Source organism: Heptranchias perlo, chromosome 14 (genome assembly GCF_035084215.1).
Source record: "Heptranchias perlo isolate sHepPer1 chromosome 14, sHepPer1.hap1, whole genome shotgun sequence".
Classification (NCBI taxonomy): domain Eukaryota; kingdom Metazoa; phylum Chordata; class Chondrichthyes; order Hexanchiformes; family Hexanchidae; genus Heptranchias; species Heptranchias perlo.
In genome coordinates, this window is record NC_090338.1 from 45741141 (window position 1) to 45813229 (window position 72089).

General features: G+C 41.2%; 1 protein-coding gene across 1 annotated transcript; it reads right to left on the reverse strand.

The window, feature by feature from the left end:
- Positions 1 to 20447: 20447 nt before the first annotated feature.
- Positions 20448 to 50764, reverse strand: LOC137332133 (histamine H2 receptor-like). The gene is made up of 2 exons (XM_067995840.1): positions 49568 to 50764; positions 20448 to 20775 (listed from the first exon to the last, which is right to left on the reverse strand). Exons 1-2 carry the CDS (start codon positions 50698 to 50700, stop codon positions 20619 to 20621), a joined length of 1290 nt encoding a protein of 429 aa, XP_067851941.1. The 5' UTR covers positions 50701 to 50764; the 3' UTR covers positions 20448 to 20618.
- Between the last annotated feature and the right edge of the window lie 21325 nt (positions 50765 to 72089).

The following is a 72089-nucleotide window of genomic DNA, read 5'->3' on the forward strand; positions in this document are numbered from 1 at the left end:
CTTGAAATTGCAATTGGGGTCCTACAAGTGGCATAGAACCCCAATTGCATATTTAAGCAGCCTTATGTCTGTTTCAGGTAGGCGGGCCTTCCTGAATATTGCATCAGGCAGACCTCGGGTGTCAATGGGGCAGTGAATGTGCCCCCCTACACCCCATTTGATTTTCAGCTGCAAAGCGGGCAGACATAAGTTGAATTTTCCTATCTAATTGCTCTACCTCCTCCACTTGCACTTTCATTTCCTCTACCACAATCTTTTGTTAAAACTGAGACAAAGTACTCATTTAGTATCTCCACAGTCGCTTTATCTTCCATAAGATTTCCTTTTTCATCTTTAATCTGCCCTACCCTTTCTTTAACTATTCATTACTTGTTATGTGCTTATAAGATCCTTTACTGTTTTCCGTTATGTTACCTGCCAGTCTTTCTTCAGAATTCCTCATAGCCTTTTCCGCCATTCAATTAGATCATGGTTTATCTGTATCCCAACTCCGTTTACCTGCCTTTGTTCCATATCCCTTAAGACCCTTAACTCTAACCAAACAGATTTGGCTTTTACATCATTCCCTATATGATCCCTATGTTTTAGTAGAGAGAGGGAGAAAGATCAAAGCTAAAATTGATTAGATGCTTGCCAGTAAATGTGAAATGTGGAATTTATCCCACATGTGAAGCAAATCTAGATAACTTATTTACACTTCAAGGTCCTATGGGTCATTTGGGATTCAGGAGCTCCCAATCACCCAAGTCTTTCTATGTGTTCCTGCACAACTTTAAACATCTTCCTGTATACCTTTTTGAAGGCTGATCATGACCAAAAAAACATTGCAATGATAGTGCTATTTTGCTAAACAATAAATAAATACTAGCCTGATGTCATTAAGTTGGTTTTCTGTGACACTGTTACAATATGCTGTTTTGCCAAATAATAAATAATTATTGCCTGATGTTCTTCAGTTTGTTTTCTGCAACACTCAAAATGTGTTATTTTGCTAAATAATAAATAAACATTGCCTGATGTTCCTTAGCCACTTCTCTGCAACACTATCACAATGTACTTGTTCTCATTAGCATGCAGTAGCACTACATATATTTGCTGCACTTTTTTTTAACTTCATGCATCTGTTTCTGCGACTTGGGGACAGCAGTGCTGTTACAGGCATTTCATTCCTTCCCTTGTGGCTGTGAATGCGTAATAATGTTAAAATTCAGGAACAATGAGCTGTGCGGGGTCTGGAAATGTATTCTAACCTAGGGAGTAAAACATAATTGAAATTTCATCTCAGGCCAACACAGGATGAGCACTTGATCTAATTCAAAGTTAGCATTCTTGAGATGTCTGGGATTAAATCTGCTGACGGTGAATATTTTCTATTTTATTAATTTAATTTAGATTTATTATACATCTTTTAGTATCTTTTTCTCATTATTAGAGGAAAGCATAAGAGAACATTGTACAAGCTAAACATGCAGCTAGTTAGAAAATATATATTCATTCCTCACTCAGGCTGAGTGGGCCCAGGCTCCAGTCCCTGAGTGTCTATTAATTTAGTGTTAAAAAGAATTCTGTACTGGGGGAGGAAGAAGGCACTGGAGGAACATCAAGAGACACAAGAGCTGGTCAGACAGCTCCTAACTTACCAAGAGGATAAGAGATTGTTGACTCCTCGAGAAAGGAGGAATTAGCATCAGGCACTGAAGATCTGCCATTCAGAGTCCAGAGTCCACAATGTGCTGCTAATTATCTGGAAGATCATTCACCTGTTGCTAGATCCTCCAAGAAGCCCTTCTCTGGAATACACTATATTAGTTAGAAGGTCTGCAACAACAGACCAGGGACATGACAGCAACAAGAGGCAGATGCTGGCCTTTTCACTGCCCATAATAATCTCAGAGCCTGGTGGAAGAGCGAATACACCTGCTTCGTCAGGCCACTAACAACATCCATACCAGTTAACAGGCTGGAAAAATCCAAACGTACACTGACGTGGTCAACATTGCGTAATATTATGTCAGGCACAGTTGACTTGTTTTATTCACTGTTCTGAAATACTGTTCTGAAATCCTCTACAGCTCCAGGGTATTGGAATTCAGTGCTTCCTTAAGTATTCAAAGTCTTCCCATAGGGATCCTGGGAGACAATCAAGAGTACTTTCTTGTGGAAATCCTTGTATTCGATGTTTTCAAAGCTTAGCACCCAGTGCATCTGAGAGTAAAACCAAGTGAATTAAACACTGTACACAGATCATACTTGGATAATCATACACTCTTGCCTCTGAGTTCAAACCACACTCCAGTGTCATAAGCACATAACTTAGACTGACTCTCCAGTGCAGTACTGAGCGAGTGCTGCACTGTCAGACCCACAGCCTTTTGACTCAGAGGTGAGAGTGCTACCACTTAGCCACGGCTGACAATGTGACACAAAGATATTTTGTTGCTTGTATAACAGGGCACCACAACGTGGATGAAACGCATCAGTATCAATGAATGATGATGCATCCATATAAATCAGCTTGCTCTGCTCACTCATTTTAACTGCCATGTCCTCACAGATACCTTTTTTTAAAATTCCAATCGTATTAATTTTAGTCTGCAGGTGTAGATCAAGGCCCAGTCAGAATGATTCACAGGTTTGGGAGAGTATAGAGTACACAACATAACAATTAAGAACTCCTTGACTCAACTGAATTGACTCAGTTGATGCTTTTAGTCTACCCACTTAAAAGATTTAAGGGGTAATTTTACAAATTTGACTCCACATCCGTTATAATGGAAAGAAGGTCTTGAAGGCTTGAAATCTGATTTGTGCTCCTGATGGACAAAACACCATGCTGGGAGCGTGATTTTTGTTTTTACTGCCGTGTTGGAATTTGTGCTAATGCTCTCAATGTAGCTTCAATACCGAGTTTGTCATTTTGTGCATGATATTAACTTGGCATAATAATTACCAACAGTTGAGCTGTTGCTCAATTATAAATACCAAAGTGCAATTCTCTTCAGTTTAACAAATGTCAATAAAGCATTGCCAGAACAAAGTGTAAGACTTCTGTAAGATAAAAAGAAGAGATTTTTGGAAGCTAGTATTTTTTGGAAGGTGGTAATCAAGCAAATAAACACAAAGGCAAGCAATAAATTGGTAAAAGAACAAAATTTTGGTCCCAAATACCAACTGATTTGTAGCTCTACCTTGCAAAACCTTGAGAAACAAGTGACATTATATTTGGAGGGGGAGATGGGTGAGGAGGCTTTATGAATGACTTTCAGTCTGAGTTGGTTTTTCATGCAGAGCTCAAATATATTCCTAACTATTGAAGGCTGCAATGAAGGAGAATAATAGAGGGAGCATTTTCTGATATGGACCCTGAAGTCATGGACACTGAAGTCACTGAGCAGCAAGCTTAGCACTCACTGATTATCATTCTGGAATGGCCTTGTGGGATTTCAGTATTCCTACCTAAAACTTACCAATATTCGTCGCTAGCTCCCAGCCTGGATTGGACCTGTCTGTTGGAGCTCACTGTCAGTGGAAGCAAGAAATTACTCCTACAGGTTGCAGCTGCAATGTAAAGGGCTTCCTTCATTGTTACTGTGCAAATGTAAGGCTGCATTAGTTAATCCCCACTTGATTAATATTACTTAATTTATCAACCTATATTGAGAATGTTCTTGTTTATAGTTTTTAGCAGTACATTTGTACTAATGTTAAAGTACAGAGCTGTCAAGGTTGGAAAATGTATTCCCTCTTGTTTTAAAATAGTGGGGTAGGTTTTTGCCTGCTTGGTTCAGTGGCAGCACTGAGTCAGAATGCAGGAGATTCAGGCTCCTATGGCAGGACTTAAGCACATAATCTAGGTTGACGCTTCAGTGCAGTAATGAGGAAGCGCTGCTTTGTCAGAAGTGCTGTCTTTCGGATGAGAGGCAGTGGTACAGCTACAGAGAACACTGGGGACACAGATGTGGTTCAGAACAATGCAAGCAGAGTAGGTCCAGTGCGGTCAACCTGTTAGCAGACATCGGAAAGGGTAGAACTGCCAATTCAGAATCAGAGGCGGGACTGCAGAGGTCCACATGATCATGCAGGACTGCAAATGTTAGAAATGTGAATTAGGAACAGAAAATGATTAGAACTACGCAGTAGGTCTATCAGCATCTGTAAAGGGAAAAGACAGGTTACAATTTCAGGTGAAGTGTAAAATTCCACCCGCCACCACCCCATCTATGGACAGGACTCAGTGCAAATAATTGTGTTGGATTGTTCTGAAACAATGGGATAAATTTTACAAATTAATGCTTCTGCTGTAGAGCTTTGCAGGATGTGAGTGCATATTGGCACTTTATGGGATACTTATCAGTGTGCCTGATTTGTAGCTGGCATGATATTCCATCCAAGATGAAGATGAGACAAAAGAGATTCCTGCTGAAACAGCTTTGCAGGCAGCAAGAGCTATATAGCCCAACTGTCATTGGCAAGGATTTAAGTTAAGTGTTCCATCTGTAGGTCTGAGACCACACCAGGCAGTGGATTTCCCACAATGAACAGCTTTTATAGGTTTCAGTTTTAAGTTTCAGTTTAATTTTCAGTATTAAAAGAGCCAAAGAATGCTTTGGCAATAGAACAAGGAATTCTCTTGTGTTTATTATACTCTTTGTTATAAGCTTTCAAAACATAAACGTGTAAAAGTTAATATAGAAGTGTTGTGGTTGGATGACAGGGCAAATAGATGGACCATGAGAGTGAATACCTTATAACTTTCCTGGCAGTTCTTTTGGAAGTAGCTGCAATAGCAGTCAACACAGCTCGAAAACTTAATATTATTTAAATTTCCCGAGTGCTACAATATATTATACACATGAGGAGAATTAAAGAACGAAAACTGATAAGTATCCCATAAAGTTGTTTACAGGTAGTACAGGAGATCTTGTGATCACAGCTCATGAGATGGAGCAGTCAGATGGGGATTGGAGAAGGGGAAAGAGAGCAGAGTAATTCGACAGGAAATACAACGGAACCTGAAGGCAGAGCAATTGGATAAAATGGGAGCCGGAGCAGGACACGAGGCCCAAGCTGAATTAGGGTTGGTTTCACCTTATCTGCCGACTGGATTGAAGTGAGTGCAGGTTTGGGGCTGAGGCCAAGAGCAGAGGTGTTTCTGGGCCTAAGACTAGGGGCACAGTGATTCCTGGGGCTGAGGACGGGGTCGCAGAAATATTCCTGGAGCTGAGGCCAAGAGGGTGGACATGTTTCTCAGTGAGGCTAGGAAAGCAGACAGTTTTGCTGCTGAGCCCAGAAGCAGCTGCATACGGCTGAAGCTGAGGTTGGTGAGAGCAGCAGGTCCATTCTGTATGACATGTAGCATGCTTGTCATATATTACAAGTCTGTGTATATTACCAACAAGCCAAGGGATCAACCCTGGTTCAATGAGGAGTGTAGAAGAGCATGCCAGGAGCAGCACCAGGCATTCCTCAAAATGAGGTGCCAACCTGGTGAAGCTACAACTCAGGAGTACATGCACGCTAAATAGCGGGAGCAACATGCTATAGACAGAGCTAAGCGATTCCACAACCAACGGATCAGATCAAAGCTCTGCAGTCTTGCCACATCCAGTCGTGAATGGTGGTGGACAATTAAACAACTAACGGGAGGAGGAGGCGACTCTGTAAACATCCCCATCCTCATTGATAGCGGAGTCCAGCATGTGAGTGCAAAAGACAAGGCTGAAGCGTTTGCAACCTCTTCAGCCAGAAGTGCCGAGTGGATGATCCATCTCAGCCTCCTCCCAACATCCCCACCATCACAGAAGCCAGTCTTCAGCCAATTCGATTCATTCCACGTGATATCAAGAAAAGGCTGAGTACACTGGATACAGCAAAGGCTATGGGCCCGACAACATTCCGGCTGTAATGCTGAAGACTTGTGCTCCTGAACTAGCTGCGCCTCTAGCCAAGCTGTTCCAGTACAGCTACAACACTGGCATCTACCCGACAATGTGGAAAATTGCCCAGGTATGTCCTGTCCACAAAAAGCAGGACAAATCCAATCCGGCCAATTACCGCCCCATCAGTCTACTCTCAGTCATCAGCAAGGTGATGGAACATGTCGTCGACAGTGCTATCAAGCGGCACTTACTCACCAATAACCTGCTCACCGATGCTCAGTTTAGGTTCTGCCAGGACCACTCGGCTCCAGACCTCATTACAGCCTTGGTCCAAACATGGACATAAGAGCTGAATTCCAGAGGTGAGGTGAGAGTGACTGCCCTTGACATCAAGGCAGCATTTGACCGAGTGTGGCACCAAGGAGCCCTAGTAATATTGAAGTCAATGGGAATGAGGGGAAAACTCTCCAGTGGCTGGAGTCATACCTAGCACAAAGGAAGATGGTAATGGTTGTTGGAGGCCAATCATCTCAGCCCCAGGACATTGCTGCAGGAGTTCCTCGGGACGGTGTCCTAGGCCCAACCATCTTCAGCTGCTTCATCAATGACCTTCCCTCCATCATAAGGTCAGAAATGGGGATGTTCGCTGATGATTGCACAGTGTTCAGTTCCATTCGCAACCCCTCAGATAATGAAGTAGTCTGTGCCCGCATGCATCAAGGCCTGGTCAACAACCAGGCTTGGGCTGATAAGTGGCAAGTAACATTTGCGCCAGACAAGTGCCAGGCAATGACCATCTCCAACGAGAGAGTCTAACCACCTCCCCTTGACATTCAACGGCATTACCATCATCGAATCCCCCACCATCAACATCCTGGGGGTCACCATTGACCAGAAACTTAACTGGACCAGCCATATAAATACTGTGGCTACAAGAGCAGGTCACAGGCTGGGTATTCTGCGGCGAGTAACTCACCTCCTGATTCCCCAAAGCCTTTCCACCATCTACAATGCACGAGTCAGGAGTGTGATGGAATACTCTCCACTTGCCTGGATGAGTGCAGCTCCAACAACACTCAAGAAGCTTAACACCATCTAGGACAAAGCAGCCCGCTTGATTGGCACCCCATCCACCACCCTAAACATTCACTCCCTTCACCACCGGCGCACAGTGGCTGCAGTGTGCGTACCATCCACAGGATGCACTGCAGCAACTCTCCAAGGTTTCTTCGACAGCTCCTTCCAAACCCGCGACCTCTACCACCTAGAAGGACAAGAGCAGCAGGCACATGGAAACAACACCACCTGCACGTTCCCCTCCAAGTCACACACCATCCTGACTTGGAAATATATCGCCGTTCCTTCATTGTCATGGGTCGAAATCCTGGAACTCCCTTCCTAACAGCACTGTGGGAAAAACTTCACCACACGGACTGCAGCAGTTCAAGAAGGCGGCTCACCACCACCTTCTCGAGGGCAATTAGGGATGGGCAATAAATGCTGGCCTTGCCAGCGACGCCCACATCCCATGAACGAATAAAAAAAATATATAGTTAGTTACATTGTTTTTCCCGACGTTATCTCAGATAAAGTTGTATGAAAAAGATGTTCAGCGTTCCTATTAATAGCTTCCTTGTATTTCAGTGCCATCAGTCCTTTTCAATTGCCAGATGGGGAGAGGTGGGCATTGCAAGCAGCAAGTCCGGTTATGCTCTGTGAATGGCCAGTCTGACCATTTAATCACACAAAAAAAATCCCAGTGCTTTTACTTATTAGACATGGTAGTGTCCATTAACCTCAGAAAGTGGGCACCTGTACGGCATCCTGGAATATGTATCCACAGAGTAATACTGGTGTGTACTGGGAGCTGTGGCCCAATTCCTGTTTGAGTGTCTTCAGTTCAGTTAACTGATAGCTGAAACATTGGGTTAAATTTTAACTCCCAAGAATGATTGGGTTGGGGGCAGATGGGCAGTCAAAATTCTCTGATTTCAGAGCAGGACCGCATCCTGGCTCCAACACGCTAACTTCCAGGTTTGACCCAGATGCGAATTGGTGCATGCATGCTTCTGAAACCCGGAAGTGCCGGCGAGATGATATTTAAAGGGCCAATTGAGCTATTTAAAGTCCTTTACAGCTGTAAAGTGTATTGAACTACACAAGCCATTTTAACTACTTATGAACGTGTCTCTCGCGGCCTCTGAAACACACTATGGCAATGGAGGCGAGTTGCAGCAGGCCCTCATTTGGACATTTAAACCATTGATTGACATGTGAAGAAAAAGTGAATTTTTACAGAAGGGCAATCAGTTCTCAGACAAACCTTTGGCTGGGAGTTCTTTGTGTTTAGACTGAAATTTTTTTTGTTCTCACATAGAATTGTTGTGTTCAAATAGATTTACCTACATTTTGGACCCCCTCAAACTGACATCAGGATGGGGGGTGCAGTGGATTCATTCAGCAGTGCATTAGAGGAGGAGGCACATCACCATCCACGGCAGGCACGGTCTGCAGTTCTGGGAGTTGCAGCTCCACAAGACAGAGGTGCGCCACAAGGACCTGCAGAAGAGCAGAGAGGGGACCAACGGAGGGGCCGAGGTCAGAGGAGGCACTACCCACGTGAGAGGGTCTACAGACAGAGGCTGAGCTTCTTGATCCTCTCTGTGGAGCAGTGCCTACGAAGGCTCAGATTGAGTTGAGAGGTGGTCGCAGACATCTGCACGCTCCTTCAGGCAGAGCTGTTCCCGGCTGGGCCTGGTGGCCATGCATTGCCCGTCGCAGTTAAAGTCATCACTGCCCTCAATTTCTTCGCCTCTGGATCCTTTCAGGGCATCACCAGTAACATCTCCAGGGTCTCTCAGTCATCTGCACATAAGTGTATACAACAGGTCACGGATGGTTTGTTTGCCAAGGCATTCAACTACATCAACTTCCCCTGCGACGACATCAGCCAGACTGAGAGGGCAGTGGGTTTCCACTCTCTGGCTGGCTTCCCACGGGTACAATTGATTGCACACACGTAGCAATCCGAGGACCTGCACATGAGCCAAGACTCATCAACTGAGAGGGATATCACTCCATCAATGCGCAGCTGGTTTGTGACCACCGGAAGAGGTTTCGGCAGGTGTGTGCCTAATTCCCTGGCAGCTGCCATGATTCCTTCATTTTGTGCGAGTCCAACATCTCGTCCCTCTTCCACGCACAACACAGACTTAAGGGCTGGCTCCTTGGAGATAAGGGATACCCCCTGCAGACGTGGCTCATGACACCTCTGAGAAACCCCACCACCGAGGCAGTGGTACAACGACAGTCACATCACCATCAAGTCTGTCATTGAACAAGCCATAGAATGCTCAAGGTGCGCTTCAGGTGCCTGGATCGATCTGGGGGATCCCATCAATACTCACCGGCAAGGGTGTGCAGAAAAATAGTCGTGTGTTGCATCCTGCACAACAATGTACAACAGAAAGGATTACAGATGGAGGAGCTCCCATGCACTCATGAAGCATTTGCATTTGGCGGCAACATTGAAGAAGACAACCCCGAGGGGGTGGTGAAGGCAGATTCAATCATGGCCTTCATTTGGTTCAATTTCTCCTTTCTCCCTCAAAATCCATGATGACAATGGCCCTTTAAATAATCCAGCTCCCAGCCCGTCATTCGGGTGCGCAGTACGCCTGCTACACAGCTTGGAGATGCGAAATCCGAAAGTCAAAATTAAGAGCCTTCAGTTGAGCCATGTTCGCTTGAGAGAATGACGGGCGAGGCCATGGAGGGATTTGAAAACAAGGATGAGAATTTTTAAATCGAGGAGTAGCCGGACCGGCAGCCAATGTAGGTCGACAAGCACAGGGGTGATAGGTGAACGGGACTTGGTGCAGAGTTTTGGAGGAGCTCAAGTTTATGGAAGGTGGAAGATGGGAGGCCGGCCAAGAGAGCTTTGGAATAGTCAAGTCTCGAGGTAACAAAGGCATGAATGAGGGTTTTCCGCAGCAGATGAGCTGAGGCAGGGGTAGAGATGGGCAATGTTATGGAGGTGGAAGTCAGCGGATTTGGTGATTGTGCAGACGTGTGGTCGGAAGCTCATCTCAGGATGAAATAGGACGCCAAGGTTGCGATTGGTCTGGTTCAGTCTCAGACAGTGGGCACAGAGAAGGTGAAGTCAGTGGGTAGGGAACGGAGTTTGTGGTGGGGACTGAAGACAATGGCTTCAGTCTTCCCAATATTTAATTGGATAAAATTTTTCCAGTATTGGATGTCGGACAAGCAGTATGACAGATCAGTGGAGGGGTTGAGAGAGGTGGTGGTGAGGTAGAGCTGGGTTGTCGTCAGCGTACATGTAGAACCTAACATTGTTGTTTCGGATGATGTCGCCGAGGGGCAGCATGTAGATGAGAAGTAGGAGGGAGCCAAGGATAGATCCTTGGGGGACTCCAGAGATAAGGGTGCAGGAGCGGGAAGAGAAGCCATTGTAGGTGATTCTCTGGCTACGACTGGATAAGAATGGAACCAGGCAAACACAATCCCACCCAGCTGGAAGACGGAGGAGAGGCGTTGGAGGAGGATGGTGTGGTCAACCATGTCAAAGTGTGCAGACAGGTCGAGAAGGATGAGGAAGGATAGTTTACCATGGTCACGGTCACAGTCACATAGGATATCATTTGTGACTTTGATAAGGGCCGTTTCACTACTGTGGCAGGGGTGGAAACCGGATTGGAGGGATTCAAACATGGATTTGCAGGAAAGATGGGCACGGATTTGGAAGGCAACTACATGCTCAAGGACTTGAAAGGAAAGGGAGGTTGGAGATGGGATGGTAGTTTGGAAGGACAGAGGGGTCAAGGGTGGTATTTTTGAGGAGGAGTGTTTGTAGGGGAGGGGTACAGTACCTGAGGAGAGGGAACCGTTAACAATATCAGCCAGGAAGGGAAGTTAGGTGGTCAGCAGTTTGGTGCGAATAGGGTTGAGGAAGCAGGATGTGGGTCTCATGGTCAAGATGAGCTCGGAGAGGGCATGAGGGGAGCTGGGAGAGAAACTAGAGAAAGAAGCGAGTTCAGGGCTAGGGCAGAGGGCAACTTTAGGGGAAGTTGGCTTAGTGGGCTAGGGAAGTGGGGGAAGCGGCAGAGACAGCTGAATGGATGGTCTCAATCTTAGTGACTAAGAAGCCCCTGAGCTTCTCGCACTTGTTGGAGGTGATGGTGGAGGGGGCAGGGGAGAGGGGTTGAAGAAGACTATTTGTGGTGGAGAAGAGAAGCCGGGATCTTTGCATTCCAGGACGATCCTGGAATAGTGAGCAATTTTGGCAGAGGAGAGCAGGGCCCGTTGGTGCTTTGTGGTCCAGCCAGATCTGGTGTTGAATGACTAAACCAGTTGTCCGCCATAAACATTCAAGTCTGTGTCCCTTGGACCTAAGAGAACGGAGATGAGGGCCGTACCAGGGTGAACAACCAGGGCGAGAGAGAGTAATGGTTTTAATGAGGATAAGGGCATCAAAGGTGGAGGTGAGGGTGTGATTGAGCAGATCAGTAGCTGCAGAAATGTTGTAGTGAATGGAGGGCCAAAGGCTAGACAGTTGGGAATTTGAAAGTGCCATTGTAAGTGACTTGGGGGAGAGTTTTTTTCCAGAAGTGGACACAGAAGGAAGTGGAGTTGGGAGGGGGAAGACAGATGTGGGTGGAAAGGGATACAAGGAAGTGATCAGAAATGGCCTTATCCGTGATTGACACAATGGGTGTTGAGAGGCCACGTGAGATGACAAGGTCGAGGGGGTGACCATGAATATGGGTATATTTCATAACAGCTTTCCAAGAATACCATATGTGACTGAGAAACAGCATCAAGGTACTTAATAGTTAACAATTCTTAGCAAAGCTATTTGGAAATTTGTATTTTCTCCCATTTTAAATTCAGCTTTGCGTAATTCAATGACTAATTCACTGCAAATATTTAGACTAAAAAAATGGAATGACAAGATCAAGAATTAAATCTGAAGAGTTTGCAGGGACTGGAGTGCATAGTAGACATTGATAATTATTATGATTTCAGTTGCTTAGTTAGATTTTTTAATTGATCCATAAAAATGACATGGGTTGCTCCAGCATCATCAACAGTGAAACAAATTTACACCTGACACCCCTCCCCTTTTTTAAAGGACATAACTAAAAAATTTCCATTATTGGACTAAGCCTAAAATGTTTGAGCCATTTACTGTTTCAACAGTTCAATTCTACAGAGGTTAGACTGTCCATCTGTACACTGTGCTCTGGACCCAAATCTTTTCTCTTTCTATCTTAATAACACACAGAAAATGTGCTATAATAATTGTCATACGATCTATTCCATTGTAAACAGGTGGAATTGGCTCACCGCACACAACAACCTGAAACAAATCAAAGATGACACTTCAAGACATTATTGGGGATTAGATTGCAGTACACATGCATGGTAGTAATGTGTAATCTCAGTATACAATCTGAAATGTATTTTAAAAAAAGCTGATCCAAACAACCTTAGTATTATTTTCTGTGGAAATGCCATGTTTGTTACAAAGTAACAATTTCAAATATACCTTGCATTGAACACTTAAGTTCACCAGCTCCCAGCAGTATATGAAAATATACTATTTTATAATCTTATCTAACTCATCCATTCAGAGCAATTTAATTGCACAATTCCACTATTAATTAAATATACATTAAAACAATAGCCATCAATTAATATCTCTGTAACCTTGCTCCCAGGCTCGCACATGCTGCAGGATATATTTGTAGCAAGCTAACCAATGCTGTTGGATATTGTGATGAATCTAGTTTAGCAATAGCTATGTGGAGTTTTAGCTGGCATAGATTAGTGCCTTACAAAGAGATGTAGCAAAATGGCAGAAACTGCATTATCAGAGCTGAGAAAAAGCAATGAAAAAGGTAACATTTTCTTTCTCATCAGCTTTGTAAGGTGCCTCTATATTTTGGCTTGTTCCATTTTTTCTTTGTTGCTTTTGCCCATGTTTCTATATGTTGAATCCTATTTTCTATGCTTTGAAGGGCTGATGAAACTTGAAATGAAAGCTGTACTTGCAGTTATGGAGATTAATTATGCGTGAATTATAATGATATCACACAATATTATGATGTCTTATGCATGTTAATTTACATTAAAAATGTAGTATTACATAGCAGACAATTCTGAGATGAATATTTCTGTTTCTGTTACTTTTTGTTTCAGATTAAGAATATAGATTGTTTTTGGAAGCTCAGTGTTGGAGTCAAAATCTTGAACTGCAATTTATCAGTTCTCAGTTCTACATTGGCAAACATTGATATTGTAGTGACTTTTTATATGAATCAAATATATTATTTTTGTGCTTGTAGACATACAAAGCTAAGCATTGAAACATAGAGAGAACAAGAGTCGATTTTTCCAAAGGGTGGAGACTGGCTACGCTGGATCTCCACCCGTTTAAGGCTCCACCTAATTTTCCGATCAGGTTTTCATGTGGTGGTATTTGAGTGTTTCTGCAAACTGTTCCCTCAGATTTTTGTATGTACCCCTTCCAGGTCACAATAATTCCAAGCTACCAAAAAAAATGCACACAGTTACTTACATGATGACTGGTCTGTGCCTCACTCACTCTCACTTATTTAGCCTCCATGAGCTCAACAGATTACATGCTATCTCTGTAACCTCCTCCAGCTCTACACCCTCCTGGAACTCTGTGTTCCTCCAACCATGGCCTCTTGTGCATCTCCAACTTCCTTCACCCCATCATTGGTGGTCATGCCTTCAGCTGTCTAGGCCCTAAGCTCTGGAATTCTGACATGCATCATAACCAGATTCCGCCCCCGCATGCATAGATTACCTCTCTACCTCTCTCTCTTCCTTTTAAGACGCTCCTTAAAATCTACCTCTTTGACCAAGCTTTTGGTCACCTGTCCTAATGTCGTCGTCTTTGGTTCGGAAAATGTTTTTGACTGATTACACTCCTGTGAAGCGCCTTGGGACATTTTACTATGTTAAAGGCGCTATAAAAATTCAAGTTGTTATGTGTGAGAGAGAAAGAGATTAAATTATTTCCAAGCAACATGTACCACTGTGCACAGCTCAAGCCAGTTGTCACTGTTGACAGGGCTAATTGTTTTACGTTTACATCATTCTTGCCTTTTATTTTTTAACTTTTACTATTCTGCCGTTTTTTATTCTGTTTATCTTTCTTTGACCTTTTGGATGGCTATACTTTTAAAAAATGTTTGACCTTTATTCTTTTCCCCTCATTCTGTAATGACTCAGTTTACTTTTTAAAAATGCTAATCTTTATTTTATTTATTGTCTTCATTTTCCTTTCACTTTTATGTTGAGTTAATTTCTTGTTTTTCCTGTCTTTTTCCTAGCCTTCATTTTCTTTTGTGAATCAACAGTTGTGCTCTAACCTCTGAGTCCAAAGGTTGTTGGTTCAAGCCCCAATGTAGGACTTCAGCAAACAATCTAATCAGTCACTTTAATAAAGTAATGAGGGACCGCTGCATTGTCGGAGGTGCCGTCTTTTGGATGAGACACTAAATTAAGGCCTAATTAGCCTGTTAAGGTGGACATAAAAGAAATCCCATGGCATGTTATAACGGCATGTATAGGAAAGAATTATTCATATGATGTATTTCCTGCCATTTTTGCCTTAGCATCACTGAGTACAAGGGATACCTGTGAGTCGCTGACATTCAGTATTACTAAGAATAATAGAGGGGGGGGCATTTAAAAATTATGGATAAGGCTAATATGTGCCTATCCCAAATGAGACATAAATTCTGACATGCATCATAACCAGATTCCGCCCCCACATGCATAGATTACGAAATTCAGACTTCTGTATCCAAAATGTCTGCACAGAATATGAATAAGCCTTCACAAACCACTTCTCCTGCCCCATGTATATGGAACTTCAAATGCTGAGTTAACCATTACTTGCTTAAACAGGATTGCATGATGACATCCCGGTGTATTTTATTCAAATCTTTGAGTTTTCAGCAACCACCAAAATTAAATTAAGAGTCAAAGGTCCTTGTTACAATTGTCCTGTGGCGAAATGTTATACCACTTAATATAGATGAGAAAGCAACCCATTTTAATCTCTGCTGTGAAAGGTCAATGTTTCTGTGCACTGTACCACTTAGTCCCCTTATTAGGGTAATTTTTTCACAGCTTATTAAAACTGAAGGGTTGAATTTCCATGGGGGTTCTCCCAAATCTCTCCTGTAACTTTGACGGAAGGTCCACAGAGACCAGGGAGAAATGGTTTACATAGAATTACACTGAAATTACAGCACAGAAACAGGCCATTCAGCCCAACAGGTCCATGCTGGTGTTTATGCTCGACACAAGCCTCCTCCCATCCTTCTTCATCTCACCCTATCAGCATATCCTTCGATTCATTTCTCTTGCATGTACTTATCTAGCTTTCCCTTAAAAGCATCTATGCTATTCGCCTCAACTACTCCATGCTCCTGAATTTCTTATTGGATTTATTAGTGACTATCTTATATTGATGACCAATATGTCATTTAACATTTCTTCGGGGTATCTGCAGATTTTTCACCAAAGATACAGCAGATGACTGGGAGAACAATCATGCAAATTCAACCCCTGAAAATTTAAATTCATTAAAGTTATTAAAAAGGCACCTTTTTATTTTTTGGCCAACTTTTACAACTTTAATTTTCAGTTCCCTTTTATTATGACCTTTTGCAGACTAGGAACTTTTTTCTCTTCACAGTAATCATAATTATTATTATTTGAATGGTGAATATGATAAAAAAAAAGTATATTGGGCCGGAATTTGCTCTGAGCGGCGAACATATGTCACCCGCTGCTGGTAAGTAACTAACTCACCCACAAACTTTTTGCGGGCTTCTGCGTGCCAACTTGCTTTAATTGAGACCTGCAAGAAATGCAGTGGTTGTTCCCAGGCATCTCTGAAATGTGAGAGGAGGAAAGGATCTCTCTCCCCTCAATCAATCAGCTTGAAGCAAACCACACTGTGAGAACCAGGAAGTGAAGCTCATTCAGCAACCACGCAAACTAACAACCAGGAAGTGCCAGACAAGATTAGTGAGATAAAGAAAAATAACGAGAGGGCAAGATTAAAAGAATCAGATAAAAGAGACAGAAAGAAAAAGTTTTAAAAAGTAATTAATTTTTAATTTAACTTTTTAAAAAATGTCCAAAAACTATTAAAATCGGGAGTAATGTGACACCACATTTTAAAAGTTAATTTTTTAGTGCCAGAGAGGTTGTTTGGCAGTCATTTATACCACGCTGTTAAAAATTAGTTTAGACCTAAAACTTTGAGCGTACCTGTTTTGTGGCAAGATTAGTTCCTTTTCAGCTGGGCAGGAGAGCAAGTTGGCGCTGGTCCCTTAATTGTAGCCTGCGAGGTGCCTTTAACGCGAAGCTGACAGATCATCAGGAAGAGCAAGTTCTGGATTTTCGCATTTGACTGCGCACATGTGATCGCCGGAACTCGCTCTTCGATTTCACCCTTAATAATGGTGAGCGCTCTTAGGCTCACCGTTATTTTAAAAGCAATTTGCAGCCCAATAATTCCACACTGGTAGTCTTCTGAGTGTGCTCAGTTAATTATTACATGGAGGTAAAGTTATTGGGATCGATTTTCACTTTCACCAGTGGCAGAAAATGAGCTGAATAACAACTTCAAAACTATCCCATGACATTTTTTTAAAGTGCTCGAGAGATAGAGAGAGCAAGCGAGAGTCACAACAACCCCAAGTCCCTGAAGTCTTATGTCACAATGAGGCAATTTCCACTTTCGACGGTGGTGGAAATTGATTGGTTGCCGATTGGTGGCCCATTATACACATTGACAAGGAAAATCGGGCGGGATGAGTAATGAGCGTCCAATCGGCAACCCCTCATAATCTGCCCATGCCCAAAGTGAAAATTGCCTACATTGTGTCACAAAACTTCAGGGAATTGGAGTTGTTGTGACTCTCTCTCTCTCTCGCACTTTTAAAATGTTCAATTATATTTTTTTGAAATTGTTATTGTGCTAAACTGACAGAAGGTATAAACAGAATAACCACATGAGCGAGGAATTGGAGAGCTGCCAACATACAGGAAACTGTACTCGAGCATGAGGAATAATCTCATCAGAGGTGGGATAAGGGAAGAAATTCAGTGAAAAACTTCAAAAAAGGAGAAAAAAATAACACCATTTGCTGGTGTGGAATAAATTAGCATAATTCAATATATGAAACAGAGTGGGGCCGATTTTTAACCGGCCGCAATCAGTGATAATGGGACAGTAACAGCTTCAAAAAGGGGTCGGTAAACTTACCATCCCATTAACGCCGAAGCTCTGGCCGCTGCCATTTTTTTTAGAGGCTTACCGCCAGGTGGCTGAACCACCCACCTGTTTCAGTCAGTACGCCTCATTTAATGTGAAAATCGGGGTCCTATGATGTGCATAGGACCCTGATTGACATTTTAGGACAGGAATGGTAGGATCGTGAACCATGCATTCTCCGAACTGTTTTACTAGTAATGCAGCCGAAAAAGCCCTAGTAAGGTAAGTTTTAAATTATCTCTGTGCGGTCAGGGGAAGCAGGATGCTCCTCTGAGCCCCACAAAAACAATCTGGGCTGTTGCCACCACGGGCTCCCCCCTCTCCGATCGTGAACCCGAACTTGCACTGTTGCCAGCTAGGTGGCTTCTGGGCCGCCCGAAATTGCATTGGCCTAAATCTGGCAAGCTGCCCGATTGTAACGAGTAGCACACCAGCTATATTTAAATGAGGCCCGGGTCTCAAAATGGCCCAGGCCTCTTCACTTCTAGAACGGGCGGGCAGCTGGTGTACTCTGACACTCTGCTGTCCAAAAGATAAAATGTACCCCAGTAATATTTAACACCTATGGGTATGAGCCTGTCAATTCATTTTCCAGCTTTTTCTCTCAATTAATGAAGAATTCATTTAAAAGGGGGTTCTTTGCATTAGCCTATGGAAAATTTATAATTGGCATGATAATACCCTAGTTTATTTTATTCAAATCTTTCTGTGCTTCCAATGAGCACCAAGGTTAAATTAATGAGACAACGTCCTAGTTACAATTTCAGTTACAGCCTAATGTTGTACCGATTAAATAGATAAGAAAGAAACCCTATCTTCAAGTAAACTTCAGATAAATATTGAAAAACTTAATATTTTCACACCATTTAAAAAAAATACTTATCACTATTATCTATGTTTGGGTATTAAGGTTGAAACTTTACATCATTTATTCCACATTCTCAGATGAATTTGGCCTGCTTTTTGATCAGGCCTTAAGATGGTACAAGAATGAATATAAATAAGGAAATATGATTGTCCTATAATTGACACTATTTTTTTTGTCTTTGTAAACACTGTTCAATTAGAGCAAAGTTTACAAAATTCAATATTTGTTTTTATGAAAGGAATTTAGCTTAATAAACAGTCTGATAATGTTGTGTTCTGCATTGAAGAGTGACAGAAATTAAACTTTAATTATGATCATAGATAAGCAGAAAAGCCACTTACACATCTGGCAGATTTTGGTTCCGTTTGGTCAGCCAGTGGATTTAATGCCAAAATCTATGCGAGACCACCCAATGTGAACAAACATGCAACACTGTTCATGCATTCGGATAGAAAACTGGAGGAAATGGTTGCTACAGGAAATCTTTACAATGCAAGATTCCTACACACAACCATTACTTTTCACAAAGTTGCTTTGCCACATCTAAGACCTAAAAAGGTTTCCATTAAGAGTATTAGCATATCTTAGCTTCTGTGAGACATTCGCTTTAAATGCCCTCTACTGTGTAGCAGACAACATAAAGGAAACTATATGCTGTTTTCCCTTTTCAATATCTTGCCTTTTAATTAACAATATGAGTTCTACCATATGCTGTACAGGATTAGTGCATAGTTATACTAGGTACAGATGTTCAATAATTTTCCATTGTAAGCAAAAACCACAATTGTACAACTGGCTAACTCAGCAGAATCTCATCAGTCTACAAGACCATCCAGGACAGAGCAGTTTACATGATTTGCACCTTCGCCAGTGGACTCTATATCCATCTCTACCACCACTAACGCACTTTGACTGAACTGCGTACAGTATATCCTGTGGAATGTAACAACTCACCAAGGTTACTTCAACAGCACCTCCCTCCCCTGCAATCTCTACCACAGCAATGTCTTGAGAACACCATCACCGACAGGCTACATAATTTACTGATGTGGACATCGATCACCATTCCATCATTGTTGCTGGGCCAATATCCTGAAATTCCTTACTTAAGACCATTGTGGGAGCACTATTACCACAGTTCAAGAAGGTGCATCATCACCTTCTCAAGGCAATGATGGATAGGGAATAAATGCACCCTTGCCAGCATCACCCAGATCCTGAAAGCAAATAAAAAAACATTTTTGTTCACTGTTTTTGCAAACAATCTCAAGTGACATATTGGTTAAGGGGAAGTAAATGTATCGGCCAATGACTTGCTAGCTCTGGTTTCTATTTACCAAATGCAATAAATGCAGTAAGAATAGGCTTGTGTGATCATTTTTATCCTCCTCTCCCATTTTCAAAATATATTTTACATTTTCTGCTCTCTTTTTGGGAAATCATAATTAGGTGAGTTCTGTAATCGGTGGGCAATCCTCTCCACCAGATTACACCCATGTGGTGCAGATGAAAATGTACTACTTTATCTCTCCAGGCCACATACCATTATGTAGTTCATAGAGCAGACCATCAACCTGCTCAACACTGTAGCTCCTAGACTGGCCATTAGATAGGTTTGGAGAGCCTGCAATAACTCACCCTATGATTTCCTTGCCCTATGGTAAAGTGCCAAACCTCCACATCATTCCTCCCCCTGATGACAGGAACGGTCCATGTGGTGAACCTGCACCCTACCACATCTTGGCACTAAAGTTTCACCGACACTTTTACCTTTTCTTGTTTTTGGTACATTGTATCAGATGTTGATCTCCATTTCATTGCAAGTCTTGCATTGTATCCTGATATTGTGCAGTTACCCAAATTACAAACCAAATGGTATCTGTGGACATTGGGACACAGTGACAGTTATAGTTGGTTCAACTTGGTCATGTGTTCATAGCTGTATTACTGCTGTTGTTGTATGATTAGCACATAATCTGGCTCATAGGTTCGTGAATCATCAGGTAGCCCACATTTATGACCTGTTGATTCCAGTATTGCTTAACTGGGTCCACACACATATAAACAGAACAAAAGAAGTGTGCAAATCTTAGTAGCTTTTACACAATTGTGAGTTCATGTCTAGAGTGAACAGAAAATAACCTTTCATTTATCGCACTGTTGGATCAAAGCAAAAAGCAGTTTAAAGACATTAAGGCTGGTAAAGTCATATTCTGATGAATGATTTATTTAATCTGATCTGATGGTTTATATATGCTATCCATATCATTTACCTGTAAATATAAATATAAGCAGAAATTCAATTGAAGTAACATAATACATAAGCATGTTTGAGAATTAACTTATACATTCACATGTAAACTTTGAACTTCCATCCACTGTATTTACAAACAACTTTAAAACACACATGGGAGTCTTAACATGATAATCACATGAAGGTAGTTTTCAGTAGACTGATCAATATTGCACATTAATCGCCAATAAAACAACAGTGTGAATTACAGACTTGGTAGTTCAGTGCTCAAGCTCCAACAATCCTTTGGGATGCCATAGATTCCACCTCAGTCTCCTCAAATTCAGGATTCCACAGGTTTTTCATTAAGGTGACCTTTGTCAGCCATAAGTCTCTGCAATAGGAGATTATCTCTGCTGACTTTCCACAGGAAGTGACAAGATTTCTGAAGAAACAAATGGGATGAGATGTTAAAGAATGTGCTGCTCCTTTCTGTGGCATGCATAAACAACAATCGAACAAAATTATCAGATCTAACAAGTACACGGAATGATACCGACATAACATTAGCTAGTACAAAAATAATACAGGCCTGGAATTTCTTGAAACCATGGCACTGCTAAGGCATATACTATTATTATGTGGTGACTGACTGTAAAAGCTTCTATAAATATGTCACGAGAAAAAGATTAGTGAAGACAAATATAGGTGCCTTACAGTCAGAAATGGGGGAAATTATAATGCGGAACAAAGAAATGGCAGAACAATTGAACACATACTTTGGTTCTGTCTTCACAAAGGAGGACACAAATAACCTGCCAGAAGTGTTAGGGAACCAAGGGTCTAGTGGGAGGGAGGAACTGAAGGAAACCAGTATTAGTAAAAAATAGTGCTAGGGAAATTAATGGGGCTAAAGGCTGACAAATCCCCAGAGCCTGATAATCTACATCCCAGAGTACTAAAGGAAGTGGACCTGGAAATAGTGGATGCATTGGTGATCATCTTCCAAAAGTCTATAGACTCTGGAACAGTTCCTACAGATTGGAGGGTGGCAAATGTAACCCCACTATTTAAAAAAGGAGGGAGAGAAAAAACAGGGAATTACAGACAAGTTAGCCTAACATCAGTAGTGGGGAAAATGCTAGAGTCTATTATAAAAGATGTAATAACAGAACACTTGGAAGGCATTAACGGGATTGGACAAAGTCAGCATGGGTTTATGAAAGGGAAATCATGCTTAACAAATCTACTGGAGTTTTTTGAGGATGTAACTCGTAGACTAGAACCAGTGGATGTGGTGTATTTGGATTTTCAGAAGGCTTTTGATAAGGTCCCACACAAGAGGTTAGTGTGCAAAATTAAAGCACATGGGATTGGGGGGAATATACTGGCATGGATTGAGAATTGATTGACAGACAGGAAACAGAGAGTAGGAATAAATGGGTCTTTTTCTGGGTGGCAGGCAGTGACTAGTGGGGTACTGCAGGGATCAGTGCTTGGGCCCCAGCTATTCACAATATATATCAATGATTTGGATGAGGGAACTAAATGTAACATTTCCAAGTTTGCAGTTTACACAAAGCTGGGGTGGAATGTGAGCTATGAGGAGGTTGCAAAGAGGGTCCAATGTGATTTAGACAAGTTGGGTGAGTGGGCAAGAACATGGCAGATGCAGGATAAATGTGAGGTTATCCACTTTGGTTGTAAAAACAGAAAGGCAGATTATTATCTGAATGGTGATAGATTGGGAAAAGGGGAGGTGCAATGAGACCTGGATGTTCTTGCATACCAGTCGCTGAAAACGAGCATTCAGGTGCAGCAAGCAGTTAGGAAGGCGAATGGTATGTTGGCCTTCATTGCAAGAGGTTTTGAGTATAGGAGCAGGGATGTCTTACTGCAGTTATACAGGGCCTTGGTGAGACCACATCTGTAGTATTGTGTGCAGTTTTGGTCTTCTTATCTGAGGAAGGATGTCTTTGCCATGGAGGGAGTGCAACAAAGGTTAACCAGACTGATTCCTGGGATGGCAAGACTGACGAATGAGGAGAGATTGTGTCGACTAGGCCTATATTCACTAGAGTTTAGAAGAATGAGAGGTGATTTCATCGAAACATATAAAATTCTAACAGGACTAGACAGACTAGATGCAGGGAGCATGTTCCCAATGGCTGGGGAGTCCAGAACCAGGGGTCACAGTCTCAGGATACGGGGTATGCCATTTAGAATCGAGATGAGGAGAAATTTCTTCACTCAGAGGGTGGTGAGCCTGTGGAATTCTCTACCACAGAAGGCAGTGGAGGCCAAGTCATTAGATGTATTCAAGAAGGAGGTAGATATATTTCTTAATGCTAAAGGGATCAAGGGATATGGGGAAAAAGCAGGAACAGGGTACTGAGTTAGATGATCAGCCATGACCATTTTGAATGGTGCAGCAGGCCCGAAGGGCTGATTGGCCTACTCTTGCGCCTATTTTCTATGTTTCTATGATGTTGAAATTCCAGGAAATTATAGCATAAGTGACTTATGGCATTACTGAAGCCACGCCAAATTTTCCTGGCCATCTGCACTGCTCCGCCGATGCTCTTCACCCAAACAGTTAAAAATTAATTAAAGTAACTTCGCCCCCTCATTCAACACATCAGCGATGGCCTACTGCTTGCAGGTATGCTGATAAAGAAAGTCTCACACACACTTTCAGTCATAACTTACTATAGGAAAAGACATGCAAACAAATGAATATTGAAAATGGTTTACCCTGATTGAAATTAATCACAACCTGATAAATTTAATGAGGACCCAAACTATATTATTCAAAAAATCGAAGCATGAAGACCTAGGGTTGCCAACTCTGGACATATTCCTGGAGGCCTCCAAATGCCCCGCTCCCACCATTGGTCACCCAACATGTCCATCCTCACAGCAACCCGCCTACCCATGACAATTGGAAAGTGAATATATTCTTCATTACCCTGATTGGATGATTCTTGACTCAGTCAAACGGACTCTTTTCCCATCTCCAATATTTTTATAACTAATAAACAGATGAGTTCAAAGAAAATGAAAAAAAGTCACAATATTTTTTTAATGCTCCTGTGATTTTTCTCCAAGTTTGTTCGCAGCAGAATCCTGGAGATTAATCTTTAATTCCTGGAGACTCCAGGCCAATCCTGGAGGGTTGGCAGCCCTAAGAGGACCAGGGAGGGAAATAAAAGTATAGCTTGTGTCCATTCATTATGCATAGAATGAAATTGTTTGTACTGATCTGCTTAAAACCAGCCCTAATATTTTTATATCCTTTGATCTTCCTATTATTAATGTTTGTGTTAATGTAGTGGTTTCCAAACAGAAGGGCAAACCCCTCGGGGTGGGGATGGGGACACTACAAGGATATCAGTGGTGGGGGGGGGGGGGGGGTGCCAGGAGGACAGACTGGCCGAGAAGGAAAGCCACCAAGGCAACCTTGCATAGCATCTAAAGTCGGAATTTCCTCACATTTTAAATAAATTGAGCAAATTTAAGTTTAAATTCAAATGATAGACCGATGGAGCCTTACATAGTGAGATCTCAGCGCAGTGTGAGGTGTTTAAATTCTCACTGGTCCAACTTTCTCTTCTAGAAACCAATCAGAGCTGCTTCTGGTGCACAGTAATCGGTTACTATGCACCAGAAACTCTGATAGATAAAGCAATGATAGAAAATTAAATGCTTCTGTACCTAATTATTGTTCATGGCTTTGTCTCAAATTATTTTCATGCATTCTTATGAAACAATCGCAGGGCTGGTTTATAACCGCCTGACAGCGATTACTGCTGAGAGTATACCTAATACGATAGCTGTTTAATGTACTGTGTTAACCACCTCTTCCTCCAACTGGAATTCACCTGTGGAATAAGTTTAACGCCATCGGTGGGTAATGTGTTGCAATATAGGGAAAGCTGGCAAATAATTTATTGTTGTGCAGGAAATTTTTCAAAGATATCAAATTGTTGTTGCCTTTTTATATTTGAGAAAGGATTTACAATTGGACTGACAGCTGCTTTGATTCCAGGGAAAGTTTAGTATTCCAGTTGTAGTCTGTCTAAATATAATAATTTCTATCTAGAGCTTTTCAAGAACTTTTGTGTATGTTGTACAAAAGATGACTTAAAACAAGTGTTAATGTTCATTTCTAGTCAGCTCTCGGGTATTGCATGAATTAATTCCCCCTGGTTTTTTTTAAGATCAATGTAAAGACTTGTTCAGCATATTATTTTCAAGAAACCAGAATTATTGACAATTTGAGCCATGCATGCAGGTAGAATACCCTTTGGGGCAGACATAGCCATTGGCTGTTTCGCTTCTAATTTGTTGCTATGTTTGCTACAGCGAATTAGAAGCAAAGCAGCTAATGGATATGTCTGCAGTGTATTCAAATCAGTTCTCCAGCAAATATTGGCTTAAATTTGCTACTGGAGGATTGGGGACCACAACGGTCTAACTTGTGGTGTTTGGGGCCAAATGCGGCATTCCAGAAAATTCTGGGCCATTATATTCAGTTTTAGCTGGTTGAGCAACTGGACTGTCCTGAGTTATTATCCAGTGACTCCTACTGGAAAGTGTGCAGGTGTGGCGAGCGAGTGAGGACAGCATGAGTTTCATCTGGGATGCCCCTCTTATGTTTTGGGTTTTTTCTATCCTTCTTACTGTAGATTAGTTTGGCTCTCATAATCTTAAGATCACTGTCATGGGCAAGTCCCAATTCCCTATACATTCAAAATTGTTTATCCCAGCCTTGAGATCTAGGTAAGCTTTTGATGAAGCGCCGAGGATAATGAAACCGAAAACTCTGTCTTTTTATTGCTTATAGCAACTGGGGGAGTCCTATGCTTTCACAGGTTTTCCGTCATCTTCAAGCAATATATAGCATCACCCCTTCAGATCTCACTTAAAGTTTAAAGCCATGAAACAAATTTATTTAACAAAAGAGAACAAACAAGTAAGTAACTGCCATATACTAGTTATATACTTATATTAGACATCCTTCCACCCAACTCCTTGAGGGAAAAAAACACCATAGGCCCAATGCCCCACAATAAAAATCAGCCCCATAGTGTGTTAGAATACTATCTCTCTGTGCTATGAGGTTAACTGATCATTGCCCATTTAAACTGAATGGAGAATATATAGTTAAATGGTTGGAATGGTCCAGATGGGATGCTGAGGGAAGTACGGGCGTTACATCGAGTTACATCGAAACTATAAGCACAGAAACAGGCCATTCGGCTCAACTGGCCTATTCCGGCATTTATGCTCCACATGAGACTCCTCCCTCCCAACTTCATCTAACCCTATCAAGATACTCTTCTATTCCTTTCTCCCTCATCTGCTTATCTAGCTTCCCCTTGAATGCGTCTATGTTATTTGCCTCAAATATTCCTTGTGGACATAGCAGAAGCGCTGACAACAATCTTTCAATCTTCCCTGGATATGGGAGTAGTGCCAGAGGACTGGAGGATTCCAAACGTTACACCCCTATTCAAAAAAGGGGAGAGGGATAAACCTCGTAACTACAGAGCAGTCAGTCTAATGTCAGTGGTGGGAAAACTACGAGAGACCATTGTCAAGGACAAAATGAAATCTCACTTGAAGAAGCATGGTTTAATAAGGGATAGCCAGCATGGATTTGTTAATGGCACATTGTGTCTGCCTAACTTGATTGAGTTCTTTGATGAAGTAACAGAGAGGTTTGATGAAGGTAGTGCAGTAGATGTTGTCTACATGGACTTTCAAAAGGCATTTGATAAAGTACCATATAATAGACTTACCGGAAAAAAGAAGCACATGGGATTAAAGGCACAGTGGGTAACTTGGGAACGTAATTGGCTAAGGGATAGGAGGCAGAGAGTAGCGGTGAATGGATGTTTTTCTGACTGGAGAAAAGTATGCAGTGGGGTCCCCCAGGGATCGATATTAGGACCATTGCTTTTCTTGTTATATATAAATGACCTGGATTTGGATTTAGTGAGTACAATTTCAAAGTTTGAGGATAATACAAAACTTGGCAACGTAGTAAATAGTGAGGGGGATAGTAGCAGATTTCAGGAGGATATGGACAGACTGGTGAAATGGGCAGACACATGGCAGATGCAATTTAATGGGGATAAGTGTGAAGTGATGCACTTTGGGAGGAACAACATGGAGAGGCAGTATAATCTAAATGCTACTATTTTGAGGGGGGGGTGCAAGAGCGGAGGACCTGGGGGTACATATTCACAAATCTTTGAAGGTGGCAGGTGATAAGGCGATTAAGAAAGCGCATGGGATACTTGGCTTTGAAAATAGTCATTGAATACAAAACAAAGAAATCATGCTAACCCTTTACAAATCACTGTTTAGGCCTCAGCTGGAGTATTGTGTACAATTCTGGACACCACACTTTAGGAAGAATGTCAAGGCCTTGGAGAGGATATAGAGGAGGTTTACCAGGATGGTACCAGGGATGAGGGACTTCAGTTATGTGGAGAGATTGGAGAAGCTGGGATTGTTCTCCTAATAGCAGGGAAGGTTGAGGGGAGACCTAATAGAGGTATTCAAAATTATGAGGGGTTTTGATAGAGCAAATAGGGAGAAAAAGGCCGGTGGGTCGGTAACCAAAGGTCATAGATTTAAAATAATTGGCAAAAGAACTGGAGGAAAAATTAGGAGAATTTTTTTCACACAGAGGGTTGTTAAGATCTGGAATGCACTACATGAAAGGGTGGCAGAAGTAGATTCCATAGGCACTTTCAAAAGGCCATTGTACATGTACTTGAAGAGGAATAATTTACAAGGTTATGGGGAAAAAGCTGGGGTGTGTGATTAAATTGGACAGCTCTTTCAAAGAGCTGGCACAGGCACGACTGGCCGAATGGCCTCCTTCTGTGCTGTAAGATTCTATGATCCTATAATTCTATGAAAAGCAGTTATATATTTTGTAATTTATTCACTGTAAGCTTGTTCAATTCTAGCTGATAATTTATTGATTTTAGGCTGAATTTGCAGTACTTCAAGCTCCTATACATATGTAGCAATGCAGATACAATTAATGGAGTGAGAGCCCTGTGAGCATATCTATTATACCATCATCACTATAGTCTATTTTTAGCTTTAGAAGTCTTTTTTTTCAATTACATTAGGAAAATTTCCATCAACATCTGTTAACAAAAGACTAAAGATCAACCAAAGGATTAAGAACTGCTCTGTGTAGTGGTATTGTAAATGTGCTTGTGAAAATTTCTTCCACGTGCTATTTTTAGTAACATTGTAGAGCACATCAATAATGGCAGCAAAATACATTTCCCACAGCATTTGAAAGAAAAATAACATATCTTTGTTTAGCTCTCTAACATAATTTGAGTTAAAATATTAGTATTGTACTTCCCCCATCAATTACAAATGTATGTGTACTGTACGTACAATCTGAGTTGCCTGGCTTTACCTTGCATTATGGCAACTGCACATGGTTCAGTGATGACTGTTCATTGTGGCTGCTGCAATTACTGTGGAACAAACTGAATTCTCAGCCTATAGCGTAAATAACTGCACTCTGCAGCCTTCAGCTCCATCCATGGTGAGGTCATTACTCAAGCTACAATGAATAGATGCTCCTCTGGTTCCTTTTATCTTTTCCCTCTGCAGAACTTGAAACCATTGGAAAAACCTGAAGCAGCTGCTATCAGCTGTTAAAGTGTGCTGCAATGGTGTTCCCATTCCTGTCTCATCAGTGTCAGTTCTTGCTTTTCTCACTTGCCAGTTGGTCTTTTTTCATTGGTCATTGGATCTTATGTGATTATGAAGACTTTTACATGCCTGTTGGTTCTTCTGCTTTCCTAACATGCACTATGACTCCAGCGATTTCCCATTAAAAATGCAGGTTAAGTTCATTTTTGTTACCCTTTTCAGGTTTTATCTTCTCCCTGTTGACTTACTACCGAACCTGTCAATTGGCCCTACTGCCTCTCCTGTTGCCCTTGCTGTCTCTCCTACAGCCCTGTTGCCTCTCTTTCCAGTTTTGCTCCCACCCCTGTTGGCCTTGTAAGAAACGTTTGACTTGAAAAATATTAGAATCCAGTTGCCATGATTTTTCTTTGTCACCATCCCGAGTCTCTGCTGCCTTGTGTTACTGAAAGATTAGTTCAGCCTGGGTTTCACAGGAGTTTGAGAAAATTTGCCAATTTCTGTATAAGCAATAAACTGACTGTTGAAGTCCATCCTGATACAAGGCAACAGTGACTACACTTCAAAAGTATTGTGGGATATCCTGAGGTTGTGAAAAGTGCTTATACAAATGGAAGTTTGTTCTTTCTTTCTTTTATTACAATTATCAAAGGCATAATTTAATGTATTTGTAGGGACAAAAAGTGCAATGTCTTGTTATCCATTTATATAATTTTTGTTAATCATATGTATTTTTACTACATATTGCACCCCTACAGATATATATATAAAGAGTTTACAATCAGCACTAACAATCAGAAGCAGAATCTGTCATAGTGAAGATTTTAAATTTTTAAACTCTTTGGTACTGTATGTGACAATCTATATCTGTATTATGTTTCAATTAATAATCGATCATGTCTTCACTGCGTTAGATACATGATGAGTACACAGTTCATTGCGAACTTTTTAAATTTGGTCAAATATTAATATTCTATATCAGTAAATGGTGATCCAAAGCAGGAATGATTAATGCACTGTATTGCACGTAGAAATCTAGATTTACAACAAACCTAAAAATAAAGACTCATTTATCTTTCTTGCATTTCATTCCCTCCAATTAAAAATAAATTCTCGTCCAAACTTCGCTATGTTAACAACATGGTATCTGCACAGCTCATGTGAACTGTGTGGTTACAAGCGATCACATCTTCTTTCTTTTAGCAATTTGGTGGCTCTTAAAAGATTGCTGCTACCAAAACCTCCCATCTTGTTGCTTCTTTTGCCAGTTTTGCTGCCATCCCGACTGGTCTTACTCCCGGCCTTGTTGCCATCAGTATCACTAAATAAATCTAGCTTTGGGGAAAATGTCCTTTGTTGAGGCCAGGCTGTGGGCTATGGCTGGGCTTTGGGTTAATCTTAATGCTCAGGTTAGGATGAATTTATTTTGAGGAAGGAGCAACTTGATTTTGTTGAAGGGAATTGATTAGTTCTGGAGCGACTGTACTAGGTGGTTTCGGCAAAGTGTGTGTGTGTGGAGGGGGGGGTTGCGGGAGGAGGGGGGGAATTTGTTAAGGGGACAAAAATGTCCCTCAAGCTGACTCTTATGTCATTCTTGCTTTGCCATGGGCCATGTTGCTCCAGCCCCCCAAGATCAAAGGTCAAAGGTATTGCTTCTTAACACATTCCATTTTACCACTGTTTGCTGTGTGTTTCCAACATTTTTTGTTTTTATTTTGGATTTCCAGCAACGTCAATTTTAATTGCTTCTTATACCTCATACTGCAGCTTATTTGTTATTCACTCAATAATACCAATGCTGTGGGAACAGATTAAACTTTTGAACTTAAATTTGTTCACAATTTTATTTCATGTTGCCAAACTTAGTCATTCCTGAAGTTAGGTAGAAATGTTTTTTTCTGTCCTGTAAATCTAATATCTCATAACTGTAGGTCAGTTATTTTACCTGTTCAAAGTCTCTCTCTCTGATATGCACACACACTTACACATAAACGATCACAAACTATGCCAGTGAGTCACTTTGTAAAATTGGGTCAATCATCATTTTAACAAATGTTTGAAATTACAGAATGTCAACAGCAAACTTCCCTATTTCAGATTTCATTCTTATAAAAGAAAAGAACGAACTTGCATTTATATAATGCCTTTCACTACCCATGGACGTCCCAGAATGCTTGAGAGCTAATTCAAAATTGGGTCACTGTTGTAATGTAGGAAAATGCAACAGCCAATTTGTGCTTATCAAGGTCCCACAACAGCAATGAGATAAAACCTACCTCTTTGACCAAGCTTTTCTTGCAACCCTCCCCCACAATATCTCCTCTTTTGGCTTGTCATCCTTTTTTCCTTATGCCTCTGTGAAGCACTTTGGTATGCTTTTCTACATCAAAGATGTTATATAAATGCATGAAGTGTATTACTGTGTTCTGTTAATATATTAAGTGTAGTGTAGGAAGAAATTTATGCAAAACTCTAGTTCACCAAAATAACAATTATAAAGTGAAAAATTGGAGGTCCCTGGTTAGCAGGATTACTTGTGATATTTTGTCTCTTTTTAAGTTTTATTTATTTTAGGATTAAATTTCTAAGGCAGAAAGGGAGCACCCATGAATTTTATGATTTAATATGCACAGCTCATTTCTGCACATGCACAGTTTGACTGGAGCAGAACCCTTGAGGAGCTGTCTGCAAAAGCAGCCAGTATTCTACTCATCCTTACTCATATTAAAGCAGCATTTATCCATGTATGTCTGAAATTTACATTAAATCTTCAATTTTATAAGGTCAACATTTAAGAAAAAGTGTTGATTTTTCTTGTTTGTTTGCAATTGCAAAATTAAATGATATCAACTGAGTCACAGGGCATGATCATGTCATTCAGTGATATCCGAACAGAAATAATCCATTTCTTTTCCTACGGACTAATTTCTGGATAGATTTGTTTCAGTAGGAATTGTTTGGCCCTTCATTCAGCTTGTGGTAGTTACACATGATTTTATCAGCACCGTATTCATCAGCTAGAGGTGGCATTATGGTACAGGTTCAAGTCTAATCCACTACATCATTTACTGCTGCTGTACAAATAATATGCAGTATATTTAATTTAATTAATTTATAACAAAATATTTTTAGAACTATCGCCATGTAGACATATTATGATCAAATGTCTTTAAAAAAATATAGTTCTTTATTTTTAGTCTAGACGCATTGCAAAATCATATCTAAATATTTAATTCTGAGGCTTAAAAATAGAAACATTTTCAACTAAAAAATCCTAAATGGCTAAGATGCATTATAAGCAAACAAATTTTCTTGGTTAAATTTTTAAAATGAAACTGTCCCTAACTAATTCCAGCTAACTAAATTGGATGCACAATTTAACAATCACGAGGAGAAACCTAGCCCAAACCGAGGGCACTGGTATAATTTCTACCACCCCTACTTCAGTTCTGATGTGGAGATGCCGGTGATGGACTGGGGTTGACAATTGTAAACAATTTTACAACACCAAGTTATAGCTGGACTATAACTTGGTGTTGTAAAATTGTTTACAATTACTTCAGTTCTGACTGTGATCAGCAAACTCAATGCAGACTGGGTGTTGAATCTCACAATGTATTTTTAATTCACATTTTGAAAAACTCCACATCGACCAAAACAAAAATACAACAAGAACTGTATTTTTGCAGTCTGCCTTTCTTTTTAAAATTGTATCAGTAAATCAACAAAGGTCGTGCATCTTATCTGATGAGTATTTGTAATAAGTTACTGTGTTCCTACTGAATAATTGCTGTTTGTATACTGTATATTAAGCAAAAAACACAAGGGGGTAATTTTGACTTTAGGTGATAGGTTAAAATGGGCAATATCTATTCAGCCACCCTTTATACACCTCTCCCAATTTTAAAAATTGGGAGAGATGTGTAATGGGCGGCTTAATTAATATTGCCCGTTTTACACTATCATCCAAAGTCAAAATAATCCCTGAGAAGTCTTGACAATCTGAGTTAAGAACAAAAATATATTCAAAGGGAACAGCACTTGATAAGCAGAGAAATATATATACAATCTGTGTAGTTACTGACTTCAATAGAGCATAGGCCTATGCTATTTTATAATACAAAAAATAATAACCGATAGAAAATATGTTTGTTAGTTTATAATTTAAAACATATTTTTAAATCTGACAGAGTGGTGGCAAAACTGGGTATCAGTCTTTTTGCCACAGGTAGTGCCAAATCAAAAATTCACCTTCTCCAAAGAAATGTCTTCGATCACTTTCAAAAATCTCTTGAACAAATGGTGAGTCCTCCTGCCCGATATTTGATTTCCCAAAACTGTCTTTGTGCACAAACGTAAGTTTATGTAATAAAATTTTGCTAAGAAGTATACATAAAATTAGGATAAAGACTGCCAGCGATTTATGGTATTTATACCACAATTCACCTAACTGTATAACCAAGTGCCAAAAGCATTAGTCAGTTATGACACTTGGATTCAAGATTAGTATAATTATAGTAAACCACTGGAAGAAGTTATGTGTTCTTTTCATGATACGATTTTTTTTCCTGGGTAAAATGTAAAACAGAGTGCAATTCATGAGCACTTCCTTGCATGAAAAATGGAACGAGATTCCTCTTATTTTAATAGTTATGTATGTTAATTGTATGATTTATATCAATGAGTGTTAATTGTATTCAGGTGGTGGGTATCAATTGGGGACTCTCTTGTATCCTTTTTATAGGAGAGCTTATATAGGGTGTGGTGTGTGTGTAAGGGGAATCTCTATGAATAAAGGCTTGGAAGTGACTAAAGACCAGGCTCTGATGTTCTATCCTTCACCTCATGGCTATCCAATTTTGACAATATACGGAGCTCCTGGGGGTTCCTGAAGGCTTAACAACAACAACAACAACTACTACTACTACTACTACTACTACTACTACTTGCATTTATATAGCACTTTAACATAGTAAAATGCTCAGGAAGTAAATGTGCCCTATCTTCTGATACATACAGCCGAGAAAGGCCCCAGATCTACTGAGTTAGCCGATATCAGCCAAAGTAGTGGTGCTTGACTTCAGAACGTCCATACTAGCATGTCTACTTGTAGGGGTATAGGTAAATTTCTCAAACTGGTAAGTTGTGATGAGTGGTGTTCCACAGAGGTCTGCGTTGGGGTTGCTCTTATTTTTTACATACTTACATCGATATTGAGGGAACAGTATAAAAAATTCTGATGACAGCAAATTGGGAGGGGGTATGCCAAATTGTGATCAAGACAGTGAAAGACTGCAAGAGAATCTAGATTGGCTAGCAGATGCAATTCTATTTAGAGAAGGGGAAATAATATATTTTAGAAGTGAGAATAGGGGAAGGAAACACATCTTAAATGGTAAGATTTTACATGGGAGCGAAAGAGCACAAGGACCTTGCTGTGCAGATACACAGGTCTTTAAAGGTGGCAGAGAAAGAGGGTAAGGCAAACTAAATATTTGATCTTCTTTCTAAATTAATAGAATACAAAAGCGAGGAGGTAATGTTGAACAAGATCTTAGTTTGACTACAGTTGGAGTATTGTGGACAGATTTAGGCACACCATTATAGATAGGAGAACACCAAGAGGCTGCAAAGGGATATAGACAGGTTAAGTGAGTGGGTGAGAAGGTGGCAGATGGAGTATAATGTGGGCAAATGTGAAATTATCCACTTTGGTAGGAAGCATAGAAAAGGTGAGAGTTTAAGAAATGATCGTATTCAGAGGGATTTGGGTGTCCTTGTACACAAATCACGGAAAGTTAACACGCAGGTACAGCAAGCAGTTAGGAAGGCAAATGGTATGTTAGCCTTTATTGCAAGGGGGTTGGAGAATAAGAGTAAGGAGGTCTTGCTGCAATTATATAAGACTCTGGTGAGACCACACCTGGAGTACTGTGTATAGTATGGTCTCCTTACCTAAGGAAGGATATATTTGTCTTAGAGGGGATGCAACGAAGGTTCACTAGATTGATTCCTGGGACGAGAGGGTTGTCCTATGATGAGAGATTGAGTAAAATGGGCCTATATTCTCTGGAGTTTAGAAGAATGAGAGATGATCTCATTGAAACGTATAAAATTCTTAGAGGGCTCGACAGGATAGATGCTGAGAGGCTGTTTCCCCTGGCTGGAGAGTCTAGAACTAGGAGTTATAGTCTCAAGGTAAGAGGTCAGCCATTTAGGACCGAGATAAGGAAAAACTTCTTCACGCAGAGGGTTGTGAATCTTTGGAATTCTCTACCCCAGAGGGCTGTGGATGCTCAGTCATTGAGTATATGTATGTTCAAGATTGAGATTGATAGATTTTTGGACACTAAAGGAATCAAAGGATATGGGGATTGGGCAGGAAAGTGGAGTTGAGGTAGAAGATCAGCTCTGATCTTATTGAATGACAGAGCAGGCTCGAGTGGCCTTATGGCCTACTCCTGCTCTTATTTCATATTTTCTTATGTTCGATATCTAAAAACAAAAGGAAAGGTACTGCGCAAATTCACTAGGATACTATCGGGAGAATTACAGTTATGATGATACTTAAGAAGTTAAGACTTTTCGTTTTAACTGGAACAGATAAGACTGAGCTGTGACCTGATAAAAATCTTCGAGATAAGAAAGAAATAATTTGCATTTATATAGCACCTTTTAACTCAAGATGTCCCAAAGAACTTCACAGCCAATGAATTACTTTTAAGGTGTTTTCACTGCTGTTAGGTAAACATGGCAGCCAATTTGTGCTCAGCAAGGACCCACAAACAGCAATGAGATGAATGATCAGTTAACTTTTCTTTATGGTGTTAGTTGCGGAACAGAATATGGGCAGGACACATGAAGAACTCGCTTGCTCACTGTCAAATATTGCTGCGGGATCTTTTGCGTCCATCTGAACAAGCAGACGGTTTAACTTCTCATCTGAATGTTGGCACTGTTGACAATGCAGCACTCCCTCAGTAAGCCATTGAAGTGTCAGCCTAAGTTATGGGGTAAATTTTCATCTTCACTGTAGACTGTAATTTGGCAGTGCGCGTTGCCACTAATTATAAAACCTGTCCATTTAGGTGAGATCTACAATGAGCGGCTGATTCGCTCCACCAGATTACTGCCCAGGTGAAATAGTGATAGATTGTTTGAACTGGTCAGTAAGATACTAACAAGAGGGTACACATTTATCACAATCACAAAAAAATGAAAGGAAAGGTTAGAAATAATTTCTTTACATTCGCACCAGACAAGTGCCAGGCAATGAACATCTCCAACAAGAGAGAATCCAGCCACCTCCGCTTGACATTCAACGGCATTACCATCGCCGAATCCCCTACCATCAACATCCTGGGGGGTCACCATTGACCAGAAACTTAACTGGATCAATCACATAAATACTGTGGCTACAAGAACAGGTCAGAGGCTGGGTATTCTGCGGTGAGTGACTCACCTCCTGACTCCCCAAAGCCTTTCCACCATCTACAAGGCACAAGTCAGGAGTGTGATGGAATACTCTCCACTTGCCTGGATGAGTACAGCTCCAACAACACTCAAGAAGCTCGACACCATCCACAAAGCAGCCTGCTTGATTGGCACCCATCCACCACCCTAAACATTCACTCCCTTCACCACCAGTGCACCCTGGTTGCAGTGTGTACCGTCCACAGCATGCACTGCAGCAACTCGCCAAGGCTCCTTCAACAGCACCTCCCAAACCCGCGACCTCTACCACCTAGAAGGACAATAGCAGCAGGCACATGGGAACAACACCACCTGCACGTTCCCCTCCAATCACACACCATCCCGACTTGGAAATATATCGCCGTTCCTTCATCGTCGCTGGGTCAAAATCCTGGAACTCCCTTTTTAACAGCACTGTGGGAGAACCTTCACCACACGGACTGCAGCCGTTCAAGAAGGCAGCTCACCACCACCTTCTCAAGGGCAATTAGGGATGGGCAATAAATGCTGGCCTCGCCAGCGATGCCCACATCCCATGAACGAATAAAAAAAAATGCAAGGTGGTTAGAAGGTGGAATTCTCTGCCACAGAGAAGCAAAGTCCATAGGTATTTTTAAAGGGAATTAGATTGTTTTTTGGAAAAGAGGAGTATTAGAAGGTTATGGGCAGCAAGTAGGGGAGTGGGATTAAACTAGATGGCTCATGGAGAAAAACAGTGGTGCAGCCTTGATGGTTCAAAAAGCCTTTTTCTTTGCTGCAACAATCTATGATTGTAAAATTATCTAGTTGCCATTGGAAAGTGTCTCATTATCATCCCAATTTTTGGTCGGAGCAAGGTGGTAGCATGACCAATATCTGTGTACAGTATTTGCTGTCCCATTCCCATCAATGTCCGGTCCACCATGATATTACAGCAGGCCAGGAAATAGTCGTTGATGCTCCCACCCGAAACAGGCTTAATAACATATGCAAAAGGGGTGATGCTCATAGCAACCTGATGTAATTTTAATGTTCCAACAGGTGGCACATGCATTGTGCAAGCCCCAACCAGTGGAGGCCACTCTAGAAATGCTTCAGGTAAATTCTTTAACGATTTTTTGTGAAACCTCTGCAGCCCCTTCACCATGATTGCCTGCCCTCCCCCCCACTTTAATAATATACTATGGCTCAGCTCCAAATTTCCCACCCTACTTCCCCCCAATTGGAGATCTTCCTGTCAGCTCCCCAAACGGATGGAAAGCTGACTGAAAATATTTTACAGAAGAATGACCATGAAAATGGCTCAGGCCGCCAACAAAGTTCTTCGTTGAGTTTTCTCCGCCCACTACCTGCCTGATGAATGGGGTCATATGAAAATCGACTGTGGATATCAAGTGAGTGCAACTTGGACTCGTTGCACTCAGTCCACATAGTCAAACAACCTACCAACATTTGCTTTTTATGCTCACACATGAAGAATGGCCCCTTGGACAAGTTGGAACAGGCTACTACAGAAGCATACCCCAAGCAAGAGATAGGGGGTAAGGAGAAAAAATTGGTTAAAAAAAATTGGCCCATTATTTTATTCCATCACACCAGACACTAGCACTTCACTACACGAAGAAGATCACAAATAGTTGCTTTAAATAATCCATTCTTTCTGACCTCTTGTTAGCACTCACCACCATGTATCTTCCTCCAGCCTGGATGGTCTGGGGTGAAAACTTGTCCATGATTTCCAGGAATGCTGCAGTTCTGCAATTAGTTGGCTGGAGGCATGGTTCTATTGGGGTGTATCAGTTTTTCCCTCCCGGAACACCTCTCTACTGTGTACAACTCCATCTAGTGGCCTGGGTGAAAACAAACAAAATTCACCCAGCTGAAGCACACAAGCTTGAGTGACAGGCACCTCTCAGACTCGAACACAGTATAGTTGGTCGTCAAGGATTCAATCAACTGAGCTACTTGGCCACTACCTATCAATTTCTATCTTGTTGTACAGTGCTAACTTCCTCTCTATTCGATATCATATCCACCATACATACAAATGCACTTAGCATGTTGACATTTTGCATTAATACATATATTTTTAACGACATAACTATTTGTACAGGAGAGCTTTGTTGTCTATTTAAGCTCCTGATGCTATGTACCATTCTCTCCCTCACTCCTTGCACTCTATGGGGAAGTCTCTCAGTATCATGAGTGAGTGAAATTAAGAACTTTCCATGTGTACACTGCAGGCAAAATGAATGCTTATTTAATGAGTTCTGAACCTACCTAAAATATTAAGCAGATGAACAACAGTGTGTCTATCACCAAAACAGATTGATGTGTTGACTTGCCCCCATCTAGCAAGCTTACCCAGTTTATTTTAAATGGGTTAATGCCTCAGTTAAAATAGGAGACAGAGGATGCATTAATATGCAGATAGAGGATGCAGTAATACGAATGTATTAAGCATTAATAATAATTCAGTTAATATTGCCAACAGTAATTTCGAATCTTAAATGTCATGATTTTAACCATGCTTCAAGTCTCTACGCTCAGAAGATAATTGTTTATGGATCTCTTTCTTCCTCATACTATTTGAATCCCATATTTGAGCACTGAAATCTGAAATGAACTTAAATAAAATGTTAAGAGCTGGCAATCCTACAATAAATTCCTGCTCGTTACCGTGGCAGTGGTACTCCAATGTGCTCAGAATATTGGGAATTCATGTATTTAGACAAATAAAATGTTCTGCAATCTGCCATTCAGCGAGGCTAACATAGTACAATTCTTGATTGTGAGTTCAAACCACAATCTGGGACGTGGTAGCATAATCTAGGCTGACACTCCAGCGCAGGTGCTGAGATATGTCACATTGCTGGTGACGCAGTCCTTCAGATAATATATTCAAGTGGACACTAAAGAATGCACAATGCCAATAATGCTTTTGGTAGTTTTCAAAGAAAGGAGTTCTGGTGTCCTTAACCAACACCAACAAAACTCTACATTAACTGTTCAATCATCATATTACTTTTTGTAAGATCTATGCAAAAGGACTGCCACGTTTACCTACATAACAATGACTGTACTGCACTGTATGCGAAATACTTTGGTATGTTTCTGAGCAATGTGATCAGGTGCTATATAAATACAATTTTGTTGGGGGTGTAGGTATTTTCTTTAAAATAAACCTAACCACCACAAAAATTATTAAAAATGACTCAAAGCCTATAAACCAAATTATATAAAAAATGTAAGAAGGCCAATTGAATGTAATTATTTATCCAGGTAATGATCCCCACCAAATTGTAAAGATGCAATTTTGCCACATATAACCTACTCAGTTCAAAGCATTCACTGGGTAACTTTTGTATTCAGTGGGACCTTGGCATTGTATTTCTATTTATTTGAGAATAAAGTGGGTTATTAGTACCTTTCACCTCCAGATCCAGGTTCAAATCCAGCTCTGATTGTTGTGATGAAAACCTTCTTTAGATCAATTCCTAACTGAAGTGAGCTTGGGGAGTCTCTAACTAATTCCTAATCAGCCATCAGTCCAAAGCACAAAACTGGCCATTATTTAGTAGAAATTTGTCCGTGATTTGCCACAAACTGACTGTTTTGTCCAGGAAAGTGCAAAAGGATAGCTAGTGTTGAAAGTGGAAACAGCACGCTGGTGCAGCAACAGGTTCTATTCTGAGGTAAGAGCTAAGGCATATTTATGGTATAGAATGCAGATTCTGCATCTAACCCATACCATATCTGATCTGACCTGGGGGTACTTGATCGTGGTACTAAAATGTTTCATTTCCCAGTACTAAAGTTTATATCCCAAAAAAAATACTCATAATGTAATTTACTGGCAATTGTGAACTCACTACTGTGCGTTTCTCTAGGTTTCAGCTGCTAAGGTCATAAGAACGTAAGAAATAAGAGCAGGAGTGGGCCATACGGCCCCTCGAGCCTGCTCCACCATTCAATCAGATCATAGCTGATCTTCAACCTTAACTCCACTTTCCTGCCCGATCCCCATATCCCTTGATTCCCCTAGACTCCAAAAATCTATCTATCTCAGCCTTGAAAATACTCAACATCTCAGCATCCACAGCCCTCTGGGGTAGAGAATTCTAAAGATTCGCAACCCTCTGAGAAATTCCTGCTCCTCTCAGTCTAAAATGGCTTACCCCTTATCCTGTGACTATGCCCTCTATTTCTAGACTCTCCAGCCAGGGGAAACAACATTTCAATATCTACCCTGTCAAGCCCCCTCAGAATCATATATGTTTCAATGAAATCACCTCTCATTCTTTTAAACTCAAGAGAGTATAGGCCCATTCTACTCAACCTCGCCTCATAGGATAATCCTCTCATCCCAGGAATTAATCTAGTGTAGAGGAACAGAAGGACCTTGGAGTGCATATTCACAGATCCCAGAAGGTAGCAGGACAGGTAGCTAAGGTGGTTAAGAAGGCATACGGGATACTTTCCTTTATTACCCAAGGCATAGAATATAAGAGCAGAGAGGTTATGCTAGAACTGTATAAAACACTAGTTAGGCCCCAGCTTGAGTACTGCATACAGTTCTGGTCACCACATTACAGGAAAGATGTGATTGCACTAGAGAGAGTACAGAGGAGATTTACGAGGATGTTGCCAGGGCTAGAGAATTTTAGCTATGAGAAAAGATTGGAAAGGCTGGGGTTGTTTTCTTTGAAACAAAGGAGGCTGAGGGGAGATTTAATTGAGGTGTATAAAATTATGAGAGGCCTAGATAGAATGGATAAGGAGGAGCTATTTCCCTTGGTAGAGGGGTCAGTGACCAGGGGGCATAGATTTAAAGTAATTGATAGAAGGATTAGAGGGGAGCTGAGGAGAATTTTTTTCACCCAGAGGGTGGTAGGGGTCTGAAACTCACTGCCTGAAAGGATAGTAGAGGCAGAAAGCCTCAATTCATTTAAGAAGTACTTGGATGTGCACTTGAAGTGCCATAATCCACAGGGCTATGGACCAAGTGCTGAAAAGCTGGATAGCTCTTTTTCGGCCAGCACGGACACGATGGACCAAATGGCCTCCTTCTGAGCTGTTACTTTCTATGATTCTATGATCCAATGAACCATCGTTGCACCGCTTCTAAGGCAGGTGCATCTTTCCTTAGATACGTTAGACCAGCTTTAGAACTTAACTCAAACAGAAGTGGTTTTGTGGCCTGCAGTGCCTGACAAACACACACATACTTGTGGTCACTGTTGCCTAAGTAAACCAATGGTCACATGTTCTAGCACTCATTGCAGCTGTGGTCCATGAGAGAAATGAACCACTGCTGAAAATTTATTTTTTACACAAAAAGTTAGGCATCCAAACTTCAACTTTTCACAGACATTCCCAGGACCCTCGTCCTCATTCAAACAAACTAAACAAATTGAGGATCTTAACTCTGCTGCCAAGATTTTAAAAATTCTAAATCTAGAAGACTCACAGTGGTCTTGGGATTGAAACAAAAATGTTAACTGCTAAATGGATTTGATGAACTCAGTTTGCATAACTTGTGCATATTCCAGTAGTTAAATCAATAGTTCCCAAGATATTCGGATCCAGTTAAATGTAGAATTGACCTCCATATTTTTGTCACATACTTCACAAGATAATTACCAATGAGGCAGGCCTAAAAGCCTAACTTAGTGAATCCATGCTGAAAGAACCCGAAGTCCACCAATTGCAGCATCCTGTTGTTCCTTAAAGATTTCAGGGCCTATGCCTCCACTATTTTATCTGCAAGTCCATTCTATGTCTTTTATCATTCTTTGTGTAGAAGTGTTTCCTGATATCAGTCCTAACCTTGCAATTTACTAATTTGAACTGATATACCCTAGTCCTACTTATCTGAGATAAATACTTAGTGCATATGTTCTCCTTAGAGCGGAGAAGGTTAAGAGGAGATTTGATAGAGGCATTCAAAATCGTGAACGGTTTTGACAGAGTAAATAAGGAGAAATGGTTTCCAGTGGCAGAAGGGTCAGTAACCAGAGGACACAGATTTAACGTGATTGGCAAAAGAATCAGAGGTGACATTTTTTTTACATAGCGAGTTGTTATGATCTGGAATGCACTGCCTGAAAGGGCGGTGGAAGCAGATTCAATAATAACTTTCAAAAGGGAACTGGATAACTACTTGAAGAGAAAAAAATTACAGGGCTATGGGGAAACAGCAGGTGAATGGGACTAATTGAATAGCTCTCCCAAAGAGGTGGCACAGGCACAATGGGCCGAATGGCCTCCTATGCTGTTTCCTACTATGATACAATGATATAAAAGTAGAACTATTAATATAACTTCAATTTGAAGAATTTAGAGAAATTTCCCCTGTTTGCCATTTGTTAACAACACCATAAATTTAGCAGGAAGATTTCATCTGATAGCTATTTCTAATGAAATCATAAATCCAATCTTTTAGAATGCTTTAGCAATTTTGTTAAAAATAATGAACATAAGAAATCTTCCCACTATGCTTACAATTCCCCTAACAAATAGCAAGCAAAGGAAACCTTCAGCCAATTCTCAATGGTCTTTAATGCACTCGCGCTGCACTAGTTTTCTATGAGGTGCCTTATCAAATGCCTTTGTAAAATTGCAGCATATTACTCTTATTTACATCTTCTGATACCTTGTTATAATATTTAATTAAATCACTGTTGCACGACTTTCGCTTTGTAAATCCATGCTCACTCTTAGCAATTAAAATTCATCTTGATAATTGATTGCAGAATTTTACTGGTACTTACTAAGCTAAAAAAAAGTCTTTATTGTTACCATTGTTTTCTTTTAAGATACAATGGAATCCTGTCTTATTCAGAGTTGCCTATCAGCGCTGACTATCATCAGTGACTGAAATAAACATTTGGATTTCGTACATGTCCATTTGAGGGTATGATGAAAAATATATTTCACATGAGTGTCGTACTATCAACAATCTGTAGCGATACTTCCTGCCATATTTGGGAGCCAAAATTTAGTTCAAGGGTGAAGCATTATTCTTTAGAGTTAGTAATCAAAGCTTCAATGCTACTTTCTAACCTCAAATCCACTGAACTGTATATTGGCAAAACAAAAACAGAGAAAGCTGAAATACAGTTGGACTGGATTACATAAAATTGATCTATTTAGTATTATCTTTATTCCATAGCATTTATCATAATCATAAAGCAAATCCTGTAAACAAGATGGCACAAAGAAGCCCAGTGAGTACTGGCGACAGGCTTTTGACATATGGTTCCTCTCAATCAATTACTGAGTGTATCCTTTAAACGTGACTTTGGTGTTGCAAGACTGATGTCGCTGTCACCTATAAAGATTATTTTTATTGTACAGCTGCCTTTTGTTTGCTTTCTTTATTCACCCAAAATACTTTTGCACACTTTGACCCTAACTTTATATTCCACCGCCTCCAACACAATCTCACCACCAAATATATCTTCCCCTCCCCTCCCCTTTCAGCATTCCGAAGGGACCGCTCCCTCCGCAACACCCTAGTCAACTCTTTCATCACCCCCAACACCCGCTGTCCTCCCAATGGCACTTTCCCGTGCGAGCGCAGGAGATGCAACACTTGTCCCTTCACCTCCTCCTTTCCCACTGTTCAGGGCCCCACACACTCTTTCTAGGTGAAACAGCGGTTTACTTCTTTCAATTTAGTATACTGTATTCGCCGATTACAATGCGTTCTCCTCTACATTGGGGAGACCAAACGCACACTGAACACATCCGCTCTGTCCGCAAGCATGACCCTGACCTGCCGGTCGCATGTCATTTTAATTCCCCTTCCCGCTCCTACTCTGACCTCTCTGTCCTCGGCCTCTTACACTATTCCAATGAAGCTCAATGTAAGCTCGAGGAACAGTACCTCATGTTTCGTTTAGGCACTTTACAACCTTCCAGACTCAACATTGATTTCAATAACTTCAAATCATAACCACTGCTCCCATTTTTTCAATCAGCTAGTGCTGGTAATGGTTCTGCTGCTGCCACTTACAGCTACTCCTGATCAATCTTTTGTTTCTTAACCTGTCCCATTACCACCTTCCTTGCCTTGCACCGTCATCCCTTTTGTCATTTAATCACTCGTGCCCTCTACCCTATCAGAGACCTACCCTTTTGTTCTTTCCTCCCCTCCCTCCCCCCTTTCCCTGGCTCTGTACTTGCTCAAAAACTTTAACTCTTTTAATATCTTCCAGTTCTGACGAAAGGTCTTCGACCTGAAACGTTAACTCTGTTTCCTTCTCCACAGATGCTGCCTGACTTGCTGAGCTTCTCCAGCATTTTCTGTTTTTATTTCAGATTTCCAGCATCTACAGTATTTTGCTTTTGATTTTATATTGCTGCAGGTTAACAATTTTTTAAAAATTCATTCTTCGAATGGAGGCGTCACTAGCAAGGCCAGCTTCGGTCAGTTTTCCGCAAAAAGGGTAGTCTACAAGTGCTAATGTAGATTAATTCTTCAACAATTAAAGGGGTTCACTATTATGTACCCTTTTCATTACAGCACTGATCACTTACGTGTGCATGTACCCTTGTCCACCAACCAGATATATATCTTATTTGTGTGCGCGTTTTTCAAACAATTTTCTCTACTGACACTGTGCAGAACCAGCTTGTGCAATGTCTTGAAAAGTCATGATTCATTATGGCAATGAGCGCTGATAACCCCCTCCCCAATTGTTTAATTAAAACTTCACTTCACTGAGGTACAAACTTGCACCTTAAACTGATTAGTGCCATGGGTACTGACAGCACTGGCCCTGATATTCCTCTCCCCTCTAAGCCTACCCAAGTGCCAGTCAGGTGACCAGAACCCGCTCACATTTGTCGCTGGAGAAGGAACAAATCCAGCTGCTGATATAGGACCTGCAGCAGTGCTAATCCAAAGACAATAGCCAGAGGGCCTCCAGCCCTGAAATCCCTTTTGCTGCTTCTCAAAAAAAAAAAGGGCAATTACCTTCCGGGGTTTCTGTGCTTTGCTACCTGCCCCGCTCACATCCTCTGACCTAAGGGGAGGAGAGCTGCAAGGACTACAACCAACTTCTTTGGCCGCCCCTCCAAATGGGCACCCAACCAGAGTCTCCAGAGAAAATGTGGCAGAATGCGCTGTTAGGACCCTTTCCCCTTATTTTCATACTATTGCAATGCTTGTGCCTGTTGTAGGCCCATGGACTTCCCCACCCCACCCCCCAACCCCCATTCACCCAACCTCAACCACCACACCTTTTCTGGTCTCATCACCTTGTATTTATCCACATTAAATGTCATATTGCTACTCACCAGCCCATCTTCCCAAACTATCCAAATCCCTTTCTATTTGGTTTGCCTCTTTCCTATTGTTTGAAATTCCTTCCAATGGACTTATGACCCCAGCACTGAAATTCCCAGAGTAAACACTTTTAGGCTCTTCAACCTCTTCTCATAGCTTAAATGCCTTAAGCTATCAGTTTGCCTCCAAAGCCAAGATATCCTTGCTGTAGTACGGTGATCAGAATAGCACATAATATTCCAGGTGTACTTGTGCTTGAAGCAAGCTTGTTATCACCTGGGATTTGTGCACAATCTCTCTGTCAATACATCCCAACGTCTGGTTACTTTTCCTTACTGCTGCCTTACGGTACATTGCTGGTTTCACCAGTACCTCCTGTGTTGTGTCCTGTATCCTAGAGCCATTTAATTTATATTCCCAATGTTTATAATGCTCATCAGCCAACTTTCTCAAATTCCTTTTGTGGTTGGTTTGCCTCTTCCCTATTATTTAAAATTCCTCCCACTCATGACCCTGTGACTCTCGACTTGTGCATCTTTACCATGTTGATGCAGTTTATTCACAACAACCATTCTTCTGGTTTAGCCAATTTTCAAATCACCTCAGAAACAGGCTGCCTGTTCTGCACGCCTACCTTGTGGGCTAATCGCTTGTGTAGCGCAGCATTAAAAGCATTGCTAAAATCTAAATATATCAAGGTCAGTCATTTCCTCAAAAATTTGTTCGGTGAGACCCTCTCCCATAAATCCATGCTGACTCCCTCCCATACCATGCCCATCTAGGTGTTTTCTTCTTCCACTTTCAGCGTGCCTTCTAATATCTTGCCCAGTACAGATGTTACACTTACTGGCTTATAGTCCCCTGGGTCATTCCCTTTTGTTAAAGATTGGTCAAGTTAGCTACTTTCCAATCCTCGGGCACTACCCCCATTTCTGATGATTCCCTAAAGATAGCGGCAAGGAAGTTGATGAATGTAGAATGGAAGCATCAGTAAAAGTTTAAATCATCAATGATAAGCGGAGCTAAATTAATTAAAAATATTCATTTTGGGATGAGAGAGTGAGGATTTAGTTTTCAAAAACTGGTATTCATCACATTTTCCCTCTATGGATTGTGAGCAGACTCGAGGCTGAGTAAAGTACACTTAAAAGAGATGCATTTAAGTGGAGCAGGGTATACTTTAGATGTCTGTGAGCATTAAACATCTGAAGTTTGTGGTATCAAATTATGGCAAATGTTAAACAGTATTTTTTTTTAATTATCTGTGTTAATTTAATTATGTTGCATTACTAAAAATTTACATAAGCACCCATTAAAACATAGAAGCAAAATTTGAATATTTCAATATTATCCTTTTTTCCATGTTTACAGCTGCTGAAGATTTAAGAAAGTGTCCATATTTTCTGACACCTTGTGCTTTATGTTAATTCTCTGATCAGAACGTATTTGTAAATATACTGTGTATTTGTCAGAAACCTTCACTGAGTTGCTGGTTTTTGGATCAGAAAACATAAGTAAAACATGTACTTATTAGCAGTAATATAGCAGTAAATAAGGAGAAACTGTTTCCAGTGGCAGAAGGGTCGGTAACCAGAGGACACAGATTTAAAGTGATCAGCAAAAGAGCCAGAGGTGACATGAGGAAACATTTTTTTATGCAGCTTATTGTAATGATCTGAAATGCACTGCCTGACAGGGTGCTGGAAGCAGATTCACCAATAACTTTCAAAAGGGAATTAGATAAATACTTGAAGGGAAAAAAATTGCAGGGAAATGGGACTAATTGGATAGCTCTTTCAAAGAGCTGGCACAGGCACAATGGGCCGAATGGCATCCTCCTGTGCTGTACCTACTATGATACTATGATATCTTTGATGCACATCATCAGACAAGTAAATCAGATGTCATTTTAAAAAAAAATTGTCAAAGTATTAGCAGAATATGCTGAAAATAATGCAAAAAGCTAAACATTAAATAACAATTTCCCCAGGAATTAAAAATAGCACTAATAATATAACAACATTAACTAATTATTTTAATAAATTGGGTACAGTACAGAAAGCGCTCTGAGCAAATTACTACTTTTTATTATATCTCGCATATATCTATATAAAACATATCTCTGTCTATAATACTGTAGCGTAGTGAGCTTGTGATATTGCTGATTGGGTAATATTATCAAATGGTATAGCATGGCCCAATGAGATCCTCACAAGAAGACACAGGCAGCCATTTTTTATTATTTTTCTATTTTTAGTTTTAGCTTTTTAAAAAATACTTTTCACATTTATCCCTTTTTCACTTTTTTTTCTTCCACACAGCCAGAACTCAATCTCTTTCCTTTCTTGGCCCAAATCTCCTCTCTCTCCCCTCTGAGAATAGCCACACATAAAGTTCCTGTCCCACTCAACCTCTATGTCTGACACAGCCTCTATGCCTTGCCCAACCTCAACCTAACCTATCTTCCTGACCCGACACTGCTTGCCCTGCTATATTCTGGCCATCCAATGCTAAGCAGTATGCCCTTTTGTGGCCAGCCTCCCCAATATCACTCCCTGGCAAGCATCCTGTGGCTCAGAAATTACCCGGCTCACATACTGCTCCCTGGGAATTGAAACACAAGCAATGCTGTGGGAGATCCCTTAGTAATTATATTTTTATATGTCTTGTTAGGGAAAATCCTGAATGGATGCTGCTATAGTAAAGAGTTCCACATGTTCCCAAGGATGGGTGAAACTAGAACTAGGGGGCATAATCTTAGAATAAGGGGCTGCTCTTTCAAAACTGAGATGAGGAGGAACTTCTTCACTCAGAGGGTAGTAGGTCTGTGGAATTTGCTGCCCCAGGAAGCTGTGAAAGCTACATTATTAAATAAATTTAAAACAGAAATAGACAGTTTCCGAGAAGTAAAGGGAATTAGGGGAGCGGGCAAGAAATTGGACATGAATTTAGATTTGAGGTTAGGATCAGATCAGCCATGATCTTATTGAATGGCGGAGCAGGCTCGAGGGGCCGATTGGCCTACTCCTGCTCCTACTTCTTATGTTCTTATGTTCTTATGTTTAATTTTGTAGGGACTTTAAGGTGGGTGTCAGCTAATGCCAATTATGGACTCAACTCGTGAATATTTGTACTGACTGAGAAAATTGGAACCAATGCTTTAAGATGCTAGTTCTGCTATTTAAACACACCCTCAGTACAGGCTGAGCACTGTTGTGCATATGTAGTGACTCTGTCAGGAAATAGTAATCATTTGATAATCCAACATCAGTTATATTACAATCATTAATTGATTCTTGTGGATGTCATTATGCTTCAATGACATGTTGAATACTTGTCATCAACGCCCATCATTATGCCATTTCCGGAAAAAAGGACTCAAAACTGTATAAAGCATCCCAGAATGCCATGCCATATAGAATTTTTTTTTAAAGATGCATCCCATAATATTGATTTAATTATGTAATCTCATTTCAGTGATGCAGGATTCCCAGATGTTCAGACTTCACTGTCATGACTTATGCCATCATCCAAATCCAATTTTTATGAAGACCTTGGTATTTATGGGATTTTTGTACAAATATGGATATAACAATGATTTTTCATAATATATCATTATTATAGTGTCTTGAACCAACCGACCAGGATCCCCCAATATGCTAGTATTGCAGTTGTGGAAATTCAAAAAAAAACAATGTGGGTTACCAAAATCTAAAATGTCAGCAACAATTTCTGTAAAGCCTTCTGGAGCATTCAGGACTTTTGGTGAAGGTAATACCTAAGGATGCAGATATGTATGAAGATGGTGATAGCAATATCATCGTAGATCGAATTTCAGTATTGCAAGAACGCAGGAGGGATTGCAGAAAACAAAGGGCCAAAGGCAGAGATAAAAGGCAAAAATGAGAGCGACAGAACAAATAAAGAGATAAAAGAAGAATTGACATAGAAAAAAAGCAAAGTAAGTAAGAAACAATAAATTGATTATATCCATGATAACCTTGGATCACTATTTTTTCTTTATACTCACAACTGAGACCACAGCAAGAAAAGCAAGAAAACGATTAAAACTAAATTATTACCACATTATTTCTTAGTGTGTTTGCCTTAATCTGTATGCATGAATGTATATTGGGGGCAAAAGTAAATATAAAATACAGAGAAAACACAAGAATAATGTGGTTATACAGAAAAAGTCTGATTCTAGGAGCACTGTAAACTCTCTTTTTCTTTCCCCATTGGACTATTATTGTAATTGCAGCTTTGCACACATTATATTTTTATATACTGATTGGATTGTTTTCCAGAATGCATGGACCATCACTCAATGAAATTGCAGTAATTATGTCACATTTTAACTGTGGATATCAACATCATGGAGTATCCTTTCCATGACACCCAGCACTGACAAAAAAAGGATTGAGAATGGAAGCAGTAATTTCATCTTTGGGTTCAGAATGAATGCTGGTAATAAATCAGTGGTGATGTTATCTGAACTCTTTGATAATTGTCATCATAATCATTCCTTTTGGTCCATTCGTATGTAGGTAGATGTGTACGTGAGAAATTAAATCCCTCCACCAAATTCTCTTCCTACTCACCAAGGTCACACAATTGAGCTGAATGAAGAATAGTGCACCTCTACACTTACCTCATGTTGTTCTGTTTTACACTTGGCATCAATAAATTCACACAAAATTAATGTAACGGTTTCATATTAGCAAAACTTGTGGACATTTAAAACTGCAAAGAAAGCCAATACTTTATGCATCGAAAGTATAAGTGGGGATGTTACCTTTCTGAGACTTCTTTACAGAGAGGAGTGTCTTTGCCATTCCTAATCTCTGAAGTGAGCTCTTTGTCTTCCGGGTCGAGTCCCACCCGGTGGCACCGTTCAGTCCTGGTTTCCCAGCTGTGCAGTGATCGGCAGGTCAGGGGGGTGCCAGGTGAATCCTTGTTGTACGAATTCACCTTCTTGCACCGCAATAGCTTTTGGTACGCCATGCGGAAATCCCGGTTGAGGACAGCGTAAAGTATGGGGTTCAGGGCTGAGTTGACGTAACCCAGCCACAACACCACGGAATAGACAGTCTTGTCAGTCTGAAGTCCTGAAATCCCTTCATGGGTAAACGCTGTAAAATAAGGGAACCAGCAAACAATGAAGACCCCCATCACTGTCGCTAGTGTTACTGTCGCTTTATGTTCCTTCACAGTTGGCAGCGACTGGTTCACTGTTGTGCAGCCGGTGACAGTGTTGATTCTTTTGGCCTGTTCCCTCGCGATTTTGAATATTCTATAATAAGTCAGGCACATGATGACTAAAGGGATATAAAAGGTGATGAAAGCATCCACGATGGCGTAGACTTTGTTGATCTCGAAGTGGCATTGATTGGGCTTGTCGTTGTCGCCCATGTTTTGCACTGACAGATCGTGGGTATTCCAGCCCAAGTTGATGGGCAAGAAGGAGACCATGATGGATATGCACCAGATCAGACCGAGGGACATGGCGACCCTGTTGGGAGTAATGAGCATGGTGTACCTCAGGGGGGATGTCACCGCGTAGTAACGGTCCAGGCTGATCATGAACAGATTGAGGATGGAAGCTGTGCAGAGCATGACATCCAAGCTGATGTAGATGTTGCAGAAGGTGGTCCCAAAGGGCCATTCTGAGTCGAGCAGTTCTGAGATGGCCGAGAAAGGCATAACCAGCAAACCCAGCAGTAGGTCGGTGACGGCCAGGGACACAATGAAACAGTTAGTGTGGTTCCGAAGTTTACGGTTCAACCCCACCGCTAAGCATACCACCACATTCCCGAAGATGGTTATTATTATAATCACCCCTAACACCAACCCAACCAGGACAGTGGAGAATACTATCCTGTTTGAGCATTTCTCGGGACCGCTGGTGCAGTTCTGGCTTCCTTCCATTGTCACGATCTTACAATTAGAAAGTGATAGTCAAAACAATGAAAAATTGTACTGTGCAATAAAGTCAAGTCACACCAAGCGTTTAAGATTCAATATTTGTTGAGTCACAAGTCTATCCGCAAGGCAAATTCATCTCTAGTTGAAAGCATTTAAATTGGCCAGTTAAAATCATCTCGCCCATGGTTTTTAAGTTTACCACTGCCGGGCAGGTCCATGCGGAGGGTGGAGAGCACGATTTCCTAACTCCCATCCATCCTGTGTGTTAGGACAAATTCAGCGTCGTCAGGTTGTGTGTGTAGCCAAGTTAACGAGCAGAGCTGCAATAAAAGTGACACGGTGAATGTCAAACTAGTATTGGACTGCATCCAGTCTACTTTGAGTACTGCCAATCTTTAAAGTACCTCCTCTTTATCTATTTTTATCCTATCCAATATCACTACTTCCTCCTCCTTTACTGCTAGAATGGCAACACCCTCTTCTCCAGTGAAGACTGATGCAAAGTATTCATTTAGTACCTCAGCAATCCCCTCTGCCTCCAATGTTCAGTAGACTCTCAAACTTGTTTTATTTCTCCAGGGATGGAGCTCGATGATTAATATCAACAGGTTAAATTCCTTTGGTAGTTACATGAGATCCAATATTTAGTGTTAAATTTATTGGTTAGAAATTTCAATTCCCTCACACTTAGTTATTCCATCTTTCTATCAGCCATCATCATAGTATTATAGTATCATTTTAGGTACAGCACAGGAGGAGACCATTCGGCCCATTGTGCCAGTGCCGACTCTTTGAAAGAGCTATCCAATTAGTCCCATTTCCCTGCTCTTTCCCCATAGCCCTGTAATTTTTTTCCCTTCAAGTATTCATCTAATTCTCTTTTGAAAGTTATTATTGAATCTGCTTCCATTACCCTTTCAGGCAGTACATTCATTACAACTGGCTGTTTAAAAAAATGTTTCCTCATGTTGCTTCTAGCTCTTTTGCCAATCGTCATAAATCTGTGTCCTCTGGTTACCGACCCTTCTGCCACTGGAAACAGTTTCTCCTTATTTACTCCATCAAAACCATTCATGATTTTAAATACCTCTAGCAAATCTCCCCTTAACCTTTTCTGTTCTAAGGAGAACAACCCCAGCTTCTCCAGTCTCCACTTAACTGAAGTCTCTCATCCCTGATACCATTCTAGTTGATCTCTTCTGCATCCTCTCTAAGGCCTTGACATCAAAGATTTGTGTACATACACTCCCCAGGTCTCTCTCTTCCTGCACTGCCTTTAAAATTGTACCATTTAGTTTATATTGCCTCTCCTCATTCTTCCTACCAAAATGTATAATTTCATACTTCTCTGTGTTAAATTTCATCTGCCATGTGTCTGCCCATTTCACCAGTCGCTCGATGTCCCCCTGAAGTCTGTTGCTATCCTCCACATTGTTTACTACATTTCCAAGTTTCGAGTCATCTGCAAACTTTGAAATTATACCCACTATAACCAAGTCCAGGTCATTAATATATAACAAAAAGAGCAGTGGTCCTAATACCAACCCCTGGGGAACACCACTGTATACTTCCCTCCAGTCTAAAGAACAACTGTTCACCACTCCTCTCTGCTTTCTGTCCCTTAGCCAATATTGTATCCACACTGCCACTGTCACTTTAATTTTGCTAACAAGTCAGTTATGTGGTACTTTATCAAATGCCTTTTGAAAATCAATACACATAACATCAACCGCACTACCCTCATCAACCCTTTCCATTACTTCATCAAAGAATTCAATCAAGTTAGTCAAACACCATTTTCCTTTAACAAATCCATGCTGACTTTCATTTATTAGCCCATACTTTTCCAAGTGCCAATTAATTTTATCCCGGATTATTGCCTCTAAAAGTTTCCCCACTACCGACATTAGGCTGACTGGCCTGTAATTGCCGGGTTTATCACTCTCCCCTTTTTTGAACAGGTGTTTATCATTTGCAATCCTCCAGTCCTTCGGCATAATCCCCATATCTAAGGAGGATTGGAAGATTGTGGCCAGAGCGTCCGTAATTTCCACCCTTACCCTCAGAAACCCATGATGCATCCCATTTGGACCATGTGACTTTTCTACTTTGAGTGCTGCCAATCTTTTAAGTACCTCCTCTTTATTTTTATCCTATTCAATATCGCTACTACCTCCTCCTTCACTGGTACAATGGCAGAATCCTCTTCTCTAGTGAAGACCAATGCAAGTATTCATTTCGTACCTCAGCCACGCCCTCTGCCTCCACAAGAAGATCTCCCTTTTTGTCCCTAATCGGTCCCCACCTTCCTTTGACTACCCGTTTATTATTTATATGTTTATAAAAGACTCTTGGGTTCCCTTTTACTTTAGCCACTAATCTATTTTCATACTCTTTGCCCCTCTTATTTTCTTTTTTAGATCTCCTCTGTACTTTCTGTATTCAGCTTGGTTCTCTACTGTATTATCAACCTTATATTTGTCATAAGCCTTTTTCTGGTTCATTTTAATCTCTATACCTTTACACATCCAGGGAGCTCCAACTTGGGTGCCTTTCCTTTCCCCCTCACGGGAATGTGCCTACTCTGTACCTGAACCAACTCCTCCTTAAAGGCCTCCCATTGTTCAATTACTGTTTTGCCTACCAGTTATTGATTCCAATCCACCTGGGCAAGATTCATTTTTAATTCATTGAATCTAGCTCTCATTTGATTGTTCCTTGACTTTTTTCATAACTATTCTAAACCTAATGATATTATGATCACTGTACCCTAAATGGACGGCACTACATATAAAACTGTGTATTGGCTGCACATTCAAACTAGCCACATTTGCTAAAACAAAAGCCCGTTAATCTTATCAGGTACAAACCAGCAGCTCAATAAGGTATTAGAACTATACAGTAACTGTCAAATCTTAGACAGTCCACGAGTTAGTTTAATGCAACACATTTATCTGTAGTAGTTAAGTAACCCAGAGTCATTGTATTAGTCGTAAAGATGATTAGGTAAAGTAGAAAACACACTATCACGTAGACAACACTTTCTACTAAACTATTTAATGGTTTTAAAGGGAGCTGTGGAAGCCCTCACCAGTTGAATGTTTCCAGTCAAACAAAAGTAGTTCAGATCTAGAACAGTCAACGTTTTCCGAACTGCTGTCACATATATCAGCGGTTGTATTTTCCTACATTTATTTATTTGTTGCTTTTTCAGAAGACGTATTTTTCTCTTTTATTCTCTTTGACACATGCAAACAGACCACGATGGTACAATTTTGTGTGTGATGTAAAAAAGACAATAATTTGATGGTCTAAATCTCTAAACCAGGCAAGTATAGCTCTAGAAGATGACACAAACTGCATGCTCTTTCTTTGGGTTTCCCCAATCACTCCCAATAAGGCACAGCACTCACGCGAACTGGTGGTCACGGAATTGCAGGCCCGTAGGTCTTGATTTTTCATTCATTAGTTTAAATGGATGGAAACTGAAGGGCTGTGGGCCTGTGATTCACTGACCAGTCCACCCTACTAGTGTTGCTCCTTTCCAGGAAGACCTGATTGGAGAATCATCCCTAAGAGCCATCCCGATACAGGATGTGGATGTGAGAGAGCATGTGGGTGTGAAAGAGAGAGTATAGTATATTTAAGGCATGTCTCTCTCTGTCCTTATACAATTTGTTTTTCTGGCCCTTGAAAGTTTGCCATTCCTGTACTAGGTCAATCATTAACCAAGGTAATATGCCTTAGAAAGGCAATAAACCATGGGATTATTTTTCAATTCCAAAGTAGACCATCTTTGTAGGTTTTTTTTGGACCCATTTATCTGTAGAATAAGTGTCACTTTTGTGTAGATGGGTGTGCACCAAATCAAAAAGTGAAAATGTCAATCTGATAGGTTCCAAACTGACATTCAAGTGCAGTAAAACTACATTTTATGAAACTCTTTCTGGAATGCCCACTCAACAACAACAACAACAACAACAACTTGCATTTATAGAATGTCTTTAACGTAGTGAAACGTCCCAAGGTGCTTCACAGGAGCATTATCAGGCAAAATTTGACATTGAGCCACATAAGGAGACATTAGGACGGCTGACCAAAAGCTTGCTCAAAGAGATAGGTTTTAAGGAGGGTCTTAATGGAGGAGAGAGAGGCGGAGAAGTTTAGGAAGGGATTTCCAGAGCTTGGGGCCGAGATAGCTGAAGACACGGCTGCCAATGGTGGGGCGGAGGAAGTCGGGGATGGACAAGAGACCAGAATTGGAGGAACACAGAGTTCTTGGAGGGTTTTAGATCTGAAGGAGGTTACAGAGATAGGGATGGGCTCACACTGATTTAAGTTCACACTGATTTATTTATAACTCCAGCCTGGTGGGAAGTCACATTTTAAAAGCATTGATTCACACCATTGTATATCCTGGGAGAAAAAAATTAAACTTTATATGGACAAAAAGCAAAATGCTGCAAATACTGGAAATCTGATATTAGAAAACGCTGGAGACACTCAGGCAGCCGTTTCAGGTATAAACCCTTCTTCAGAACTGAAAAATATTACAGAAGGACAGCACTTATAAAGGAACAGAACAGGGGAAGGGGGGTGGAAACACACAATGACCACACGCACTGGAAAAGACTTGGGATGACCTGTAAAATGCCATCAGGAAAGGCAGAAGTAATATGGGCAAGAGAGAAAGCAGACATAATGAGCCATAATCTGCAGCAGCAGGGCATCTAATGGTATCGGCCATTAGTTAGATACGCCCCTGCATGTTAAGGTTTTGAAATTTTTTTGTGTGGCAAGTTGCTGAAAGTGCGAGCTGAGAACATTGCAGCGAGGGTAACAGGATATCTGAAACCTGAGTGAACAGGGCAAACAACTGTGAATCTCCTTAACCAATCGGATTGAAGGACTGTGAATTTTTTTTAATTCATGGGATGTGGGCGTCACTGGCAAGGCCAGCATTTATTGGCCATCCCTAATTGCCCTTGAGAAGGTGGTGGTGAGCCGCCTTCTTGAACCGCTGCAGTCCGTGTGGTGAAGGTTCTCCCACAGTGCTGTTAGATAGGGAGTTCCAGGATTTTGACCTGGCAACGATGAAGGAATGGCAATATATTAATTGTAAACAATTTTACAACACCAAGTTATAGTCCAGCAATTTTATTTTAAATTCACAAGCTTTCGGAGGCTTCCTCCTTCGTCAGGTGAACGATGTGATTTTCACATCGTTCACCTGACGAAGGAGGAAGCCTCCGAAAGCTTGTGAATTTAAAATAAAATTGCTGGACTATAACTTGGTGTTGTAAAATTGTTTACAATTGTCAACCCCAGTCCATCACCGGCATCTCCACAATATATTAATTAACAGCGCAAGGACTGAGAAGGAAGTGTAAATTAGAGTGGGTGAATTCAATGTCAAATCAGATACAGAATGAGAAACACAGAGAGGGAAAGAAAGATTGGATTAAGAGAAAGAGAAAAAAAAGACAGAAAGGAAACGTAAAAAAAAATGTAAATTTAAAATTTTACATTTTTAAAATCTCCAACAGCAATTAAAACCTGAAGACTCCTCACTTGTGATAGTTAAATTTCAGTGCCAGAGAGGTTGTCTGACAGTTATTAACACCATTAAAAGGGTAGGTAGATTGAAATGGACAACTTTCTGTGGCGAGTTTAGTTCATATCTACTGCACAAATATAACAAGTTCACACTGGTCAATTGTGAGGCAGACAGCCGTTTTTTGCAAAGCTAATGGCAAAGTGGCGCAACTCGGACAGCAACTTTTGGATTTCCATAGGTGCGGAGAATGGGAATCATGAAAAAATGGCAAAGTCGAACAGGTTCCAGTGGCCCAGGAGTCTGGTGGAAGAAAACAGTAGGCTGACACCAATGGTGCAGAGCAGTGATTGTATGGAATTGTTTTAACATCAGGTCAAAGCAGATGCTCTGGCCTCTGCTCCCCCAACATAAATACAATATCTTAACACAAAAAATAGCAGGTATTGGAAATCTGAAACAAAAATAACAGAAAATGCTACAAAAAAAATCAGCAGATCAGTCAGGTTCCACTAGAGCAGAGGAGATTGTAGGGTGATTTAATAGAGATATTTAAAATTAAAAGAAAGGATGGGACAGAGTAGATGGGAACAGACTGTTTTCAGTGACTGAGGGAGTCTAGAGCCAGCAGACATAAATATAAGATTAAATATAAAAGATTTAGGTCAGAGTGCAGGAGAAACATTTTTGCACAGTGTTATGAAGCTGTGAGATGCATTACAGGAGCTAAAGATTGAAACAGAGACCATGTCATCTTTTAAGAATATGTTAGAAAGGTAGTTGAAAGAAAGGGAAATAAAGGGATATGGGAACAGATCTGGCACGTGCGATTAGGATTACTGCTGTGCAGGATAAACTGATCCATCTGAACCTCCCGTTTCCCTGTTGTAATTCCATGTTAACAACTGAGTTAATGCTTTGAGTGCAGACCCTTCCCTCTACACCTGCGATTTAACTCATCCCTCTCTCTACTGATGCTGGCTGACCTGCTGAGTGTTTCCATGAAAAAATAGCTGAGTGAGAGGACCTCTTTGCACTCGTGGGCCAAGATCCACTGTGGCCGCACTCCAGTAACTTTGTAACATGTCAATGTGCTGCAGGTAGCCCAGCAGATATTCCTGTCCTATTGGCAATTGTAAACAATTTTACAACACCAAGTTATAGTCCAACGATTTTATTTGAAATCTACAAGCTTTCGGAGGCTTCCTCCTTCCTCAGGTAAATGTCAGGAACATTTACAGGAACATCCTGACATTTCATAGAATCATAGAATCATAGAAGTTACAACATGGAAACAGGCCCTTCGGCCCAACATGTCCATGTCGCCCAGTTTATACCACTAAGCTAGTCCCAATTGCCTGCACTTGGCCCATATCCCTCGATACCCATCTTCCCCATGTAACTGTCCAAATGCTTTTTAAAAGACAAAATTGTACCCGCCTCGACTACTGCCTCTGGCAGCTCGTTCCAGACACTCACCACCCTTTGAGTGAAAAAATTGCCCCTCTGGATCCTTTTGTATCTCTCCCCTCTCACCTTAAATCTGTGCCCCCTCGTTATAGACTCCCCTACCTTTGGGAAAAGATTTTGACTATCGACCTTATCTATGCCCCTCATTATTTTATAGACTTCTATAAGATCACCCCTTAACCTCCTACTCTCCAGGGAAAAAAGTCCCAGTCTGTCTAACCTCTCCCTGTAAGTCAAACCATCAAGTCCCGGTAGCATCCTAGTAAATCTTTTCTGCACTCTTTCTAGTTTAATAATATCCTTTCTATAATAGGGTGACCAGAAATGTACACAGTACTCCAAGTGTGGCCTCACCAATGCCCTGTACAACTTCAACAAGACATCCCAACTCCTGCATTCAATGTTCTGACCAATGAAACCAAGCATGCTGAATGCCTTCTTCACCACCCTATCCACCTGTGACTCCACTTTCAAGGAGCTATGAATCTGTACTCCCAGATCTCTTTGTTCTATAACTCTCCCCAACGCCCTACCATTAACGGAGTAGGTCCTGGCCCGATTCGATCTACCAAAATGCATCACCTCACATTTATCTAAATTAAACTCCATCTGCCATTCATCGGCCCACTGGCCCAATTTATCAAGATCCCGTTGCAATCCTAGATAACCTTCTTCACTGTCCACAATGCCACCAATCTTGGTGTCATCTGCAAACTTACTAACCATGCCTCCTAAATTCTCATCCAAATCATTAATATAAATAACAAATAACAGCGGACCCAGCACCGATCCCTGAGGCACACCGCTGGACACAGGCATCCAGTTTGAAAAACAACCCTCGACAACCACCCTCTGTCTTCTGTCGTCAAGCCAATTTTGTATCCAATTGGCTACCTCACCTTGGATCCCATGAGATTTAACCTTATGTAACAACCTACCATGCGGTACCTTGTCAAATGCTTTGCTGAAGTCCATGTAGACCACGTCTACTGCACAGCCCTCATCTATCTTCTTGGTTACCCCTTCAAAAAACTCAATCAAATTCGTGAGACATGATTTTCCTCTCACAAAACCATGCTGACTGTTCCTAATTAGTCCCTGCCTCTCCAAATGCCTGTAGATCCTGTCCCTCAGAATAACCTCTAACAACTTACCCACTACAGATGTCAGGCTCACTGGTCTGTAGTTCCCAGGCTTTTCCCTGCCGCCCTTCTTAAACAAAGGCACAACATTTGCTACCCTCCAATCTTCAGGCACCTCACCTGTAGCGGTGGATGATTCAAATATCTCTGCTAGGGCACCCGCAATTTCCTCCCTAACCTCCCTTAACGTCCTGGGATACATTTCATCAGGTCCCGGAGATTTATCTACCTTGATGCGCGTTAAGACTTCTGAGGAAGGAGGAAGCCTCCGAAAGCTTGTAGGTTTCAAATAAAATCGTTGGACTATAACTTGGTGTTATAAAATTGTTTACAATTGTCAACCCCAGTCCATCACCGGCATCTCCACACCATGTCCTATTGGCAGCAGCAGTCTCATCAACCAGGTGTGAAGTTCTGCAAAACATCCCGAAAAACACTTCTAACTTTCACCTGCCTAACCGAAAAAGAATCAAGTGTTATACATATACCGTCATGATTCATTCAATCTTTATTATTGAAGCTTCAATCAAACCGATCAGAGAGCGTCCAGTATGCATAAAATATACCTAAATAGACCTACCCGCCAGTAGCATTTTACCGGAGATTATTTTAGAATCGAAAGCTTCCTTTGTGAGTAAAGATCTAAAGGTGGCCTTTTAACTTTCTTTTTCTTCTCCCGTCCCTCCCCTCCTTTCCCGTGCGTTTCTTCAAGACAGAAAGCCAGGTAAATTGCAAAAGGAAGTTTTAGGAAAAAGTGGTCTAAATAAAAACAGCACCTGGACAAGGTTTTAGAGTCCGACAGCCAGGTAGGAAACTTCCAACAGACAAGCCTGGCTGAAACCGAACAGCGACGGGAAATTAATTGGGAATGAAATCCACACAACAGGCAACTGAAAGATTCCGATTCTATTGACAAAATCAGGCATTGTAATTCATGTTTTATATTTTCGTCAGGAGTAACATCTTTTGAAATATTCCGATTAAACTGGCGTAACTTCTAATTCAGATAAAAGCGGTTTCGGGCAGTCAGAATAATTTCTCTTGCAGTGAACGATCTGGTTGTAAACTGTTAAGTCAGGTTACCTGGATTACGTTATTCCACGTGTTGACAGGACTAAAAGATCCAATATATATAATGTGGATCGAGCTGAAGCAGATGTTACTTTACGGCCCCGGTGTTCGAAGTCCACAGATCAGCAAAGTGCCGATGGTAACCGATGTGATCGCTATTGAACTTCAGACCCTGACTTCAGTGATTTTCACCGCTTCAAGGGGGCAGATCTTAACAGGAGCTCCACGCATGTGCGTTGGTCGAATAGGACGCCTGGATTTGTGCTTGTGCTAATAAATAGATTTCTATATATAACGCTGTTTGTTTTCATACACGTGGGCCAAACCTTTGTGCGAGTGAAATTCAGCAGCAGCACGATCAAACAAAAAATATGCTCACTAATTTAATGTAGCAGGCGAATATGATAGTGTCCACGCCCGGCCAGTCCGGTGTGTGTTGGTGGTCAGTGTTCCCAGCTCACTGTTGGACTTTTACAATTTTCTGGATGATTCCCTTTATATATTTTATTTTATACTAATTATGAGAACCCACCAAAAGAATCAGGAAACTTTTAAGATACTTTGATTTAAACTTATAAGCCCTTGGAACATCACTGCCTCCTTTCCCTGTTCTTACTTCCAACAGACCTTTCAACCAGGACTGTCGGAGACAGGCAGGGGCGTCGCTGTTGTTACTGCTGCCTGAAGTCTGTGATTTCCACTTCTTTTTCTCTATATCTTTTTTTTCCCCATCCGCCCCAGTATGTGAACTTGGCTGCAAAGCTGGGACCTGTTGATAAGATGTCGGTGCTGCATAACACATGCAGGCGGGAATGCTGTTTATTTTAAAGTGGTCTTTGACATTCTTTGAGACAATATAAGATTCTGCAATCAAAATGATCGGTGCTTTCTTCAAGTTGCAGTGGTCCTTTCCAGAAGGTTGCCAGGACCGTTTCTTTGGAGCTAGAACATCACGCACTGCAGTGATATATTTTTTCATTAAGCAAATGCACCATGAGATCTGAAGTTTCTAAAACACGAAGTGGCATATAACATGGGTAAGTTTCCCAGTGATTATTTTAGTTTAAAAAAACGATTTGTACCGTATAGCTGTTCTAAGGGTTAATTGTTAACGCACAAGGGGCAGATTTCCTCTTTGTGTTATGTCTAGGGAAATCATACGAACTTACGAAAATGATACACAGGAAAAGACCTGCTGACCCATCGAGCCAGCCCCTAACAGTCATAAAGAAAAGAGAGACTTGCATTTGTAAAGGGCCTTTGATGAACTCAGGATATCCCAAAGCACTTTACTGCCAATTAAATACTTTTCAAGTGTAGTCAATGTTGTAATGTTGAAAAGGCAGACAATTTTACACACAGCAAGGTCCCACAAACAGCAATGTGATAATGACCAGATAATCCAGAAATTGCTCCAAGCGTCAAACGAGCAGCGCTCCCTGCTCCATAGATTTATTCTCACCCACAAACTTAAGTTCCTCCAATTCAAAGCTGAAAAGAGTCCAGCGTTAACTCCAGTGGAGCTACGACCATGCGAGCAACGAGAGGATATCTCCCCTCGATCAATCAGGTTGCAGCATTTTTGACATGCCGTGAAGAGTCAGTGAGTCAAAACCAGGAAGTGAAAGGTAAAAAATTAAAAACCTTGTAAAAACAGTTAGAGATAGTGAAATAAAAAGAGGGTAAGAAACATTGAATTAAAAGATAGAGAGAAAGAAAAAGTAAAAAAAATTGAGTTAATTTTTAAAAAAATGTCCAACATCTCTTAAAATCACAATTAACGAGAGTCCACATTTTTTAAATTTAATTTTTAGTGCCAGAGAGGTAGTTTTTCTTTCATTAAGACTTACTATGCCATTAAATCTTAATTTAATGCTGACATTTTTTAGCATACCTTTTTTTGGTGATATTACTTAGTTTCCAGCTGAGCGGGAGAGCAAGTTGGCGCCGGTCTATTGATTTCAGTGATTCCAGCCAGCGAGGTCACTTTAACGCGAGTTTGTCATATCGCTGGTGAACCAGGAAGAGCAAGTTGCAGATTTCTGGATTTAACTGTGCATGTGTGGACGCCAGAACTTGCTCTTCAATTTTGCCACTAATAACGGCGAGTGCTGTTGAGCTCACTGTTATTTTAATAGCAATTTCTGGGCCAATATGTTTCAGTGATGTTGAGGACTAAATTTGGCCAGGACACCGGGGCGAATGCCCCTGCTCTTTTTTGAAATCGTGCCATGGGATTTTTTTTAATCTAAAATAATCACTGGGAAACTTATCCATGTTATATTCCACTTTGTGTTTTAGAAATTTCAGAAATCATAGTGCATTTGCTTAATGAAAAGGTACATCACTGAAGTGCATTATGTTTTAGCTCCGAAGAAACAGTTCACCTGAGAGGGCAGATGGGGCCTCAGTTTAACGTCTCATCTGAAAGACGGCCCCTCCGACAGTGCAGCGCTCCCTTAATACTGCACTGGAGTGTCAGCCTTGATCTTTTTGTGCTTAAGTCTCTGCTACGGGATTTATGTTGCAATTAAGCATGATAATTCCCAATACTCCCACCCATCAGCAGCAATGTAATCTCCCGGGAGAGACAAGAACCCAGATTTTTAAAAATCGCTGGGCTAATTCTGGGGGGAAAAGAATTCCGGGAAATTCATGTCTGACCCCCAAAGGAAATCAAAATGATTTCCAGGAGACCACAGTCACCATGAGGCACATCACCCAACATCCCACCTATCTCTTGTATGAAGTGATATTAATCTCAGCCAGGAACTCATCCAGCTCTGTTTTAACATTTGCAGCAAGTGCAAACTCACTACAGGAGCTTGCTCCTGAGGTTGATGGCATTCCGAAAAAACCTCCTCACACCTAACCTAGTCCAATGCTTATGTAGCCTATATGCATTTCCCCTGGTTCTCTAAAGGTGTCAGCCTTGGCTCAGTGGTAGCATTCTCGCCTCTGAGTCAGAAGGATGTGGGTTCTAGCCCCATTCCTGAAATTTGAGTACTGGGGGAGTGGTGCACTGTTGGAGGTTGTAGTCTTTTAGATGAGTACTTAAACCGAGGCCTCATCTGCCCTCTTACATGGGCGTAAAAGATCCCAGGGCACTACTCAAAGAAGAGCAGGGGAGTTCTCCTGGTGTCCTGACCAACATTTATCCCTCAACCAATAACTAAAAGTGATGACGTGGTCATTTATTTCATTGCTGTTTGTGGGAGTTTGCTGTATGCAAATTGGCTGCCATGTCTCCTACATTACGACAGTGATTACATTGTAAAAGTACTTCATTGCCTGTAAAGCGCTTTGGGGCATTCCTGAGGTCGTGAAAGGTGCTATATAAATGCAAGTCATTCTTGACTTTCTTTTTTTCTTTCTAACCTATCTAATTCAAGTAGTCTATCCACACAGACACAGTCTAGTCCCATCATTATTTTAAATACCACAATCAAATTTCCAGAAAGCCTACATTTTTCTAGAGTTAAAAGCCTCTGCTCTCCAAGGCTATTGTGTTAATTGCTTTTAAACTAGGGATCAATCTTGTGACCTTCCTCTGAACCTTTATCAGGGATTCTACATCACCTAGTATGTGGGGAGACCAAAATTAGACACATAGATGTATTTATAAAGAACACATTTTGCTACAAAATGCATGCAAGAAACTTTTCTCAATTGTACAATGGAGCAAAGCTGAAGTAGTGTAACCCTAAGTTGCCGATGACACAAAAATTGGTGGCATTGTAAGCAGTGTAGATGAAAACATAAAATTACAAAGGGATATTGACAGATTAGGTGAATGGGCAAAACTGTGGCAGATGGAATTCAATGTTGACAAATGTAGGGTCATCCACTTTGGATCAAAAAAGGATAGAACAGGGTACTTTCTAAATGGTAAAAAGTTAAAAAAAAAGTGGATGTCCAGAGGGACTTAGGGGTTCAGGTATATAGATCATTGAAGTGTCATGAACAGGTGCAGAAAATAATCAAGAAGGCTAATGAAATGCTGGCCTTTATATCTAGAGGACTGGAGTACAAGGGGGCAGAAGTTATGCTGCAGCTATACAAAACCCTGGTTAGACCGCACCTGGAGTACTGTGAGCAGTTCTGGGCACCGCACCTTTGGAAGGACATATTGGCCTTGGAGGGAGTGCAGCGTAGGTTTACTAGAATGATACCTGGATTAAGTTACGAGGAGAGATTGCACAAATTGGGGTTGTATTCTCTAGAGTTTAGAAGGTTAAGGGGTGATCTGATCGAAGTTTATAAGATACTAAGGGTAACGGATAGGGTGGATAGAGAGAAACTATTTCCACTGGTTGGGGATTCTAGGAGTAGGGGGCACAGTCTGAAAATTAGAGCCAGACCTTTCAGGAGCGAGATTAGAAAACATTTCTACACACAAAGGGTTGTAGAAGTTTGGAACTCTCTTCCGCAAACGGCAATTGATACTAGATCAATTGCTAAATTTAAATCTGAGATAGATAGCTTTTTGGCAACCAAAGGTATTAAGGGATATGGGCCAAAGGCAGGTATATGGAGTTAGATCACAGATCAGCCATGATCTTTTCAAATGGCGGAGCAGGCACAAGGAGCTGAATGGCCTACTCCTGTTCCTATGTTCCTATGTGCTTGAGTTGGTCTCTCACCATCTGCCTAAGTTCAATTGGGGAAGTTTCACATCCAAGTTGGTGCCAATGCAAAGCTGAAACTAATTTGCATCAATGTACTACACTAAAGCCTGATCTATGTCACTTAACTTGTTATTCAATGTGTTTTACTATTAGTGTTTAAATGAGGATGCAGTAGCAGTGCAATGTGCAGCCAGAAGACTGAAGTTACATTGTTAGCTTACATCTGTCCAACTTGTAATAAAATTGGCAACAAAAATATTCAGACTGATTTCGAGAAGGAAAAACACATATCAGGCACTGAAGGAACATATATTTGTGCTAATCATTTTTTTAAATCATTGAAGTGTGATGAACAACAGATGCACAATTTCCACTAATATATAGATTACATACGATAGTCAATGTTTAAATGTCCACTGTAGCTATTTAGTTAAATTTGAAATAATGATAAATCTATGCTATTGTCTCTGGAAGTTCATTGATAAAGTATATTGCTAGAGTAAGTGCTGGTGATGGATGGTAGTTGAATTGTCTTCCAAATTTTATGGGTGGACATTTACTACTTTATCAGCAAAGTGATGGAAGGTGTCATTGACAGTGCTATCAAGCGGCACTTACTCACCATTAACCTGCTCACAGATGCTCAGTTTGGGTTCCGCCAGGACCACTCGGCTCCAGACCTCATTACAGCCTTGGTCCAAACATGGACAAAAGAGCTGAATTCCAGAGGTGAGGTGAGAGTGACTGCCCTTGACATCAAGGCAGCATTTGACCGAGTGTGGTACCAGGGAGCCCTCGTAAAATTAAAGTCAATGGGAATCAGGGGGAAAACTCTCCAGAGGCAGGCATCATACCTAGCATGAAGGAAGATGATAGTGGTTGTTGGAGGCCAATCATCTCAGCCCCAGGACATTGCTGCAGGAGTTCCTCAGGGCAGCGTCCTAGACCCAACCATCTTCAGCTGCTTCATCAATGACCTTCCCTCCATCATAGGGTCAGAAATGGGGATGTTCGCTGATGATTGCACAGTGTTCAGTTCCATTCGCAACCCCTCAGATAATGAAGCACTCCGTGCCCGCATGCAGCAAGACCTGGACAACATCCAGGCTTGGGCTGATAAGTGGCAAGTAACATTCGGGCCAGACAAGTGCCAGGCAATGACCATCTCCAACAAGAGAAAGTGTAACCACCTCCCCTTGACATCCAATGGCATTACCATTGACAAATCCCCCACCATCAACATCCTGGGGGTTACCATTGACCAGAAACTTAACTGGACCAGCCACATAAATACTGTGACTACAAGAACACGTCAGAGGTTGGGTATTCTGCGGCGAGTAAGTCACCTCCTGACTCCCCAAAGCCTTTCCACCATCTACAAGGCACAAGTCAGGAATGTGATAGAATATTCTCCACTTGCCTGGATGAATGCAGCTCCAACCACACTCAAGAAGCTCGACACCATCCAGGACAAAGCAGCCCGCTTGATTGGCACCCCATCCACCACCCTAAACATTCACTCCCTTCACCACCGGCGCACTGTGGCTGCAGTGTGTACCATCCACAGGAAGCACTGCAGCAACTCGCCAAGGCTTCTTCGACACCACCTCCCAAACTCGCGACCTCTACCACCTGGAAGGACAAGGGCAGCAGGCACATGGGAACAACACCACCTGCACGTTCCCCTCCAAATCACACACCGTCCCAACTTGGAAATATATCGCCGTTCCTTCATCATCGCTGGGTCAAAACCCTGGAACTCCCTACCTAACAGCACTGTGGGAGAACCTTCACCACACGGACTGCAGCAGTTCAAGAAGGCGGCTCACCTCCACCTTCTCAAGGGCAATTTGGGATGGGCAATAAATGCTGGCCTTGCCAGCGACGCCCACATCCCATAAACGAATAAAAAAAAACTACTTATCTGATACCTGGGCTTAATCTTTTGATGATGGATAAAGCTCTGTTGGGCTGGTGCAGCACTTGATATTATATAGTGTAGGAGGCTGTGTGATGTACTTTTCTATTATTCAGACTTGAGTCACAATGCCTCAATTAGATTGCGCATTTGATGTTGGTGCAGCCTGATCCTTTGTACTGTACTGTGCATGATGATGCTGTTTGGTGTCAGTAGTGAGATGACTTGTAAGAGGTACCTTGCACTATTAGGGCTGTGCATGGGCTGCAGTGTAATTTCAACTGGTGCACAGCTGACTTTGAACTGAAAGTTTGAAAAGATTCCAGCTGGTCATTCTACTGTCTTTACCTTTGACAGAAAAGGACTGACTATTCTGTCAGCCATTTTCTAACTCTAAAAATCTCACCATCAGTCAGTGTGAGTAAAGCTCCATACATTATTAAGTATGCACGGATGGCACTCTGCCTTCCCCTACTTGAGTGGTATGAGTAGGCAGTATAACCATAGCTACCCACTCTCCCAGCTCCCAGCAATGCTTCTGATATTGCATTGCTACTTAGTGCAGTGTGACTGGGCCATCAGTTGGGAATCTAACAAGCTAGTGTTCTAGCAACAGGCTTCTCTAAGACAGTAGGTATATTAGCTTACTTACAGAATATCTTTAATAAAATATGCATAATCTTGTTATTTTCAATTTAGTTCGGAAATGCTATTTCAGATGTCACAATTTTTAAATGAGTACTGCAGCTATATTTAATATGGTGGATTATTTAAAAAAATATTTAAGCTTGGTCTATAGAAAGAAAACAAACTAGTGAGATCCTCCTTATGATAGTACTGTCTGTCATGTGGAAATTAAGCCCTCGCTTTGTGACTAAATCTATGACTAAGTACAAGTTTTATCAGTATTGCACAAAGTAAAGAAAAAGTCAAAAATTAGCCGCACACTACCTCAATATGCAGCCTTTTTTGGAAATTACTAAAACTAATACCACAAGATGGGTTTCATCTGACTCTTCAAAGAGTAAAAGGACTTTTAAAATCATGTTAAAAAAGTAAATTACGGTCACTGCAAGTGTCTAATATAAATATTGTCCCTGCTTAAATATTATGAAACAGTGAAAATCAGTCCAGTTGCAATCGGATGAAACTGCATTGTTTGTGGCCATTATATTGAAAATGGGCATATCACAAATTTAATTAGTATTTTCTTTCTGAAGAAAATGCAAATAATGATACAAATTCTACAGGTTCTGCATCATACTGATAAAATGATCCTTGTGATCAATTAGAGTAGTACTGCACTAAATAATTAAAATCTTTGTCCTGGAGTTTAATTAACGATCCTAAAATGTTGGTTATAGAACAATAGCATTAACATGGATATGTATAATTCCATATTAATACACCTGCGAGGCTGAGGGCTAAGTGGATAGTACATTTCAGGAAGTGGTCACCCCAAAGCTTGAGAGAGTGCAGGCAGTGAGGGAATGGGTGATCACCAGACAGACAAGGAGGACCAGGCAGGTAGTGCAGGAGTCCCCTGAAAGCATCTCACTCTCTAACCGGTACTGGTAAAGGTGATGGTTCCTCTGGGGAGTATAGCCAGGGCCAAGTCCATGGCACCATGGAGGGCTCAGCTGTACGGAGGGAGGAGGAAGATCAGGAAATCAATAATGATAGTGGATTTGATAGTTAGGGGAACAAACAGGCGTTTCTGCGGCCACAGACGTGATACCAGGATGATATGTTGCCGACCTGGTGCCAGGGTCAAAAATGTCACTGAACGTCTGTGGAACATTCTGAAGGAGGAGGGTGAACAGCCAGAGGTCGTGGTCCATATTGGTACCAATGACATAGGTAAAAAGAGGGATGAGGTCCTGCATGTAGATTTTAGGGAGCTAGGAAAGAGATTAGTAAGCAGGACCTCAAAGGTAGTAATCTCCGGATCACTCCTGGTGCCTCACGCTTGTGAGTATAGAAATAGGAGGATAGAGCAGATGAATGCGTGGCTGGAGAGATGGTGCAGGAGGGAGGTCTTTAGATTCCTAAGGCATTGGGATCGGTTCTGGGAGAGGTGGGACCTGTACAGGCCGGATGGGTTGCACCTCAACAGAGCTGGCTCCTCGCGAGGAGTTTCACTAGTGCTGTGGGGGAGGGTTTAAACTAATTTGGCAGGGGGATGGGCACCAGGATGTAGCATTGGAAAGGAGAAACAAGGTGCACAAAGGATTGGGAGAGACAGCTAGCACTAGAGTAAGAAATAGTACAGTATTAGGTGGGATCAGACTAAAAGAGAATACAAGACGGTCCAAGATAGGTTTAGAGTGCATGTGTGCAAATGCACGAAGCATGGTAAATAAGGTTGGTGTGCTGCAGGCGCAAATAGCCACATGGGAATATGATGTAGTGGCAATAATGGAGATCTGGCTCAAAAAAAAGCAGGATTGGGTACTAAATATTCCTGGATACAAAGTGTTCAGGAAAGATAGGGAAGGAAAGAAAGAAGCAGGGGAGGTGGCAGTATTGATTAAGGAGAATATTGCAGTGCTAGAGAGGATGTCCTGGAGGGGTCAAGGACAGAATTTTTTTGGTTAGAGTTAAGAAACAATAGAGGCGCCATTACACCACTGGGTGTTTTCTATAGACTGCCAACTAATGGGAAGGATATAGAGGAGCAAATTTGCAGGGAAATTACAGAGAGGTGCAAGAGCCACAGGGTAATGATAATGGGGGACTTCAATTATCCTAATATGGACTGGGATAGTAATAGTGTAAAGGGCAGAGAGGGGGATGAATTTCTGAAGTGTGTTCAGGAAAACTTCCTTGATCAGTACGTTTCCAGCCCAAAGAGTAAGGAGGCATTGCTGGATCTGGTTCTGGGGATTGAGGTGGGTCAAGTGGAGCAAGTGTCAGTGGGGGAACATTTCGGGAACAGTGATCATAGTATCATAAGGTTTAGATTAGTTATGGAAAAGGAAAAGGAGCAATCTAGAGTAAAAATACTTAATTGGAGGAGGGCCAATTTCAGTGGGTTGAGAATGGATCTGGCCCGGGTAAATTGGAATCAAAGATTGGCAGGCAAATCTGTAATCGAACAATGGTCAGCCTTCAAAGAGGAAATGGTTCGGGTACAGTCTAGGTACATTCCCACATGGGTGGAAGCTAGGGCAACAAAAGCTAGAGCTCCCTGGATGATGAAAGAGATAGAGAGTAAGATGAAGCAGAAAAAGAGGGTGATAATACAAGTGAGAACCAGGCTGAATAGAGGAAGTTCAGAGGGGAAGTGAAAAAGGAAATTCGAAGGGCAAATAGGAGTATGAGAATAGGCTGGCAGCTAACATAAAAGGGAATCCAAAACTGTTCGACGGGCATATAAACAGTAAACGGGTGGTAAGTGGAGAGGTGGGGCCGATTATGGTCCAAAAAGTAGACCTACTCATGGAGGCAGAGGGCATGGCTGAGGTACTAAAGAGTGCCTTTACCAAGGAAGAAGACACTGCCAAAGTCACAGTAAAAGAGGAGGTACTGGATGGGCTAAAAATTGATAAAGAGGTGGTGCTAGAAAGGCTGGCTGTACTTAAAGTAGATATGTCACCAGGTCCTGATGGGTTGCATGCTAGGTTGCTGAGGGAAATAAGGATGGAAATTGCAGAGTTACTGGCCATAATCTTCCAATCATCCTTAGGTACGGGGGTGGTGCCAGAGAACTGAAGAATTGCAAATGTTACACCCTTGTTCAAAAAAGGGTGTAAGGATAAACCCAGCACCTACAGGCCAATCAGTTTAACCTCGATGGTGGGGAAGCTTTTAGAAACGATAATCTGGGTCAAAGTTAACAGTCACTTGGACAAGTGTAGATTAATTAAGGAAAGCCAGCGTGGATTTGTTAAAGGCAAATCGTGTTTAACTAACTTGATTGAGTTTTTTGATGAGGTAACAGAGAGGGTTGATGAGGGCAATGCGGTTGATGTGGTATATATGGACTTCCAAAAAGCATTTGATAAAGTGCTACATAATAGGCTTGTCAGCAAAGTTGAAGCCCATGGAATAAAAGGGGCAGTGGCAGCATGGATACGAAATTGGCTAAGTGACAGGAAACAGAGAGTAGTGGTGAACGGTTGTTTTTCAGACTGGAGGAAGGTATAAGTGGTGTTCCCCAGGAGTTGGTACGAAGACCACTGCTTTTCTTTATATATATATTAATGACTTGGATTTGAGTGTACAGGGCACAATTTCAAAATTCGCAGATGAGACAAAACTTGGAAATGTAGTGAACAGTGAAGAAGATAGTGATAGACTTTAAGAGAGCATAGACAGGCTGGTGGAATGGGCAGACACGTGGCAGATGAAATTTAGTGCAGAGAAGTGCGAAGTGACACATTTTGGTAGGAAGAACAAGGAGAGACAACATAAACTAAAGGGCACAATTCTAAAGGGGATGCAGGAACAGAGAGACCTGGGGGTACATGTGCACAGGTCATTGAAGTTGGCAGAGCAGAGAAAGCGGTTAAAAAAGCATACGAGATCCTGATCTTTATAAATAGAGGCATAGAGTACAAAAGCAAGGAAGTTATGTTGAACCTTCATAAAACACTGGTTCGGCAACAGTGAAGTATTGTATCCAATTCTGGGCACTGCACTTTAGGAAGGATGTGAAGGCCTTAGAGAGGACGCAGAAAAGATTTACTAGAATGGTTCCAGGGATGAGGGACTTCAGTTATGCGGATAGACTGGAGAAGCTGAGGTTGCTCTTCTTAGAGCAGAGAAGGTTGAGAGGAGATTTGCTAGAAGTGTTCAAAATCATGAAGGGTTTCGATGAAGTAAATGAAGAGAAACTGTTCCCACTGGTCGAGAACCTGAGGACACAGATTTAAGGTGATTAGTGAAAGAACCATAGGCGGCATGAGGAAAAACTTTTTTACACAGCGAGTAGTTATGATCTGGAATGCGCTGCCTGAAAGGGTGGTGGAAGCAGATTCAATCCTGGCTTTCAAAAAAGAATTGGATAAATACTTGAAGGGAAAAAATTTGCAGGGCTATGGGGAAAGGGCGGGGAAATGGATTGCTCTTGCAGAGAGCCAGCACGGGCTCGACAGGCCGAATGGCCTCCTTCTGTGCTGTAACAATTCTATGACTCTATGACTCTATTAATAGAGAAACCTACAAAATTATTTCTTTTGAATCCGCTTTTTTAATCTATTAGTATAATATTTTATATTAATAAAAATTAAATTGAATGAAATAAGGCTTCCTTGAAAGCATTTAAACTTTATTACTTATACAAACGAATCTATTTTATTAAAATGGAATGAATTGATGAAACAGTAGAATGGACTCTTTGGAATATCAGTAATGTATGAATATTGTTATATTAAATGAAATAAATGTATATTTATTTAATTATGCAGTGATTAGTTAGGCTAGAGGGCCAGAAGATGTATTTGAAAAATACTAAATGGATGATGCATCATTTTAATAAGGTTATTAAAACTGCAGAACAGGAGGATTACTTAATGGATACTGGACTGCAATGGTCTTTTAGCTTAAAAGGAATTGGATAAATTGCATGCTAAACAGTGGAAGCAACATGCTATAGACAGAGCTAA

What these genes read in the sequence shown, in the direction of transcription:
- LOC137332133 (XM_067995840.1), bottom strand. Translation starts at nt 50,700, where the DNA reads ATGGAAGGAAGCCAGAACTGCACCAGCGGTCCCGAGAAATGCTCAAAC. An exon ending in TGTAAAGAAGTCTCAGAAAG is followed by an intron (nt 20,776 to 49,567) that starts GTAACATCCCCA and finishes TTGTTTCTTCAG; the next exon opens with AAATCTTGTCACTTCCTGTG.